The sequence below is a fragment of the Platalea leucorodia genome (genome assembly GCF_965183815.1).
Source record: "Platalea leucorodia genome assembly, chromosome: 10".
In the NCBI taxonomy this organism is placed as follows: Eukaryota; Metazoa; Chordata; class Aves; order Pelecaniformes; family Threskiornithidae; genus Platalea; species Platalea leucorodia.
This window is the reverse complement of record NC_138832.1, coordinates 17,692,191-17,764,036: the sequence shown is the minus strand read 5'-3', so window position 1 is coordinate 17,764,036 and position 71,846 is coordinate 17,692,191. Positions and strand designations below refer to the sequence as shown.

The window sequence follows — 71,846 nt, the reverse complement described above, 5'->3', positions numbered from 1 at the left end:
GATGGTAGAGTTTCCTAGGTGTAACCTTGCAACATTTTAGTTGCAGAAATGCAACAAATGCAATGCATGGATTCTCATCTTGGCTTGAGTTTAGCTGAAATCTGCTTCGAACGCCCCCAGCTGATGGCAAAGGGTGCTTTTGCTGCCTGCCTTTGGTCTGCTTTAGTTGGGTGGTCAGATCCAAAGCAGCACAGACAAGATGGGGGTGACTGAGTAAAAAGAAGAAAGCAGCAGCACGTGGAAGGAATGTCACTTTTTTTCCAAAATCATCTAGGTGTCTAGTTAGATTAGATACACTGCCAGGTGCAAGCCAAATTTGTGTCTGTTCCACAAATGGTTCCTTTTATCTTTGTTTTTTTTGGTTTTATTAAACAGTTGGAGACGGTTCACTCGTGCTTGGTTTGACACCGAGTGAGACTGCTAAGCAGTGATCCAGTGGAATCCAGTTTTCCTCACGTTGAGGAAGCGCTCCATTAATTGCCCAGCCCGATGCCTTTCCAGCTGTTGTAGTTATGCAGCATCCTCAATGGGAAAATCTTTCAGACCCTCAAAGTCATCCCACAGCCTGAGACGTTCTGCAGGTTTTGTCTGCTAGGGTGCCTTGCACGTGCCCCAAATCCTCTAGGCAGTGTGCTGAATGCAGAGGTCTCAGGTCATCGAGCCTGACGTTTTCGCAAGCGGTGGTGTGTCAGGAGCTGGGGCGCAGAACTGCCCGCTCCACGCCGTGGGCTTGCCTCGCACAGTGGAATTCCTGCAGGTCCCCCAAGTCTGGGTCCGTAAGGGTCCACGGACCCCAAACCAGCGGGGAAGGCCGGGAAGCCTTGGGGATAGCACAGCCTTCCCACGCCGTGAAGGCAGAAGAGCGAGCCAAAGCCGCTGCAGTACCGACCCCCTCCATTTTATTTAACGCGGTTTCCCAGGGCGAGCGGCCCGGTCTGAGGGGCAGCGGCGGTGCCGGAGGAGCCAGCGGGCTGACCCGGCCTGGGGAGGGGAGGCGCGGCCGCCGCTCCCCGCCCCTTCGGGCCGCCTGTGCCGCTCCGCTCCCAGCAGGGACCGGCCCCCCCCCCCCGCCGCCGCTCGCTCGGGCCGTGGGAGGTGGGGCCTGCTGCCGGCTGCACGAGCCCCGGGGCCCGGCGGGCGCTGCCCGGGGCGCGCGCTGGGTGCCGCTGGGCGGTGGCGGCGGGCGGGGCGCGCGGCGGGGCCGCCCCGGGGCGGCGGGTGCGGAGCGGCGCGAGGCGCTCGGGCGGCGGCCGGTGAGTGGCGGCGGGGGACGGGGAGGGCAGGCGGTAACCGGGAGGGGGCACGGCCCCGGCCCCGCTGCCCCGGCCCCGGCCGGGCGAGGGCTCCCGCCCTCCCTGCCCCTCGGCAGCGGCGCAGCGCGGCCGTGCCGGTGAGAGCTCCTCGGGTCGGGCGCTGCAGAGGCGAAAGCCCCAGCGCTGGGCAGCGGCGGGGTAACGCCGCCGGGTGTTCGCGGCGTACGCGAGCGGCGTGGGCTTTCTGTGGTGCGCCCTTTGTTCACACGCGCGGTGCGCCCACGGCTGGCTCGCGTCCCCTTGCTCCTCCTGCGAGTGCAGGGTCTGTCGGGCTAAGCTGGCATCCCTGGCTGACAGACTTGCAGTCTTTCGGTGTCAGGTCTCTACATTTTATGCCCTAAAACAATTTTTTCAACCTATGTTAGTTAGCTGGAGTAGTCACGGTTATTAATACGGGCTGGACTTTATTTTGTCTCTCGCATCGTTAGTGGAATTGTTGGCTGTCTCCCAGATGCAAAGTCTTGACACTGGTGTAGGGGACTGGGAGAATCCACGTGATCTCAGAGCGAGCTTGCAGTGGTGATGCGAGAGAAGTAGTAGGGTCTTGTAAAGGGAGCAGATCGGATCCATAACCTGTAGTAGAATGAAAAGACACCCACTGTGTCATTTCTTTCATGATTATTTTGCTGATACGTTCCATAGTTTAAGAGCTTGATGTTACAACGAACTGTATACAGGAGTAAAGCCTTAATCACGTAACAACTTTGATGAATTTCCTGATAACTATCCTTGTGCAAGTAGGAGTGGCTCAGGTAAGGGCAAGTGCTTTCATCAAGGTAATAAGCTGCAGGCAGAGTATGAGCACAGGGTATCCAAGAACCCCAGCGAACCACCTCCAGTCTTTTCCGTAGTCTAGTCCAACTGCTTTCTTGGAAATGTCATTCGAAATGCCCTTTTCCCCTTCCAGCCATTGTGCCGTGTCCTTGCACCACATCCTACAGAGATCTCTCTGTGAGTGGGTTCCTCTGCCTAGACCCACACAGCCATCAGAGCTTGTCTGAGGCAGATTTGGATGGGGGTTTATTAATTTCAGACCTGGTGCAGCAGACTGGAGAACTGGAAACAGGTAGCCTAGTACACATATTCTGAACTGCTTGGGATTACGCTCACTGTAGATCTTTTACACTTTTTGTTGTCCTGCTGATATTTGGTGGAAACTGAAGGAGGTTACAGGTAACTTGAAGTATACTGTTAGGAACCTTTAAAACACAAAGGCAAGTTAAGTTTGGTGGCATTCTCTTTTATTAACAGCTTAATGAACATGAGTTTTCTATTTCTTTTTCTCTCACACAATATAATAAATGATAATTAGGACTCCAGTACCTTTGCAGATACATAATGAGAAATGCAAATATATATTTGTCTTGCTGTTATAAAATAAATACAATGAATAATTAATCCAGTGATTTCATGGGCATGGAATTGCATTTTGCACTGTTTGGTTAATTGGTTGTTTATAGTTTGGACTTCTAGCTATATAATGTACAGAGCAGTACATTGTTAGTGCTTCAGGCCAAATTCTGAAGAATTTTGCACCTGAAAAGTTACATTGACTTAGTGAAATTGCTGTGAAATCTGTTTCTAAAGAATGTCAGTAGATAACTTATCACAAGATCAACACAGTTACACTTCTCCCGACTGAGCTCCTTCATAATCATAAAAAAATGCAGCCCTGTTGCATAGGTGAGGTGTGAGGTTTGCAAGGATTCCAGAACTATCCAGCCCAACAGAGAATTTGAGTCCATATCTGCAAAATTCAAAGTTGGCTCGGTTCTTGCTCACCATAGTATAAGAAAGTGCAAAGCACTTCTTACCTTGGACTTTATGACTGACTCAAGTTTAGTATATATATAGATTTGTGCGATTATGTATGGATGTAAATGCTTTTTCTACTATGCAAAACCAAGTGACTTGGGTGTTACATGAACCAAAAGTAAACTCCTCTGGTTTTTTGGATCATTGTGAGTTGGAAGACTTTTCCACTTAAGCTGTTTGCTTGTGTTTCCATCAAAGATTTGATGGAAGTTTTCTGAAAATGAAATTCACAGATTCCTGTGACCACAAAGATGGAGATATGCCCAGTGCAGATTTGATGACTCAAAACTCTTTGTCCTTTGGAACCCACACCACAGGTTTTTGGCTGTATTCAGACATTTGGGAAGTAGATCCCCTTTTAGACTTCTTTTTAGTCTTCCCAGGAGCCAGTCAGTGCAGACTTAAAACCAGGAAAAGTTAAGTTTTACAACTTAAGAAGTTTTACTGGTATTGGCTTCTGTTTCAAAGTTAATATTTGTCTTCACTTGAAATGTGTCTTAATTTACCAGTCAGAGAATTTGCTGCAGACAAACGCACAGCTATGTTTTCTTTTACCAGAAGAAGATGTATGACAGTCAGAGAAGAAATGAGAAATTGTACTTGGTCCAAAGACCTGCTTAATACAGGCTCATTTATTTAGATTCTAAATACATTTATTTACAGTCCAATGGTTACTTAGAATATTTCACAAGAACGCACTAGCTGCAAGTGCAAATACTGGGATCATGCATAAGCATTAAGAGAAGGGCTAAGACGCGTTACTCAATTTTGAAGAGCTGTGAAAATGAGCACTCAGTGAACAATGCTTTGTGTATGTGGGAGAGGGTCTCATATGTTTAATACCAGCAAACACACCTTTAACTGTTACTGCTTAATCTCTGCTAAAATCCACTACAGCTTTGACCAGAATGCTTACTGGATCTGATACTGCTGAAGTGTGTTAGAGATTCATTCTTATTTATTTATATGAATGCTCTCTCTATAGAAATGAAAAGAAAGTACACATTGGTTTAGCAAACTGGGGAGTTGGTTTTATTTTATTTTTTGTTTCCTGAGGATTTTCAGTAATCCTTATGTTTCTGCTGTGGATGGCGTACGTGGTGTGGTTGGTCTCAATATCTTCAGTTACGTAACATAGAGATCAATCTGTGCGGTAAGTCAAACGGGACAAAGCAGCGTGACTGTGGTCCCTGTTGTACGTCCGACTGCAAGCCTAGGCTATGATAGGGAGAGCTGAACTCGGTGGAAAGACTGTCATTGATTTTAATGAGCTCTGGATATGGCCCAAGCTCAAGAATCGGTGGCTTGACTTTATTGGAATGCCACCAGCATCACATTGAATCATGCGTACACAGATACATATACATCCTCTTAAAGTTTAAAATAGCTTTCAAAAGCAATGCCAATGCCACAAGCATAGATGCCATTTGAATTTCTTCAGTTTCTTCTAAATGAATTCAAACACATTGCATGAGATTTTGTTACTTGACATTGGTTTTAGTGGAAATGCAGTCCTGTCCCCTCATCGTTACCTCAGATGAGTTTCTATGCCAATTCTTCTGTCTGTTTAAGGTCAATCTGTTGTGTAGTTTAAGTATAAAGCTAAATAGATTTCTCTCCATCTGGAGAGGTTTATCTCCGTATCTTTGGTTGACAGCCTATATGTGCAACGGAAGGAGTGCTACAGGTTAGAACTTGAAACCAGCTCTTTGGCGAGCAGCAGACACCGAGATTTGCAGCTGATGTTATTAACAAGGATTGGTTTAACTACTGTTCCTCCCTCACTCCTGCTGACGATTGCGGCTCCCCCCATAAATCTCATGAGATCTCATCAGGTCACAGCTCGCACAGCCAAGCGATCGTGCAAGACTCTGAACATTCTTCTGACCAACCAAAACCAGGCAAAACTGCCAAAATACACACTCAGCCACAAAGCCTGAAAGCAGGACCTTTAATGATTCAGAAACTGAAAATGAAGAGAGTACCAAATATTATTTCCGATATACCCTCTTGTTTAAGCCACCATATAGTTTTGCTGACTCAGGAATGCTGAATTTGGGGTGGCTGCACTACTCTAGGCTCTTAAAACTGTAGTTTTAGGAAGTAATGAGGATCTTGTTTCACAGCATCTTTTTAAATTGCTGCTTAAAAGCCTGTGGGGGAAAATGGAGGTTAGTTCACATACTTATTTTGCTTACAACTTTGACGCCCTCTCTAGAGCTACCCTCAGCAAAACGGTATGTTAAGGAGTTATACAGCCTCTCCTGCTTTCACTGCCATCCTTTGGCTTTCCATCTGCTGTTCCAGCCCTTTCTTCTTTCTGCTGAACATGCATTTCTTAAATTTAATTGATATTTACCAGTAAGAAGAGGCTGCCATCATTCATAGAAGTCTGTTTAATATTATCGCCATAATTTGCCAGAAAATGTTACAGCAGCTTGCAGTCAAGTGTGTCCTTTCCTTTCTCCCAGTTTACAAGACCATTTGTGTTTTCCACTAGGTTAAGTGGGAAGGATACCTGCCAACACATAAGGGGTTAATGCTGCTGTAATTTGGCTGGTTCTTTGCCAGCCTTTGCTCTTTGGAGTGCCAAGACTTTTTTTTTTTCCTTCCCTTTTTTTTCCTTTTTTTTTTTTTTAAGATGCTTAGCTTAGGAGAGTTGGAGCTGCAGCCCTTACCATGCGATCTGGGGACATTTGTCTCACCCTGGATCATGGTATCTGGCAAACCAGCATCTTTTCCCAGGCCTGTTGCTAACTTGCTGCATGTGACTGCAGCCAGATAACAGGGGTCTAAGCCTCTTCCTTACAATGTCAGGATAAATTCTATCCCTATGGTTCAAGAAACTACTCATATATTCCTAAACACTGGTAATGACAGGAGGGGCAAGGTTTAGAGAAGATGCATTCTCTCATTCTATTTTCTTTCGAAGCAGCGTCAGGATTTCTGAGTTCCCCTGAATTTACCCTCTGTTTTTGTATATCATATATTTAATTATCTTAGTAGGAGGAAGTGAAAGGGCGAGGGAAAGAAAGCAGAGGAGATAGGCTGTGTGGTTTACTTGACATTTGAGAAATGGTCCAAGAGTTTCTCTATAAATTTAAACTATAGACCCGTAGTATAATTACCCAGGAACATGCTAAAAGTGGGGAGTCTGTATGAACAGTGCTTGCTTGATTTTGTTGCTTTTTCAATCTATATGTTATATTTGAGTCTGCCAGCAAATGATTTAACACCTCATAGGGAGCTTGTGGATTTATATAATTGACTCTTCAAATCTTATTTTAAAAAAAGGGAGACGTGAACACAATGTTACAGAGAATGGGGCATAGAAAACCTCCTGTGCATTAGGAGAGTAAACGCAGCTGGAGATGCCATTTCAGAATTGCCTTGTGTACAATACTAATGGAAGTTCTTTCCAGAATCCTTCATTCTTTCTTTGCAGATATATTAAGACAGACCTTATTTACAGATGCATAAAGCTTTAAATTTTTAAAGATTTTGGTCTTTTGAAAGAGACGTAGCATGCAGCTATTCCACATCAGAGTAAATTTCAAAACCACAATGCAATGTGTTTGTGTGCTCTTAAGAGTTCAAGAGCAATACAGTGAGCAGAAGAACATTAGACTGTTTATACACCTGTTGTTAACTACCAGCAAGTACTTCTTTAAGCATTTATTTTTTTAATGCTTATTTTCTTTTTTTTGGATCTATCTTTCATACATTATCTCTTTGTTGCTACTGTGCTGACTGAAGAGTGGATTTAATGAGAGTTAAACTCCTAAAGCTGTGAGTTCCGCAATAATTAAAAATGATCTCTTACTATACGAGAAAATACATTAAAATGTTAAGGTTCTTACAATAAATCAGCTTAAAGCAAGAAATCTGAGTCAAGGAAAGACTATCATTTATCTCAGAAGTTCTTGCTTTAGTTGATTTGTCAAGTTTCTAGGCCATGCAAAAGGTTTTATACTATCTTTTTAATGTGAAGCAGTATAAAATCATGTTAAATAGAGGATAGAGGAAAAAAAGGAGCAAACCAGCCATTATTATTGTGATGAGTCTGAAGAAACTATATTACAAACAATACCATCACAACTGTTGTTGATTGGATTAGAGGAAAAAAAGGAATACAAACAATTTACATGCTCTGATTCTGGTGGTCACATTTCTTCTGCTCTACTGGCCCTCAAACTATGGCCATTGCCGCTGCTTTTCATTCTGCAGTTACAAGAGGGATAAAAACAGTCATAGGGTGTGACTTAGATTTTATTCTACTATGCGTTACACAACATCAGCACAATCATGTGCCCTCGTTCCTCCATAGGAAAAATATTTCAGATTTTGAACAGCTTTTCATGTTGGTGGAAGGGGTGTTACATTTGTAGTGTGTATGGGACTCTGCAGAGAGCACGTATTTGCTGTTTTTGTAACTGATTTTGATCAAAATAAAAACTTGATCATATCATCACTAATACCATTTTTACTGATCACCAGTGGCTATCCTGCAGCGTTCAATGGCATTTCCTTTGGATGCTTTTTACTAACATCCCATTATACTTAGCAATTACATATGAATTCATGGTGAGAAAATGTGCACAATATAGGAAAAAAATTCAGAAGTCTTATTAGCATTTAGTGTTTGTACTTGGTTACAGTTGCCTTTGTGAAATATTAAATCTCATTCACAGTGAGAAAATACTACAATATAGGTATTGTGTAATCAAGAAAGCGGTGCAAATCCACCTTGTAACTCAGCTCATCAACCTTTAGTTGCTTTTAAATACTATCTAGTCTTAAACACATTACGTATAAATAGTCCTCAGTAGATGGAGGGCTTGCTTAGTATTTTCATGACCTCTCTGAGTGCAGAACAAGCATAGCTAATCTTTAGACTTCACACTAGCTTATCTCTGGGCAATATACAGAGTCCCTTGAGGACTCAATTATTACCATGCCAGACAGTATCAGCTATATTAGCCTTTATGTTATATCCAAAGGAGCTGTTTCATGAGAGGGTCTGAGTTTGTGTTCTTGCGTAGGTGCTGATAAAACCTGTAGAAGGGGTAGGTGACACGGCACATGGTGACAACTGCTCCTCTTCCTGTTCGGACCTGCAGTGTCGGCTGGTATTTCACTGTATGGAAACTACCTAGATGGAAGGAACCACTTAGTAGCAAGGATTCAACACCTGAAGCCAATACCAGTGGATCTCATGTTCCATTTAAAGGCTAGCAACAGGGGCAGGAGCGGTGAGGCTGTGTGTGGCATTTATCGTAGGAAAGCTGTGGGTATTCCCTAATCCCCATGGTAAAGCAGAAAGATACTGAAGCAATGGACTTAAGTTTGCCATGACTCTTAACTGTAGCTTTTTCAGATATTGCTGATCCTGGGATAATAGATAGACCCATCAGCTCAGTGCGTTACTCACATGTATGCTCAGCTCTGTGGTTGCACTGTTTGAAATGGGAAAGACCAAGCAGAGATCCAGTTTAACCATGTGATTATGTGACTTAGTGACACAGAACTGTAGTTTATTCAACAATTTTAGGTAAAATTCTTCTGCAGTTAGCTTATTTCCTGCCTCTGGATATTTATTAGATATTTTCCCTTCCCATTATGATGGGAACGGCTCCAGTGCATTTAAGAGACAATTAGGAACACACTGGGATATTTTAAGATTCCCAGAACTTGAATCTGAGTAATGCGCTGGGCTGTTGTGTAAGGACTCTGCTGTGCTATGGGTCTGTTCTGGTGAAATTGGCTCAGTATGAGGTATTTTTTATTATGTGATGATTTTAAAAGTCTGGACAGGCTGGGCCAAATCATGTAGTGCAGTCATTGATTTCTAATTTAACTCAGCATTTTGATGCCAGCGATCCTGTAAGAGTTCCCACGGCTGAAGGCTGGCTAGTGAACTTAAAGTTATCTTGGATATTTATAGGGTGCCTATTCTTGCAGGGTCTTTCTGGTTGTCCTTATTGAGCGAGGGAGGATGGGGAAAGACTCTCAAACACAGTTCCAGGCACCAGGAACTTTGGGTTCAGTTGCCGTTTATGGTTTTTGGACTAGGCACTGAATTACTCTGTCTCAGGTCTCCCAGCTGTATTTGCAGTATGGAGTAATATTATATTTTGTGCAGAGGCACACAGGTCTGGTGCTTGTGATTAATCTTGCAGATGTCAAGTGGTAGGAGTAGATGTATTATTACTCAGTGCTTCCTACTTTGCAGTTTGTGGAATGAACCAGGTACTGTATTTGTGCCTTTATACAGAGGAAAGCTAACGAAGAAAGCGAGATGTTACCATTGCCTACTAATTTGAGTTAAATGTCAAGAGTATGCAGTTTTGACTTTTATTTTTCTGTTCATTTCCCCTTGGAGCAATAAAGCCTGCAGGCAGGACATTCTGGGACCTCACTGCCCTTCTCTGAAGGTTAATGGTCACTTTATCTTTAGCCTTGTGTTTGCAGGCACTGGAGTCAGACAGCCTTTTCCCCAGAACTGCACTTCTGTGATTTCCTGTATTATTACTTCAGCCGACAGCCAGTGAGATGCTATCGGAGATGACCTTCACTTTTGAATTTTTATTTCAGTTGCAGTTGAAATTCAGGATGTTGATGGGTTTAGGAATATTATTCCAGATGTGCGAGTCCCTGGTTCTCCTCTTGCTTATACCTGTACAAACAAATCAGGAGTAATTCTGTTGAAGACGTGGGCCTACATTAGTGCAAAACTAATATACATGGGAAGTCATTAAACATGATTGCTATTCACAGCACAAGCATTAGTGGCAATGTCAATCTGATCTGTCTCCAAGGGAGCTTGGCGAGAGTGTTGCAAGGACATTGACTGGATCTATCCCTAGAGGGGAATTTGGGAAGAATGGCGTGTAGAAATCTCAATTCATTATTCACATCGTCTCAGGATATTTGTTTAGACTCAGTAACTGTTACCTCTGATGTTTGACATCTAGACTAGGCACTGGTCCATGTGCCTGTAGCTACATACTGTGGTCTCACATTTCTTTCCAGATGGTCTTGTGTATTGGTGCCTGCCTGGACACTGAGAAGGAAAAGTTGTGTTGTTGGAACTTAATTTTTTTTAACATGGTATTTTCTTAAGTCAGAATGTGTAGAAATAGAGCTCTTCTGTTCAGCTTCTGCACTACCCCTCCTTAGACAAAAGAACCACAGTTTCCCAGTGTATAAAATATTGACCGTGCTAGTATTTTCACAGGAAATACCAAGCTCTTCCACTGTGTCAAAAATAATCTGCTTTTCATTCAGACTCATTAAAATCTTAGATTTTAGATTTATGATCTTGGATGAAAAAAGCAGATATGTGAGAGGCAGCTCATCCTGGCTATATTGTCTATATATACAGGGATGCTGTTACTTTCTCTATAAATAAATGACATTTATATGCAAATCAATCCTTGTAGATTTGTAAAATGTCGAACAAACAATTCTATCTCTTTATCTGTATTTTTTGTTTGGCAATTGATATTTTCTGACACTGAAGTCTGAGGCTACATCTGTGATCCGGTTGCAAATCTAGGGGAAATTACCTTTTGAATGGCACATGGCCTGACCTTCATCTCCAGATAATCCAGGAAGAGTTCACGTTTGACTGTGGGGACACAAAGGACAGATTTAGCATACCAGTATCTTTTTGGCCGAAAAATTCTGGAATTCGGTAATGCACTTTATACCCCATACCGAAGTTTATCTTCACTCCTTCCTCAGAGGTGAAGACAGTGTGTTTGTGGTAAACTGCAAGAAACAATTCAGACTCAGAATTACCAAACACTGGAATCAAAGAGATTATATGTATTGCTGCTTTCTTTGAAATATTCTTTTTGTTGAAGGAGCTTGCAGGAAGTCCTCTAACAGGGAATAACAACAACAAAAATCTCCCAAATCCCACACATTGTACACAAAGTGTAAAAATAGACTTAATTAGAGCAACATACAGTAATTAGACTCCAGAGCAAGTATCATGGCAAATTCTTCAGGCTTATATGCATGAATAAAAAGCTGATACGGTGCATAGTTAGAGGGCCCTGACTACACACTCTACTTTCAGTTTCAGAGATAGGCTTTCACCCTCATTTTCCTCCTAATATTAATCACAGATGGATGTATAAACTCTGCAAGGCAGAAATCCTCTTATCTCCACTTCTTTGTTTTCTGCAGAGTACTGTGTTTGATTCCAACCCTGTTTGTTTAAAGCTCTGATACTGCAGCTTTTAGCAGTGATGCACGTTTAGTTGTTTCTTTAGTATTGAAGGGTTTTCACTGAGAATTTCCAAGCCAGGCCCATTTGCCAGCTTGGGAATCTCACTTGTAAGAAAGCTGAATCCATTTCTGCTTCAGGAAAGCGTTTCCTGAGAGACACATTTATGTTAGCGCACAGGTAAACAATCCACATGCCAAATGCAGAGAGAATTGTGGTATGGGAAGTCTGACTTGCAATGTTATGGTTAGATTTCTGTGCAGGGTTTATTTCTGGTTCTGATGGAAGGAGTGCTTTACACGCAATTCAGCTGGAACAGCACATGTTTGTAAATACATGGGCAAGATCAAGCGCAGCATAAAATCTAGTCTGAAAGTTCTCAATTAACCTAGGCTTCATTGCTCAATGGTAAAGACACGAGAACTGGAAGCTGGACTTGGATTCTGCTGGATTTGCCCCAAATACCTCTATTTGATGTCCAGACATTGACAGGGTTACTTTTTCAAAGTTAAACAAATGAATGGAAAATGTCGGTTGTTTGAGGGTATGCAGCCCTGCCCTGAAAGGGGGGGAGGGTCTGTGCAGCTGCATCGCTTCAGCTGCGTTACGGGATGCAGGAGGGCACGTGGTGCTCAGGCCGACAGTAACTGGGAAAGGTGGAGAGAGGCAAAATAACTGAAAAGTGCAAAATGTTGCTAGGTACAAATGCAACACGCGTGTAAGAAATACACAGAATCTTCATTATATAAAATCCAAGTGCCTATAGATCAGTATATGACAGCTCACCCCATCGCAATGGTGATAGGGGGAGCTGCAAACCTCCTTCAGTGAATTCTCACCCGATAGGTGCTGTGTTTTTTGCAACAGCAAAACTTACCAGAGGAACGCAGTCAAAATGTGGCTTTGTTACAGTGACTAGGAGAGAGAGAAGTAGACTGGATTTTGGTAGAGGCTAAAGGCTAAAAATGAGAGACCAAAGCCTGCCTTGTCAACAAGAAGTCACTTCAGAGACACAAAAAGATACAGGAAATCTGAAATGCTACGGTCTATCAGTTTGCTGTAGGATTTCTACTCCTACCCCTACATTTGTTCAGTGAAAAATTCACATGAAACTTTTGTCCCTTTCTGGAAATAAATAAAATAAATATAAAATCAAACATCCATGTTTAAACACAGTTTATGAATCATGGGATTTCCTAACTGTCTGACATCTGGTCCATCCCTGCTGCTTTGCACTGTGTATGTGTCCTGATTGCAGGCAAGCCAGCTTTGAATGGACGTTTTGCGAAGTGTGAATTGTTCACGGTGGACACGGTTAGCCCTTAGAGATCTAGTTGCAAGAGGCTGCAAGAAAAGCAGTAGATCTGTCGGACAAGAAATGTATTTTGAATTGCCGGTTGTGTGTGTAGCTCCTAACACCTCTGCTGCATGTACCCTGTGTACATGTATATGTGTGGGAAGTGACTGTGGAAACGTGCCAGTGTTTTTTAGCTCACATTGAGTTTCTCCCATTGGATTACTGGTTGCTGTTGGTTACTTACGCTGAAGAGGCCTTTTTTGTAGTGACACAGGTGAAAGTGCCTGTGAAACAAGTAACTCGCTGATTTTAGGAGCTGTATTTTGGAGCAAGCATTTCTCAATGATTGGGTTGCTTGGCTGTGCTCAGACTTGCCTTCCTCATTCCCTTTGGAGAAATTAAGAAACTTCTTGGGAAGTTTACCAGGCGCCAGGAGCTCTACTGCTACCTCTTCGTTGCTGCCGGTACCAGTGCAGGAGGGCAGCTTGCCACCTGGACTGCTTGTCCTGCCTGCAGACTCAGAAGATGAAGCGAGGCGGACTTGGATGTGCAGTGATCACAGGGGGGTGGTGCAATGTTGGGCTGTTGAGGGAAAGCAGTGACAGTGAGCTTGAAGAAGTCAATGGGGAAGGCCATAATTTTCAAATGAAAGTGGGCCCAGACTTCAATCAAGCCAAGCCACAAGCTTTAGAGGAAATCCAGATCTGATTCAACTTCCAGGTGTTCAAACTTGCTGTCTTCCCTGTCTTTAGAGAACCATCTTTACTTTGCCAAAGTCTGTATTCTGTGGTTATTTGGTGTTCATCTACTTTCCAAGCTGAAAACAGCTTTAATTAATCAACTGGCAGTAGAGCAGCCCATGCGCTTTAGCGCTTGACAAGCGAAGAGCTAATGTCAGTGCAGCAACTGGCTGCCAGACCTGGGGTACAGTACATAACTGCTTACTTGCCCTGATTTACCTGCGGACATAGAGCCATGATGTTTATCAGCATCTAAGATTTCAGATCTGTACCCGAAAACCTCAGTGCCATTGGATCACTGTAGCCATTTGGAGCTGTGCTAGTGATAAAGAGGCAGAGCAGTGAAAAATAAATAGAATCATAGAATCACAGAATCGTTTAGGTTGGAAAAGACCTTTAAGATCATCAAGTCCAACCATTAACCTAGCACTGCCAAGTCCACCACTAAACCATGTCCCTAAGCACCACATCTTTTAAATATCTTTTATATATCTCTTTTATATATATTTTAAATATCTCCAGGGATGGGGACACAACCACTTCCCAGGGCAGCCTGTTTCAATGCTTGACAACCCTTTCAGTGAAGAATTTTTTCCTAATATCCCATCTAAACCTCCCGTGGCACAACTTGAGGCCGTTTCCTCTTGTCCTGTCAGTTACTGGGAGGAGACCGACCCCCACCTTGTTACAACCTCCTTTCAGGTAGTTGTAGAGAGTGATAAGGTCTCCCTTCAGCCTCCTTTTCTCCAGACTAAACAACCCCAGCTCCCTCAGCCGCTCCTCGTAAGACTTTTGCCCCAAACCCTTCACCAGCTTCGTTGCCCTTCTCTGGCCACGCTCCAGCACCTCAATGTCCTTCTTGTAGTGAGGGGCCCAACACTGAACACAGGATTCGAGGTGCGGCCTCACCAGTGCCAAGTACAGGGGGACGATCACTGCCCTGGTCCTGCTGGCCACGCTATTTCTGATACAAGCCAGGATGCCATTGGCCTTCTTGGCCACCTGAGCACACTGCTGGCTCACATTCAGCCAGCTGTTGACCAGCACCCCCAGGTCCTTTTCCACCAGGCAGCTCTCCAGCCACTCCTCCCCAAGCCTGTAGCGTTGCATGGGGTTGTTGTGACCCAAGTGCAGGACCCGGCACTGAGCCTTGTTGAACCCCATACAGTTGGCCTCGGCCCATCGATCCAGCCTGTCCAGGTCCCTCTGCAGGGCCTTCCTACCCTCCAGCAGATCAACACTCCCACCCAACTTGGTGTTGTCTGCAAATTCACTGAGGGTGCACTCGATCCCCTCGTCCAGATCCTTGATAAAGATATTGAACAGAACTGGCCCCAGTACTGAGCCCTGGGGAACACCACTTGTGACCGGCCACCAACTGGATTTAACTCCATTCACCACCACTCTTTGGGCCCTGCCATCCAGCCAGTTTTTTTACCCAGCTTCAATGCTACCATGAAGTGGCTTGGAGACTGATATGAAGATAGAGAATCAAAAGGGATTAAATCCTGAGGTGGGGTAATTATTTTTAATGACTGTTTACTAGTCTGTGCTTCTTGGAAAGTAAGGGGGGTTCTAGATGGTGCAATGTGTGTTGCTAAACTCTCAGTTCCTGGGAACAGGACTATGCCTGACCTGTATGGAACCCAGCAGATGAAGATTTGCATGTTCACATAAGTAACTTCAAGACAAAAATACATGAAAGAAAAAAGAATAATGAAAGGAAACATATTCTGAAGGCAAGCCATCTGAGGAGGTTAGGAGACAGGGAATCTGCTTCATGTTAGCAAGAAATCTGTTCTTTTGAAGTTTGTGGGCCATATTCTACACCAGTTGAAGTGATGAAATTCTTCCAAAGCCGTCAGGATTACACCCTTTCATTGGCTTTGGGGATTGGACCTTCCTGCTGGAAGGCCATTTGATCTTTCTTGCTTTTAAATACAAATGCGAATTTCTCATGAGGTCTCCTTCATTTCTTTCTATAAATGTTTCCGTTGGCAGCATTTTCTGAACTAAATGCCAGGCAGATTTCAGACGCAATCCTACGTCCAAGGTTTTGTACATTAATTGAGTCAGAAGGTTTCTCCAGTAATCTCCAGGAATTCCTTCTTGGTGGTTGTTACCCAATAACTGGAGCCTTGATTTTGACTTTTTTTTTTTCTGTGGGCTTTCTCCGATGGGTGGAGACTAATGCTCTCTAGCTAGCCTTTTTCTGTTAGGATTGAGAGTTCAGCATGAAGTCATCATGACAAATGCAGTAATTCAGGACAACGAAACTCATTTGGGTAAAACTTCAACTAGTGTTACTGTATTTCTGCTGCTTTGTCTTTTCCCAAGAGAGAGAAAGTTTATCTGCCTGAGGTCAGGTTTGATTTGCAGTTCTTCTATGGATGGCATTGAAGTTGGCTGCTTGTAGAGGCTTTCTCTTTCCTGCTAAGTGCGAAACTAGGCTAAAATATGATTTGATTCCTGTTTGTGAAGACCCTTGCACTTGCTGTCATTTATTACGTGTGTCATGGCTTTCCTTTGTGTAGGGGGCTTTATAGAAAATAGAGAAATGGAGTTGTCCGTTCATAGATTTCAAAGTTCTGCACCGTTAGGAAACTGCTGTAACTGAGTCAGTTATGGGACTCCTCGCCAGAGGTGCATTTCTCAAACTTCATGTCTCTCTTATGGGAAAGGTGTTAAAATAAAATATTTTTTCCTAGTATTCCAGAAGAACTTCTCCACCTTAGATCTGGTCTTGCTACTCAATGCCTTTAAGAGGAACTCATACAGGAATACTCATATAATACTCCCTCTTACTGGCTTGCCCGACCCAAATATTCAAACGTTATGTACTAGCTGAGAAATACAAGTAAATGTGGTTTTCTTCTGATCTTTTAGGAATGAGTGTAAATATTTCCTTTGCAATTATGAGAGTTATGAACTTACTACATTTAAATATGCATGCATTTTTTTTAATCAAAAGCTGAGATTCTTACCAAGACATGCGACTCCAGGAACAGGCTAACACTGTTACGGGCTGCTGATATTCCCTAGTTGTGTGCGGGCAGCAGAAGCAATGTCTTGCCTCGCTTCTCTGCTTTTACCTCAACAGAGGTCATTAACAGCCATGATGCGGATTCATTTCCATATGAATTTAATGCAATGTAATGTCAGAAACGTGTGCAGCTATGTTGTCCCCAGGGCTTGGGTCACCCCTATGAATGAAGCTGCTTGAGATTTATGTTTCCCAGCATTATACCATAGCCATTTTCCTCCTTCCACGCCCAGCGAGGGCCTCCTTAGTTGTGGTAGAGTAACAACTCTAAGTGTACTGTCAGAGGGCATCACCAGGCAGTATTTTTCTCATACGAGTGTGCTGGCTACTTTAAATTCCAGAGCTTTTTGCCTGACCTTGCAATATTGCAGGGATGTATTTTTCTTCTGTTAATGTGCAGAATAGCTTGTTGGAATAGATTGTGATTTACAGTGAGAAGGGATAATGCCTGTTCTGGAAGGTCCCATGCACCCCTTATGTGCTGGAGAATGACTACAGTTTTTAGTGGTTATTTCAAAGATGTTTCAAGTATTTTCTGTAGCCTTTCTCTGTCTAAAAACTAACAATAACAATTAATCTCCTCAGGGCTTCTTCACATCCTAATTACAACCAAGCCTCTCATGAGTCCCACAGGGAGACAGAATCAAATGCCATATGGTATTTTACACTTAGGATGCTGTGCTTACCAAGAGCTGGAAGGAGGCAGGAAAAGGGGGAGTTAACAATTCATAACCATTTATGGAACAGGCACAGCCCTCCTTGGACCCAGTTCAGCAGAGTCTGAGGGCCTCAGATCAGGAACTTTATCTGGCTAGTAATTGCATCGGCATGCTGGCTTCCTTGCGTGCGTGTGTGGGCATTTGGTGAGTAGGATACGAGGCTGCAGAATCTTTGTGCTGGCATCCACACATGAGGATGAATTAAATGCACACACGCCTCCCAGGAAGGACCATGGCTGGATTCTACGGTTGCCTGAAAAGTAAAAAGTAAGTGCCATGCTGAGCCCTCCCCTCCACCTTTCCAAAGTGAGCTGAGTCTAGTGAGTACTTTGAAATTCTGTCTTTGTTGTATTTCAGCAGCAGCACTGAACAAAATGCTCATGCCTTGAGACTGAAGTACCATTCTGAGTACAAAAATGCAAAAAATCAATCCTGGCTGAAATACTAAATTGGTGAAAATTGGTCATGTTTTTTTCCTTCAGAGGTATAAACATGAAATATTGAAAAAGGAATTAAGAACCTTTTCCTGTCTTAATTATAGCAAGAGGAAAAATAATGTCTTCCTTGCTGATTAGCTATATTATTTATATATTAACACATAAAAATGAGAAATACAGACATGCACACTGGCTTTTAAAAAATGTTCAGCTAGAAATCTGGCAGTAAATGCTCTTTGAGAACTTGATGTGCTCAGGTTTTGTATAAGCAACCTGAGGTTTGTTTCTGTAATCACTCTCTGTTGAGAAATTTGGTTGTATTTAAAATAAATATTTTTTATTGCTTCACTGACATATTCTGTTGGAGCAGACTGTAAAGGGAGAAGAGAATGGGACAATGCAGGTTAATATTTGTGCTTTAAACCACCATGAAGATACATTCTGTTTTTCCTTTGACATTCTCCCTGCTAAGGAATGGAACAAAATTTTCTGCTGCAAAAACTGAGTGGTTTTCGATGATAATGTTTTGCATCAGCAGACTGTAGAGGGCTCTATTCTTGCATACAGTATGGGATTCCAGAAAGTGAAAACGCACAGTGAAAGGCAAGCAAAGTTGTATCTTGAAGGCTTAAGATGTGAATGCTGATAATTAAATGTGTGGGTAAGTCCTGGTTAGCAGAGGGGAAAAAAATAATTCAAAAGCGAAGCTGGCAATTCACTCTTTCTCCTTCTCCCTCTCCTAAAGGTTGTATCCCTCATCCCAACAGTTTGTCTCACATTACTCTGGTGGAAATGTGCATTTTCAAAGGCACACAATTCCTATTGGATTTCAGTTAGCATTTCCATCCCATGTTGACTCTTTTCCTTCTTTGAAATTTTTAACAGTGTCTATGAGAGAGAATTAGTATTTGGCAAGTAAGTCTGCCTTGGACAAAGGGGGAGGATGCGATCAGAACTAGCAAAAGGGCTAAGAGTGAGTCCTGATGAAGATAGGAGGATTGGCCCTTGAATTGACAAAAAAAATCCGTTTACATTGTTTGATTTATGCTAAGTTGGTTTTCCCCCAAATCCTCCAGCATCTAATGTGGTTAAAACAAACTTGGAAGTCTGAGAGAGGCTATAAAGGCTGGGCAGATGAAGCTTCTTTCATGTGGCATACAACCTCTTCTTTCCTGGTGGATCTCCACCTGATTTATGAGGAACAGAGTTTGTTTTTTTTTTTTCAACAAAGTCTTCTTTCTTGCTACTCTTCAGTTAGGTCTCTACACTTGACATATGTACAGATTATGTTCCTCAACCTGTTATTTCAGCCCTGTGATGTGGTCCCAAGTGGATTAGTGCAACTACTAATACTTTGCAGTCTTTACAAATTTTATATGATGCTTTGGCTGTGATTATTGGCAGTTAAAATGAGTCTAAGACACCAATTGCAGTAACAGTGACGTTTTTAGCCCGAGATTAATTTTGGATTAAATTTGTTTGGAGTTTGACATGAAGCGTTTTGTCTTTCTGGACAAACGGGTTATTGGAACAGCTTCCCCAAATCCCCATGTGGTCATTTGACCTGAAGGAGTTAGCTTGCTTTCTGAATGAAAGCTATTTTGGAATGAAATTACTTTTGTGTTTTAAACAGTTGGCTTGGGTGCCAGTAGGGATTTAGCCAAAGCAGCAGAAAACCTGCCACTGACACCGGGAGAGGGGTCCAGCCCGGGCTCTGAGCTGCTGGGTCCAGCTAAAGCAGCTGAGTTGTTTCAAAAGCTGCTTTGGGTAGCGCTCTCCTGTGCTGCTGTCACGTTTACTCCCCCACATTTTGCAAGGGGAAGCAAAGGCTCTTGGTACACTGCGATAATGTATGGCCGAATCTGATCTTTCTGCATAGAGTCCTGTCCCTGTGCTTTGTTTTGTTCTTTTATGAGATGTCACATTAAAAAAAAAAAAGCCCAAAGCCTAATGCAAGTAATTCATCGTCACAGCCCCAATCTTGGCTGCTATTCCACTGAAATAAAAGTTGCAAATCGCTTTCATATTTCTCTTTAACCAGCATCTGCAACCTGAATAATCTTAAATTGTTCTTCCAATAAGTTTGTAGCTCATCATCCTTGTTGCAAAGTTTCATTGTGCTTGGTCCTATTATGGTGTCAAAAAAAAATATTAGATCTAGACAGATATGATGAAGTTTCTAAAGCCTGTGTACAAATCTTTTCATATGTGTCTCAGGTTTTGGTACTAGCCAAATACATAGTTATGAGCTGAAAATGTGGTTGCTTGAATAGTAAGGTTCACTGATGGTCAACGCAAACTGCCAATTTCCAAAGACAAATATAGTGTGTTAGAAGCTATATAAAATATTTGGCTGAAGGCTTTGCATGCCAGCTCAGAACTGGTTTCTATAACAGACTATAAGGAAATGTATTTAACTGGTCTGTACTTAATGTGGTCACTCAGGATTTCATGGTGCCTCTCACAAGCAATCCCAGAATTACGGACATGTTTCAATTTGAATGTCTTCTGCTATGCCAAGCTCTGCACTTCCAATGGGATATTGTATTCTTTTCTTTCAGTCTAAAATTGTCAAAAAATGCTGATATGCACTCTTATTCTGCAAACAAGTTCAGCATTTGGATAAAGCAAGTTGATCAAAGAATGCATCAGTATAATTTTCAGTATATTTTTAGATTGTTTGAGATGAAAATTATTGCAAATATAAAATGATGTTATGGCCATGAAGTTGAATAACGAGTTTTCTGGATTAGGTGCTGTTGCTGTGGTGCCGTAGCTTGCGTTGTTGCCTGTTCAGATGGATGTCAGGAAGAGATTTTGGTGTTTACTGGGGTTATTGCATGATGGTACACTGCTGTCCACCTGATAGATAACCAACTAAGCTGAGATGTCTGTTCACTGCCTCCCACACCCTCGCCCCAAGCCCTCTTGTTGGAGAGGCTTATAGGGCACAGTGGAAGGAGTGCCAGAAGTCCCTTTGTCCTTGGTGCGTAATATGCTTTTTACAGCTTTTATATCCATGTGGGGTCCTTAGAGCCTTTGGTTCCCCATCCACAGCAAGCAGCTGCTGTTTTAGCTTGGACACTAGCAAGTGAATTGGAAGTGGTTTAAAGCTCCACCAACTGCTACTGAAGTAGCAACTTGGCACTGTGGGGAATGGGGCAGTTTAAAACTGTTGGCTTTTCTCTGTCAGCAGCTCATTCGCCTCCTGTGGCCTCTCTCACTTTTTGGAGGCACATAATTGCCGTGGGGTCTAAGTAGCTGTGTTTACTGACTGTCCACAGTACACAACGCTTTGCTCTTTGGCACAATTTTAGACATGGAGCATCTCTCCAGGACTCACAGGCTGTTTAAAGTGAGACGCTGAGTTCCCTGGCTATCCCTGCCCATGGCATCCCTCAGCATACCTGGGCTGGGCTCAGCTCAGCAGCGGTCCGTAGGCTCAGTGGGGCTGGCAGGAGGCTGCGCAGCTTTGGAGTCGGTGCGTGCTGCCTGAGAGCTGTGGCAGAGCTAGTGCCACGGTCCCGTGGTGGTCTGGGGGGTCTGTCTGTGGGGCCGATGAATTCTGGTGAGGTGAAATGCTTCCCTTGAACACTTTGATATCCTGAAATATGTTTGTTTACCTGTCTTTATTGTATACCACTTTAACACAGTATTTCCCAACAACAGCACTTTTTCAGTGTTTTTTTTGACATGAAAACATCTGAGGATGAAAGGTGGTTCCTGCCCAGCAAAGCAAGTTCACCAGTGCAGAGGCAATCCCTGGATCCGCACAGGGGTGACAATACAGGGTTTCAAGAAACGGCTTACGGAGGATGCAAGAGGCAAAGCATTGAAGAGGAGAAGGGATGTGCTTTTGTGGCAAGTGGAGAGCTCTCCCAGCTGGGGCCAAGTCGGAGAGGGTGAGCTGGGGTGAAAGGACTCACTGGGCATCGCGAGTCTCTCAGAGGAATCTTTCAATACACAACCTATGAGCATGTTCTTGTACATGGCAATTATACAGAGTATTTGGACATTTGTGAGCATTTTGCCTTCAGCCCACAGGGATCGTTCAATGCTAGGCCTGGTATTAAATGTGTGTGGGCTTAAGTCCTGTTTTCTCACTCTGTAATGGTAGAGAGGGTGAACAAAAGCAGTCAGGAGGTGGCAGAGCCATGGCACTGCAGGCAGTTGAGCGCAGTTAGTACAATGATGCTGTATTACTAACAAAAAAATCAACTATTTCTCTTTGTTGATTTATTCCATTTGACTCATCTCTGTGCAAGAAGTTCAGTTCTGGCTTAATACACCAGTGAGTCACTCCACATCTCCCAGTCCTCCTCGTTCTGTTCGTGCTTCTCTCTGGATGGTGTTTGTTTTAGCAGCCACAGTGATGCAGTGCGTTTGCTGGCTGTAGGCAGAGGAATCCCAAGCAGGCATGCCCATTTGTTTGGTTTCAGTAGAACAGCCCTTCCCCTATCATCAAGGTGCTGAGTATTTGACAGATGTGCACCTTTGACACTGCCTGTCCTACTTCTCTTGCACTGGAGCAGAAGCTTCTTGGTTTGGGACAATCTGCTGAATGGGGTTCTCACTCTTCTGCACCATTTGGCTGTCAGTTTTTTTCTCTACATTATTTTGCCAGACTGAGCCATGAAAACATCTTGTCATAATTTTGCCTTGTGTTCTCTTCTTACACAGAAACTTCTGCTGCTCGAAGTGTCTAGCTTTGTACCCTTACCGGCAACTGGAGAGATTAATTTGTCATTTCCTCCTTGTACAGAGGTCTAGAAAGTTTAATAGCTGTGATGTGAAAGCCTAGAATTGGCTTTACAAGCTGAAATCTGGCTATAGATATGTGTGACAAAAATGTAGTAGTTCCAAGCTGTACTTCCAGTAGATAACCTGCCTGAGCTGGGGCAGGGCAGCTAGAGCTGATTACCAGCCAAACTTGGGAAAATCTGAGATAAGTCTGTCTGTGGGGAAACAGGAAAAAAACCCCAAGGTAATTCCAAGGTTGATTTCCCTGCCCCCAGATGTCTCCTAAGGGTTGCTGCTGTAAGACAACAGTTGAGCACAAGGTGTTCTACTCTAACATGATCCAAGCTTATAGTCCTGCATTAAATCTGTTGGGTGTTTCAAGGCTGGTAAAACTATTATGGATCAAGGACTTTTAAGCAGTATTTTGAATACAGCAAATACTAACTGCAGGTTTTTAAAATTTTTTTTCATCTTGTTGTTATATTATTAATAATTATTTGTATCAAGATAGCAGTGGCCCTCCAAGGCTCTGTTGTGCGAGTCACTGTTAAAACAACCAAAAAAGTCAGTTAATATCCTGTCTGATTTTGCTTGCAGATGCTGAGCTGTCACTGTTCATCACTGCATTAACAGTCAGGGTTGTGCTAACAGCTCAACATTTCCAACATGATGTACATGAAAAAGCTGAGACCTGGGCCACGCGCATCGTTATTCATTTTTTTAACTGTATCGTTATACCGGTGTGTGCTGCTGCATTCATATAGGTGTACAGGCACCAAGGTATGCTGTGGTCTGTTGTATCCTGTCACCATGCTGTAGCACGTTGGTGTCTTTGTGACTGTTGGAGGGGATTGTAGCACTCTCAGTCAGAGCAGGGTAACTTGGCTGTGCAGACAAAGCTGCCTGATTTTGCTTTTTAACCAGCCAGCCAGAGCTAAGGCGGCATTCCAGCTTCAGATTTTTGTGGTGGTTGTTTCTTTTGGCCTCCGAGTTTCAAGGATCTGGTGCTAATTAGTGAACTAAATGTTTGACTTTTATTCATGATGAATTCATTTATGCTTATTCATTCTCAGAAATATGTAACTGTGTGCTTTTGCCAGGGCTTGTAAGTATCACTCATCTAACAGCGCAGTTCTGATCCACACAGTAGTTCGGATGCAAATGGGATGTATTTGAATCCTCTAGCTCAGAATTACGATGCAGGCATCATGTTAATCATCAAGCTGTCTGTGTACAAGGGAAAATACAGATCTGACAGAGGTGCAGAGGAATTGTTTGCTGGTTCACTCGAGCAGTCAAACTGCTTTCCATCATCTCAGTTTAGTGAAAAGAATGTTCCAGAAGCTGAAATTTCATTGTTTTCCTTCAAAAAATGCAAGTCGTCTTATTGCTTCCTTTCTTGCAGCCTTGGCCTGTGAAGACCTTACAGAATGTCTGTCCCCATCTGATTCCCTCCCCTTGCCTACTTGTCAGTACCCAGTCTTGCAGTCTTTGTTGTCCTTGGTGTCACCCTCCTGGGTTTTTCTACTGTCATGTACCCTCTCTGCTCCCTGATGCTACCGTACCACCTTCTTCAAAACACAGTTGAATACAGCTTGATATTCCATTGGTGCAAAACAGCATTAGCTCAGGTAATCTTATTTTAGATGACCCTGTTTAAGAGAGGTATTTGTGTCTGGAATCCTGGAGAAGTAGGATCCTTTTTTAGTGGTTGCTCATGCTAAAGAGAAAAGTCAGGAGATGCCCTTGGGACAGAAATGGCTCACAGACTGCTTTAAGCACATGCGTGATCTCCCTTGGCTCTAACAGTTCTCCATGTGCTTTGAGACCAAGTGTACTGCAGAAGCTGCCTAACTTGGGGCTTCAGAGAGAGCAGCCAAGACAGAAGAGCAGGGACAGCAGGAGGTTTCCCTTAGAGCAAAAGAAAGGAGGCCCTCAAACTCCCCACACAGCTCCAGAAGAGCTCCTTCTGCAAGCGCCCCAGGCCCTCCTTGGTCAGCAGCCAAAACGGGGTCTGGATTCCAGAAATACCCACGGGCAGTGGGAACTCAGGGGGTTTAGCCAGCCAGACACAGTATGTTTCAACATAGGAGGGAGCCGGCCTTGTTTTTATTTTTGTGTGTGTACAGGCAGTAGATGTTGCCCTATCTAGGTTTTGGGACTTCGCATGAAGAGAGATTTCCTGAGCTTCCTGCCAAAGGCAGCCTCTGAGACCACAAAGCCTGCATTTTATTTGCTCGCTTATAGCCAAAAGATGGCAGACTGTTTTTATGACAGTTTGATCTTCAGAGTGAAAATTTGTAATCCAGTTCACCCTGGAAATTTCTGTTAGCCTCTCGGTTTTTTTTGGTGCACTTTGAATTCTTGGGCATTAAATATGTACATTATCTCCTCTTGGAAGAAATGTGTCCTGGGAAGTTTGATCTGTCTGAAGATTATTTTTATTTTTTCCCATGCTTAAGCTGTTCTTTAACCCACAAATTGAGGGATAAGTGACTGTTTTGGAAAAACCTTAAAAAAGGAAAGCTTTAGACATAGCCTAAAGTCCCATGTTTCAGTTCTGGCGTTCAGTTTGCTATTGTTTCAGCCTCATTTCCCCTGCAATATTAGACAGCTTAATTTGGTAAAAATGTCTCCAGACTCTTTCTTTCAGGCCCAGGATGTAATGGTTCTTCACATGTTGTGAGAATAAGATCTTGCAAATCAGTGTGAGAGTCAAATACAAGGGCATGGCAGATATGCGGGCTACTCTTGCGAAATTGCATGGGTTTTGTTATTTATCTTTTGTGTAGTGGTAGCACTTGATAGCAGTGTCAAATGGTCTGATTCCAGCATGCTGGTCTCCCATAGTGGAGGCAGTGCTTAGCTCCTCCACAGGGCTCGTTAAGCTTTCTAGGCGTTCAGTGTGACCAGCTCCATTCCACAGGTAAACAAACTCAAGGCTGAGTGATAAATAACTCGGCTACTGTCAGCAATCCAGTAATTTGCCCTGTTATCCAGTGACAGAGCCAGGAAAATCAGGCAATTCTCCCAAGTCCCAGCCCAGTAGTCTCCGTCTGCTAGGATATGTTTAAAAGATGAGCTCCGTCTCAAAGATTTTACTGTCTAAGCTAATAATTGTCACCTTTGCAGTTTGCAGATATTGGCAATTTCCATGGAGTTTTCTCAGACACACAGTTTTTCAAGCCCCTGTAGAGCTTGTTGAAGCCAGCTGACGGTAAACTCCTTTCCTTAGCTACCTTTTGCTGATGCCCCTGAAGCAGCCTGTGGGCTCCCAGGGCTCTGCACACCACAAGTCAGATATCAGCCATCTAACTTTATGCTGGGAGGCCACAGGTGGAACAAGATTAATTAGGAGTTTGGAGAGGGGGTAAAAAGCATGCACACAAGCTAGAAAACAGTGGCCAAATATGCCTACCAGCCAGGTCTGAGATGGAAGATTACGCATATTTGTTGAATTTGCCACATGAAGAGGCAGAGACATTAAGCTTTACTTTTATTCCCCTACTTGACTCTCTGACATCGTGGCTCTGCTAGCATGGGGCATGTCTGCTATTTAGTGATAGTGGCTTGACATTTCCTGTTGCTTTGCTCTTGAAAGTGTTTCCAAAGGCAGTAATGCTTACTGGGTGTAGCTCCCTAACCGGCAAAGGCAGCCTTTGGTTACATCCTTGTTGATTTTTGTGCCTCACAACAGGCACGCTCCCCCTCCTTCCCAACTACTCCAAATGTATCCATGTCAAGTAGATCTGAGAGTGTCTCCTGCTGCTGGCAATGTACTAGCTCCTTAGCACGGTTGCTGGATGACTCTGCTGCTTCTTTTACTTCTTTTTAGGAAGAGTGGAAGAAGATCCTCATTCCAGCTGTTTCCTGAAATTTCCCCAGTGTGGTCGTGTAAAGAAAAAGAATTACTACATGGGAAAAGCACTGACTTATTCCTATGCTAATGCCAAATGGTGCAATTCAACCGGGTCATTTAATATACATTCCTTTAAAATGGAGGCAGTCTGGGCCCAAAATACTGGCTGAGCTCTTGCGTGTGCTTAGATCATGACTATGTTAGTGCCAGTCTTGACTGGAGCAAAGTTCTGTCACATTTCTCCTGATTGCTGCAGACCAGAAAATGCACTGGAAAAACTATGTGATAAATTATTATCAGGGATGGGCTATTCAGAAACATTTTACTTGGCTTTTGGCAAACAGGTAGATATTTGCTCTATTGTCTGAACAGACACAAACTTGCAGTGGAGATCCTCACACTGACAGCAACTATACGAGGTCATGCTAATAAGCATTGCAGGGTAATTAGGTGTATGAGGGCAGCCTGAAGTGGCATGTCCAAAACAGGTTAATCTATCTGGCGTGGGTGCCAAGTGCTGCAAAGCTATGGTAGCTTGGACCTCAGTTTGGCCTCCAGAGTGGAGTACAAACTAACAGCTGCTCTGCTATTGGTACCTGCCTCAGGTTTAAGGTAACACAGGTCTGTGTAGGTATGCTGCGGCCGTGTCCCCATGTGCAGGGAGACCGTTCTGCAGTGATTTAGCAAATGGCGTGACTGCTGAGAGGGTGTGAGTCTGCGGAGATGGGGCAGGACGCAGGGGACAGAGGCACGTACTCTCTCAGTTCCTGGACTGGTAACAGAGTGCATTTCCACTGTTTTCTGTAGTAGCTTATGAATGTTTTTGTCTCATTTGCCCTTCCCCCTTCTTATCCTTCTGGCTTCTCACACAATTACAGACTGAGCCTGTGTGACTGTATGAAAGGCATTTCCTCCTGTTACTTTTTTTTTAAGTCGGCTTCAGCCCACCAGCTGCTTTCCATTAGTGTTACACATACACTCACTAGGAGGGCAGCACATAATGCCTCAGGCACTGCTGAATAGCAGAAATCCTTCAGAATCACTGTCAGACAGAGGCTTCTCAGAGCAGACTGTAGGTAAAAAGAGTTCAGCACATTGGGACCTGTCTTCTGGCAAGCCTTCGTGGAGAAGCCAAGGTGTGGGGACAGAGGGTGGTGAGGGGGTGTTGTCTGAATGTAAAATGTGAAAGCTGTGACTAGATCTCTACGTGAATGGTTGTTTGCTCTGGATATCTTGTCAAGGGTAGGAACTGAATGCTGTCTGTTGCTATGGGGAATTCTGACCCCCTACTTGATCCTGGGGGAGAGTATTTTATTGATATTAAATATTATCTAGTTGCTTATCCAGACTTCCTGTTGGCTACTATTGCTGTATTATTTGTGATCCTTGGAAAAGGACCTTACACTTTCTTGAACTCTCCCTCCTTCCATGAAAATTACAAGAGCAATATTCATTAACTTTGTAAACTCCTCCCCTTGCTGTTATCAGTGGAGGCAGTCGCAAGGGCGCTAATGTAAACTGCTGTTTGTGCTATCCTCTTATGCCTACCTGAAACAGTCATGATCTGGCAAGGGACGTACCAGCTAGGGGCTGGCAAATAAACCTGGGAATTTCATCCTAGAAACACTACTAGAAGAGTACAATGGGATCATCCGTGCAAGGTCAGATCCCCGTTCCTGCCGTCATTTTGGGTTGTACCCTGTTTCAGCAAAGTTGTTTGTGGGATCCCACACTATTCAGCACGTTCCCTGAATATAGACCTTGAAGTGCAGTTTGCTCGGCTCATTGCATGGAGAGCAAAGGGAGCTTTGTCTGTTGAGTTTCTGATATGCTCAAGGGATGTGAAAATTGAATAGAAATGTTGCTGGCTCTGCTGTTGCTTTATGATTGACTCTGAAAATCCTGTTCTGTGGAATTGCAGAGGGTAAACTTTACTTCATTTACTGTCATTGGATTAACTAGTTCATTGATAGCTAGCTTGTAGGGCTCCCAGAGAGGAAAGCAATCAGCCACATTTTGTCAGAACAAAGTCCTCTAATATGCTTTAATAAGACAGAGTAAAAATTTAACCTGTCAGTCACCTTTTGCTGCAGAATGTAATCTGAATACTAAAGCATCCTGCTTTCTGTGGTTTTTTGAAACTTGGTGCTCAGGAGAAATAGAGGGGCTTTCTCTGAGGTCCTGCAGTAGCTTGAAGTGTGTGCTGGGGGGAGGCTGGCTGCAGGGTGGTGGCCTAGAGGACCAGATGAGGGGCATGCGTTTCCCTGTGCTGATCCATCTTGCTGTGCAAAGCGTGTGTCCTGAAATCTGCAGCACAAGCTCAATTTCAAATAATTTTTGTAGCCTGAAGGAAATTGGTCTTTAAAAGCTCCAGGCAAAAATTTCACCTCTTTCTCTTGGCTGCTTGCCATTGTCTGTCTTCTATAGGCTATGAATATGCTAACTGAATGCAGTGCCTCGTATTCTTGAGTCTTTATTTCCTCGAGCATTTATTTGTTAGGAAAGAGGCTGTTCGGGGTTCAGCATCTCCTTTGATCTCTGTCATAAGGCCTTCTGGAATGCTTGTACAGAAACATGGGGCTGAAGCTGAAGAAACACTAAAGGTGGGGTAGGAGCTTGCTTGCTGTGCAGTGTCCACGTCTTTTGCTCTGCTGGAGAGGCAGCAAGGAGGCTGTGTCCCTTTTCTGAGGCTGAGCAGAAAGCATTTCTGTTTGTCTTGGGCCTTTGTTAACTGCAGAAAACTTGAGTCCTGTACAATGTTAACTTCCCAGGAGTCCTTAAATACACAAACCAAGCAGTGAAAGGGAATTGTCTTTTCTTCTTGTAGCATTCCACCCCCCCACACCCCATGATGTACATATTCAGTAATGTACTTAGCTGGGAAAAGGGAATGGTCAGAACACAGCCCTGGGACTTCTTTTGCCCTATCACTGCCCTCCCATAGAGCACTCCAAATATCTGTCCAGTTTCCCCAGTTTGTAAAAGGGAGATGAGGATTTTTTTCCTGTTCCTGGAGATTTCTTTTTTCTCTTAAGACTCATTAGTTCCTTTAATGAGTTGAAATGCTCCAAATGAATGCAGCACAGTAAGGTTATTAATGGAAGTTTTGTATGGGGTAGCAGGGACCCTAGATCTCAATCATCAACCCAGGTAAGGGTAGTGATGATTGCTAACTAGGTCCCATTGCTTGCTTTGAAAGTAAAGCAAGCCCTGCAACTTTGTAGGAGTTTTATTGCTTTAAAATACACCCTGGCAATGCAAATAGGGTCTAGTAATGTCAGGTTTATTGCTGTGATTGCATCTGTATAGGAAGCCACTTCACTGTTTGCAAGTAATTCATTAATTCATAGGTGTAATAATCCAGCCCGTCGCCCTGTGCAAGGAGAGGTGAACACCATGTAGTAATCCTTGCTGCTCCCAGTAAGTTTTCAGTCTTTTCCATGGCCTTACACAAGAATTGCTGCAGCGGGCTCACAGGGCAGGGCCAGGCCTGGCTTTTAAGGTGTCTAGCAGAGACTCAGCATCTTGTTTGTGCCGTACCTCTGCAGCAGGAGGCCTGTGCGTATGCAGGGATTGCAAATGCTGTTTGAGAGAGGATTAAGAACATGATTAGAAAGTTGTAGTCTGGGGAAATGTGCCCACTCTTCCACTTCTAGTGGGAAGCAAACAGTAGCTGGGACTTGACAACTCTACTGCCTTGGCCACCATAGCTATCAATCTGCTGCTGCTCTGCCTTGACTGCTCCCCCACTGAGGAGACAGTCTCCATCCCTCTGTGAGCTCCTTCTCCCAGCTATCCTCTAGCATCTCCTAGCCTAAAGAGTATCAGAAATACTGCTCCAGAAGGCCATTTATTTATCCTGATATTTTTATCACTAAAAATCGATACACATACAGTATTTGTTTAAAACTTTGTCTCTAATGGCGTAATGCTCTGGGAAAGCTCACAGGGTGCACATGGTTAGTACAGCTGATTGAACTGAACGTACACAGTATTGATACATCCTGGCACTGTGTCTGTCAGCTGTCATTAAGGCCTGGAAGTGGTGAATGTCTGAAGGTTCGACCAGTTAATGCCTGTGCACTCACATGTATTTGTATTGATGGGGTTTTGTCCTCATTTTTTCCATTACATTGATCTCCAGGCTAGGGTTTGTTGCTCAAAACATTTGCTAGCTGTTCTCTGTAAAGTAGAACTCACTGCCACCAGAATTTGAAGTCTAAGTGTCGTCTGATTGCTGACTTTCCTTCGAGTATGTCACCAAGCTTTGATGATGGAACTTACACGTTGCTGTAAATATATTTTTTTTTCCTTGTAATTTAAATACTTGCTAACTTAAAGCTTGGAAAAATCTGTGATGGTTTCCCTCACCTCAAGTCACTGTTCAGTGAACTGGAAAAAGATGATACTGTGATGATGTACATAAAGGCACCAAACCATTAGGTCCTAAATGGGGCACATTTGCAAACAACTGATGCGCCCTTGCAATTGACACTTGGCCTCCATATGCCCCAGAGAACTCAGCTATACAATTGAATTAATGCAGGGGCTGATTAGACTGTGAAGAGACTGCCTCGGAGCTGAACTGCTTTGCAATTATAGTTCTACTTGTATAAAAGATACACCAATTGGAAATAAATGCTTGCAGTTGTAATAAACACAGCAATCAAAATATCTCCAAAGGCTGGAAGGATTCTGAGTGAGTAGCTGAGATGACTGAGTAATTTAAATAAATGTAGAGCTGGTGAAAACAAAGCTGGATCTGAAAGCAGCATTTTCTCTTGCTTTGATTTTATTGAGGTGGGCAAAGCAGAAGTTAGAGGTCTAAATGAGCCAAATGTCAGGCCCATTCACAGTCTGTGAAAATAAGCTCAAGCCTGGGGACTTGCCAGTTTGTCCTTGTAAATTTGTTGAGTGCTTTCTTGATGTTTTATTTCAAATGCATTTCCCTTTCCCTCAAGAAAAATCTAACATAATCAACATGCATGGTGTATAAAGTTGAGGGGGAAAAATGGAACAGAATTTCTTTTTAATACAGAGAAAGAGTCTATGAGAAAGTCTGCTGATGACAACTTTAATCAAAATATGCAGGAAATGCAGACGTTTTCATGGATAATTGATGAGACATGGGGAAAAAAGGGTTGAATGGTTATGATCATCCAAAAGGGAAAATTTTAGAAGTCTTATTTGTTGTTGCTTCTCAATATTGTCTAACAATTGTTCCAAAAACATCCTCAGTGCATCTTATTTAGAAAAGGTATAATCAGTCCTGGTCGCTGCAATAACTTTTTCATTGGTTTTTAGCAAGTTGAGATGAGATTGTTTGCAACTACAGCATGTTAATGTGCTCCTGTGTTCACTGCTCACAGATGATCTGTTATAAAACAGAAGAAAACTGCAGTCTGTCTCCTCCATTTCTGCCTACAGTTCAGCAGTGTGGCACTTTGCATATCTGTGTGGCCAGTACAGGGAAAGCTTGTGCCGTGGTCTGTTTTTTCACAGGAGCCCTGCCTATTTCACCTCTGTGGTCTTCTCCTTTTTTTTTTTTTTTTTTTTTTTGACAGTCCCATTGCCTCATTTTGTGCACTTTATCTTTTAAGGTTATTTGAGGATGTGGGCTCATAGGAGAGTCCCAGTGCTTTTGGGCATGACAGATTACAGAATGTGTCAGTGATACAGAAGAAATAGAATAGCTAACTGATTGGCGAAATTAGTACAGAATCATAATCTTGCTTGCTGTTGAGATACTTCACTTGGCAGTATTGTTAAACCACTTTGAGGTGGAAAATTGTTAGATGAGGTCTATGCAGAAAAGGGAGCAGGATTTACTTCTGGGTATTTTCATTTGTTTGTAAAGATTTCTTACTCTTCAAGTCCTGACACAGCATATTGGAACTGCTAACTATGTAAATGTATCACCTAGATGTCTTCCATAACAAAGGACAGTATTTATGAGCTGCCCTGCTAAACTGTCACATTTCCATTGTTGCTTGACATTTGTACTGTAACTCCTGTGGTCTGCTGCTTAATTCCTTTGTCTCTGACAGACACCCATTTAGGAGTCTTGGAAAATACAAAGTGGAGCCAGTTAACATTGAATGATCTTAAAACTAGGCGGAACTTTTGTTTTCATCAGGGAGGAAGATGATGCCATCAGCTAATTTGGTTGATCAATAGCCCTGCTTGCGATAAGGTTTCAAAGCTTGTGGCTAAAAGCTGATTGCACTGGATCCAAAATAAATTTGATCTATCGGTTTCCACAAATGTAGCATAGCCTAGGATGATGCTTCAGTGCTGATGCTTAACTAATTTTAATAACGCTGACAGATTAGCCTGGTGCCTGCTGTGAGGACACTGTAATACGTGAACCCTCAGCAGCAGAGCACTTACTTAAGGTGTTTTTTACAGTAGTATGGAGCTGTTGCTCTCTAGCAAAGAGCAATCATAAAGGTTCATTATTCTGAGACTGGGAAGCATTACAATCTTTGCTGAGCAAGTTTAATGACATCTTTCATTAATGCAAACTTTGATCCTGGTTTCCTAAGAAGAGAGAGGTACTGGCAAGAAATTAGATGATTGGTTTGTTAGTTTTCGCTGGAGAAATAAGTGTTACGGAAAAACAAGGAAAAGTTCCGTGGTCGAAGTGCAAAAAAGTGTGCAAGCCATGTTTGTAATAAGCATTTGGGTTACGCAGTTTCAGAAAGGATCCAGCCATGTTCTTTCTTCATGCTGGGTGGCACCATATTCTGCTGGGAAGGTGGACTAAAATTAACTGATGCTTTCATCTCTATTTCAGTGACTATATCATGGCTACGGGGCCAACAGAGGTCACACAGTCACCTGAAACAGGAGAGACAGTTGAAGAGTGCACAGGTAAGCAGTTGTTTGCTGAATGTATAGCTGATTTGGAAGTCAAGATTTATTTTCTTCAAGTCGGGGTGTCTGTAGTGACTTGTTTTGCAGTGTTATTTTGTTTTTTGTAGCGTAAAAAAAATACTGTGTGGTTTTGTCAGCTGGCCGTATTATGGGAAGGATCCTTTAATGTGCAGTACTGGAGGATCGTAACCTAATGGAGGATATTCTTTTCCAGTTCTGGCTTGGATTTTCAAAAACGGGTCATTAGAGCTTGAGGGGCTGATTGCTGTGCCTGCTTTAATGGATCCTACAGAGCTGGGAGCTGAGCCTGTTAGCCAGCCTCTGTCTGTGGGAGCTGTATCAGTACCCCCATTGCAGCCTCATTCTCTGCTTCTGGCCACAGACAACCATTTGTTGGTTTTTCTTTAATCTAGTGGCATGGGCTGATGCAAACAGCCATGAGGGAATGGAATAATAGGCAAGAAAGGAAAGTACCTTACTTATGCCAAAGAGTTGTCTTAATTAAAGGAAATCGCCTTTGCCAGCGTTCAGGCTATTCTTGAGGAGATAGGTGAATATGCAGAATAGCATCATGGCTGAGGCATTTCAGGAGAAGTGGCTGTCATATCACTTGATTTTTTTTCTTTTCTTTGGCTAATGTCTCGCAATCGTCTTAAATGTTTGTGTTTCAAAGGTCATCTTGCTTTATCCTTTAGAAATACATTTGCCACCATCAAAATATTGATAGAATTCTGAGAGAAGCAAATGGCAAAGTGACTGTTAGTTGAACTCTACATGGCAGATAGATAGGGGTGAAGAAAGTGTAATGATGGATGCTCAGCAGTGGCTGGTTTCTTAAATTTATAATCTAGTTAATCACATAGTCCAGTGCTATCCATGGCACACTGGTGAACTTGTGTGAAATCCATGCATGCAAATTTTGTGCTCGGGTTCACCAGAATATTCAGAAAATGGATCAAAATCTGACCCGGGTGACAGGGAAGACAGGAGATGGCTTGCTGTCTTAAGTGTTAGCTCTAAACCCACCAGGAATATTTTTGTCTCTAACTGAACCAAAATTTAAAAAAGTGAAAGGCTGCTGAGCTATTGCTGAAGTATTCAAGAGGCACTTAACTGGACCTGGGTAAAGCCATTTTAGGATATTTCGTGTACTTCCCATGTATTGTAGGATTGCCTCACCTCTTCCTCTTCGTAGCTTTAATAGGCTTGTGATGTAAAGGCTCCAGGAGGCTAAAATTCCCAGCCTAAACAGTCTAGTCAAGTAGATTAATTTATTGAGGTTTACCTTATTGTCTGACTACTAGTAGAGGGCTTCCAGTGCATGCTGCTCATTCTTGATGGCAGTAACCAGGTCACTGTCCAAAAACTGTCAGCACCCAATGTTAGCCTTACTGAATTCCATGATTTAATTGCCTTTCTCGCAATATCAGGTATTTTTTATGAAGCCAGAATCATGGTATTTTCTGAGAATCTTGTCTGTGGGGTTTTTTTATCATGTGTTTTTATTGGTGAAAGTATCCAGTCCTTGGATTTGAGGAAAAAATGGAAAATGTGTCCCGAATGCACCTTCGGAAGTCAGAGAGCATAGAAGATCCCAAAATTAACTGTTTAATTTAAATATGATAATTGAGCTCCCAAATCAGATGTTCCCTATGCTTTTTACAGTCTCAATTTGGCACTGGAAAAAGCATCTTTTTCTCTTCTATCTTGTTACAGGGAAGAACCATGCAAAGAGCAGAAAGACATGCATTAATTCTCTCTGTGCACAGGAGAAACAATGAAACAGGCAGTACACAAACAGTAAAAAATAGAGAATAAACAAACTTTACAGAGAAAGCAAAATGCTTACTCCTGCTCCTTTTCTGTTATAGTGGGCTAAATCATAGTTAGTATAAGCAACTAATTTTTGGGAAGGCTTTTGCTTTTTAGGGCAGTAGCCTTTAAATTTAATCTTTTATTTTTAATGCCATAAAATTGAAGATTGTTAACTGTAGGAATTAAAACATCATGAGTCATTATTCATCAGTGGGTGAAGGGGAAATAGACATAGTTGTCTGAGCTTGGATTTTCTCTTCTTGCTTTGACTGGACTTTTGTTACGCAATGAATTTTTTCCATTTTAAGTAATAAGATCCTCTTGTATATTATTAGTTCAAGTATCATAGAGCACTCTACCAATTTAGTGATGTGTTGGGGGCTGCTTCACAGTGCACTGAAATGTAGGCACCTTTAAATTAAACGTGGCATCCTTTTAACGGTGTGCGAAACCAGCGCACAGCTGTTCGCAGCAGGAAACGAATATGAACACAGCCTTTCTGAACCGCGTCTTTATTGCCAAACGCTCTCACATAGAGCAGTCCCACAGTTTTCATCTGCATGCAGCACTAAGTGTCTAGTAGTGATTTTATCTTATTTTGCGTAATAATATGGCAAGTGCCCATCTTCTGGAACTGCAGGGAAACTTACTGTTTGCTCATTCATCTGAAACAGCTGAAGGCATGCAGCTGTGCAGAGTGCGGCTGAAGAGGAATTATTGCTGGAGGGGTGTGCCCTGCACATCAGTGATAAATTAGAGGCTAGAGAAGGCACCGAAGTAACTGATGTGCCTGCATCAGAGGACTCTCTGTTGCACAATGATACCCAAGCGTTGTCCCGTGCCAGCTGAGGTTTACTCATTGGCAGCGTTTGCAAATCCTTTCCATGGGCTCCATTCTAAAGTTAACACCGCTTCTGATCTAGACAAGTATTTGGAGTAGTACCTTGGCAATGTTATCCTTTGTGGTAGGACTTATGTCTGTTTCTTTTAAGTGTCCTTAGGAGCACTTCTTTTTTTGTTGTAATTGTGTTGTGGGTTTTTTTGTTTGTTTGTTTATTTTAAACATTCCCCTGGTTCTCTGGAAATACCAGCATCTACTTAAGCTAATCAGTAATACTTGCACTAGAATCAAACTTGCTTTCTGTCCATACCACTGTCTGCTGACCAGTGTACATGACAGTGTCCTTGTTTTTCATTTAAACTGCCTTTAAGTTTCAGAGCTCTCTGCATGTAGCAAAGTCTGCCATTTTGTTCTTTGAGTCATTGGACTGTGTTAGCAGACATTGCTGAATTGGTAATTTTGGGGCACTGCTTTCATGAAACTTTTTAATCTTTTGTTTTGCTCATCTAAAAGAAACCAACTCAGCTTTGACAAGTTTCGTGGGGGAATGCCATATATGTTGTCTAGTTGCTGATATGAATGGCAGTAGTGGTAGGGAGGCCTTTCTAAAGACTCTCTAAAGGACACCCAACACGCTTATTTTATTTGGGAGGCACTACAGTCTTCTGGTTGCTGTGTGACCTGTCTTCTCTTACCAGTTCTTGCTATGGGTGCAGCATGAAACTCATTGAGCCCCGTGAGAGTCTTAACAAATCGAAAACCTTTCCGGTCAGCTCTGTAGTCTGGGGCGGGCAATATAACTTGTATGTTTTCTGTGACTGTCTCATTCACTTACTGCCTGATAAACAGCAGTGGAAGGTAGAAAGGTCTTCCGCTGATAAATCCTCCATAGGAGCGCCACATCCCATTATTATTCAGATGAGTGGGATTCCGTATATAGTTTTGCTCTACATGGTTTGAACGATAATTTGGTCTCAGTGACAGCCCAAGTCACTTGAAAAGCAATGTGCAGGTCTTCCCTGGCTGCTACTGCTCTGCAGAGAGGTAGCCGTTCCATCCGTCCGTGCCAGACAGTGTAGCAGCATCCTTGTATGTCCTGATGCATGGTGCTGGCACTGGTCTTGAGAGCAGGGAGGAGACAGGGTGAGTAGATCTCAGTATCATTGTTTATTTCTCAAAGTGGTTACTGTCTGATGCAGCTGTGCGGTGGCACAGTTTCAGCCCAGATAAGGCCCATTGGCAGAGATCCCTACACGTACAGGGCACACGTTGAGACAGAGCATTGCCGACTAAATCATTGCTGGGAGAAGACAATAGCTGTGTTGAAATAATGCCTTGCTTATGAAGGAATCCTCCAGCTGTGGGCATTTATTATGCCAACTGCTGTAAAGTATTAATTGAACAATGAATTTGGCTCAGATATGCAGTGATGTTATTGCTCTGCATATGTATTTAAGTCAATCACAGAGGTCTTAGTACAATAGTTTGGTCCAAACCTCTCCAAACTGCTCCCTCAGTGTAAGGGTGAGTGACAAAATGCAGCACTTGTGTGCTGAAAGAAAATATAAAGAAGAATGTTAAAGTATCTTAACTTACTAAAAATGAGAGAAGTCAGTGATGTTTTGTATGGTTTACTGTGTTCTTTTTGTATTTCTTTTCATTTGGACAATGGAAAATCTGAAATCAGATTAACAGTTTTCTAATTGTGTTCTTAGGCCTGCTATGTTTGGGGGTTTCATGTCCTGCAGGGCAGTGTCTTAATTTAAGTTTTCTCCATTGTCCTTGGAGGAGTTGTTGATTTTATTTTGGGGCAGTGGTTTAATGTGGAAACTGATATTTTGGTTTTAGAGTTTATAAATTCTTTTGCCAGTTTCAGTCTTTTTGCCAAATGTTGAATATCCTTCAGGTGTTGTCTCCTTACAGCACTGAGTAAAGAGAAAGCAGAACTAAACTGAGCTAAGTAAAGAGCAATAAGAGTTAGACATTAACATCAATGTTTTTATTGAAAATATATAAAGTACGATTGGCATGACGACTGTTCAGTTGTAGGTAGATACATTCTCTATATAAGGTGTATTTTTCATAAACTGGAACCAAAGTAGGCACCACTATTGTCAGCTTAATGCCAGTGCTGCTTTATAGGCAGCAAATGTAAGAACTGCAGCTTCACCTTTCACTGGAGTCCAGCACTGAATTATTTACAAAGGAGCTGACTAAAACTGAATGGGCTGCTCTAGCTTTGAGGCTTCTTCCAGAATTTAAGAGATAACATTCTCCAAGCTAAGCAACACCTCCAACTTCCATAAATTTTCATTTTTCTCATGTTGCAGGAAAGAAAAAATCCAAATTTCAGACTTTCAAGAACTTCTTTGCCAAGAAGAAAAGGAAAGAGCCTCCACCTCCCAGGGGGGAGAGTAATTTAAAACCTAGCCAGTCCAGCAGCGATGTCAGCATCTCTGTGCTCGACACTACTGCACTTCATTCACCGAAGGAGGCTGGGTAAGCTGGTGGGGAAGGAAAATAAATAAATAAAAGCGGACCTCTCGCAGCAGGAGGATGAAAGCATGAGTTGGCCCCTTAGGAGCAACCTCTGTCCAAGTTTGTGCAAAACAAGCCCTAATGCTGATGAAGGAATTACAGGAATTTCCTCTTTCTTTGCTAGTCTTCAAAAGCCAGCCTGGAGAGGAGGGGGAGGGCAGCCAGGGGCAGGGGTGATCCAGCCTCTTACTCTAAAACTGCAGATAGCCCGGATTGTTTTGATTGGTTTTAGTGTTTGAAATCTGTCCTGGAAGGTCTGATCAGCAGCAACTTTACAAGAGGATGATGACTGAGTAGTGCTAGTAGGGAGAATACATGTGAGGTTGAGTTGCTGGTTTTTAGCATAAATGGTGCCCTCCATCATGCCTGGGGTAAAGGGAAAGAAGTATTTTCGGTGTATTATCACTATGAGATTGCTGCTTAACTTTCTTACGTAGCCATTTAGGTATAGATAACAACTGGAGACCTCTAGTTTTGTGTCAGCTACCCTTGAAGGCTGTGCATGTGAGTGTGGTTTGCGAGTCCTTAAGGTGTGTCCGGAGCAATTCTCAGATCCCTGAATGATGTTAGTTCAAAAACTTGTCCTTTTTTCAGTTAGTGTAATACAAGCTATTAGCTTGCATTGCTAGCACTGCTTCACTGATAACCTTAGACCATCAAGCTACACAACACTTCCATTGCTCGTCTCTGACTGAATCTCGGGTGTGACAACCCTCTGAATGCGGCTATGTCTCTCACAATCTGGCAACCTATAATTTGGCTCTTTTCCAACTCCCCACCATCCTTGTACTCCCCTGTTAGCTACTCAGCCAGGCCTCTCTTTGGATTACCCTAGGCCTCGGGTTGTGGAGCTGCAGATTGACAAAGTGTGACAAAACACCGGCCCCATCCTATGGTTTGCAGTGTTTTGTTGGAGGGGACGTTGGAGGGGTGTGACACCGTCAGAAGGTGTGAATAGGTGACTGGAGTGGGACATGCTGAAATCGGCATTGCTGCCAAGTGCTTTGTATCATCAAATAAGGCATTTGGTGGAGCTGGACACTACGTTTCTCCTGGTGGAACAGCTTATAGATGTTACTTTCTCATGGGTGCTTGTTCCTTCTTGCCCCACCTTTCCCCGCTCTCTCTGTTGTGTTTATGCAACTGCATCATGGAAATGATCCGGGAATGAAACAACAATCTCTTTATTTTGTTTGTTAGCGTAGCAGCAACAGAGTAAGTGACCACACAACCAGTCCCCCTGGGGTAAGGGGAATTAGAGTGACTCAGCTTACCCCATCAGCACATAGGAGGGATCTGTCTTAAAATCCGCTGTCTGCTCCAGAGGCAGTATGGGTGCGAACTCGTTTCTTTTGCCCATAGCCAAGTACTTCAAGTCCAATTGCTGTTTACCTCAGCGCTATCCTCCAGTGATCATGAACTGTTTTGCAAGATCAGAGATCAGGAAGTGAGTAAAATCCTTCTGTTTTTTCCTTCAGAGATAGGATTAGATGGACTATCCAAAAAAATTAGAGGATATGTTTGTGCTACCTGAAAACCCTATCATGTCCAGACGGTGCATGGCATAAGCACACTTTGTAAGTACCTAGAGAGACTGAACAACATAATCCTTTGGAAAACCTGATCCTGAAAGCCAGTGGAAATACAGCTTGTGAAGGGTTTATAGCAGGGCCCTGAGCTTTGCAATTTCTGGCATGCAGAGTATCAAAACCAATCCTAGAACAATGCTGCTGTTTGTTTGTTCTTGAGGCAGAAGCACTGGTTTTCTTTTTTTTCCTTCTTTTTTTTTTAACCATATAATCTTTTTAAAATTTAACTTTTCTGAATACTAACCAGAGACCAAACCCCCCGATGTGCCAGATGCTTCTTGTAACAGCCAAGGGGATGTGCCCAGATGTCAAGGGGCTGTCGGGAAGCAATGGGATTGGGCATCTGTGAAGGGGAGGGGAGCATTATGTGCCACTGCCTCTTTACCTTCCGAGAGACATGAGTTTTGAATGGAAATGGAAAAATCTTGACGGCAAAGTTAAAGCATGTGCCATGGACGACTTCCTGTCTGTATCATCAAAACGATAAAAGACCTTACATAGAGGAAAATCGGGTCCCAAATAGTCTTACTCCAGTTAAAAAGCTTTGAGTAGGAAAAACTGCTGGGACAATATGTAAAATTGTCCTGGTCTTTGTAATGAACACTCACTCCTTTGGCAGGCTGCAGTTGCTTTTGAGAGAGTGGCTGCCTGAAGGAATTGTGTCACCTTTCTTCCCTCTACCTCAAACACTAATAAAAGGAGCGGGGTTGCAGCAATAAGAAGTGGAAGATAGCACAGGCCATGATGAGTTTAGGAGCAGCTTCATTGCTGGCTGTAGAGTCCCATCATTTCCTCAGTCATGGCAGCTCAAGCATTGCTACACATGAATGAATTGAGCATTTGTATAGGGAGATCACTGTGGAGATACAGTGGCTAAAACATCTGGGGGTTTAGCTAACAGTGCATCTTTAGCTTCAGCGCAAATATAAATACACTGCCGGGAATTACACATGAATGTATATTTGCACATAAGAGACTCATCTGTACTAAAGCTGCAGTTAATTCTATATTTAATCCAATGCTCTTTTTGTGACTGCCAGAAGAAAATACTGTAATTCTCTTGGAAACACATATGATACATATGCAGAGAGAGAAAGAAAGAAACATCTTGTACTGGCAGTCTCAAGAACAAGAAAACCTCAGCTCTTATTGCTAAAGAATTCCAAGTAACGGAAGTGAGGAGATCCCCCATTAAAAAGGTTAATGCATCCTAATGCACGTGCATTCTTTGCAGTAAATAAAATATGCCAACTAATAATGAATATACATTACAGTAAATAAAAGTTGCATGACACTGTTGTTTCGAATGCAGTAAAATTATGTCTTGCCCATATAGAGTGTCTTTCATGCTGAAAAGCACTCTAAAATCAAACACACAAAAAGATGGAATGGCTTCATTCACTCTAATGATGAAATAAGGCAAGTGCTTTACTTGTGTGTAGAACTGCTATCCTATAAACTAACACAGACATTATCTATTACATATAATGGGAGGAAGCATGAACTCTGACCTGTGCTGTGAGAGAAAGAGCTCAGATTGTCTTCGACACAACATAAACATAGAGGAAAATTATTTTGCCCTACTGTGAGACTCGCCGTAACTGTATACTGATTGACTACACCTTTGGGGCAACAGGAGGGTTAGTCAAGCAGACAAAGGAGATGCTGTCTCCAGAGATGTAAAGAAAGGAGAGGCAGGAGGAGAGTCACTTGTTTGAGGTTTTTTGTGTGGTGTATTTACTTTATGAAAGTTCACAGTCTTTCAGGGCTTTCTTCTAAATAAACAGGGAATCTGGGGTTAGGCAGATAGCAGAGACGTCTTCTATTTTATTTTCTTGCAGAAGAGTGTTAGACTTACTGGATTTTTCTTGTCAGGGTTCTGTTCCTAATCTTCCCCTGTTACCCAGAATCAAACTTTCAGAGGCAATGAGCATTGCCTACATGGCAGCTGAGCCAAGGAATCCTTGTAACTTGTGGGTAACAAGACTGGCAGCTAACAGCACGAGAGTATTCTCTGTTGTCTTCCAGTTAAGTGCTACAATGAAATCCTGGTAGAGGCCATCCCTGTGGGCTTTTGGACAAAGTAATGTACAGACAGTGGCTGCCTATGCTGGTGGAACTTGGTGAATAAAAGATTTGGAGCCTTCCTTGTGCCACCCAAGTGCAAAATTCGCCCTGCACAACCTAATAGCCCAACCCCAATCAATCTCAGTCGATTACAACTCAGTTAACAGCTGAACACCCAGTGAGCACAGAAGCAGAGCAGGGATATCTTACCTGGGTACTTTAACTTGGCTGTGGTATGTAACTGTGGCCATGGACACTTGTCCCATCTACAGTTTTTAATATGCTTGGGATCTAGCAATGTTCATGATACAGGTGAACAGAACTGTTTTTATTGCTGGACCTGACAGGATTTGAATCAAGTTTGCTATGTAGTGGAATTACATTTTCTGCCAGCATTTGCAAGAAGGGGAAAAATAATCCACAATCTTTGGCAGGTATGACACACACCAGGCTGCAAAGGTTGTAGCCTGAATGTCTCATGCTAGGCACATTCCCACCAAAGGAGGGCAGGGGACTCCTGTCGCCCCTCTCTGCGCTGTAGACATCTGTCAGGGTGGCATGCATCCAACTGAATCTCAGCATCTGACCTAATCACCCTGGACTCCCTCTCTAGTCCAGAGACTGGCCTATGTGTTCAATGCAGATGCTGAGTACATCTAAAAAGGGACACCTGCATTCGATCAGCATCCTAAAAAGTGTTTCTCCCTCCCTTCTGAGTATAAAAGGAGCTAGCAGTGACTACCTTAGACAGCTAACATGCAGAAATCTGAAGTTAAGTGAGATGCATCCCACCCTGGCCTCTTTATGATCCCTCTGCCCTGGTGTAGTAGTGCAGGGAAGTGTCGGAGGGCTGTACCCAGTGCATTGACCACTCTTCCTTCCTTCCTAGGCCCAAAGGAAGCATGGGAAGCAAAGCCTTGTCCCATGACAGTGTCTTCATTTTTGAGTCTGCACCAGGAAATGTGGCAGGTGACATATTGTCCCAGGAAAACATACCTGGAAGAGTGAAAACTTTGCAGGTGAGAACATCTTCCCCTCATTCATGGTGCTGCTTTGTATTAGCTGTCTCCTAGGAAACTCTGTTGCTTGATTCCTCTGCTGTGTGCCTTAAGACTTTGTTGACTAAAGTGTCCAAAGCCAGATTTACTACTTCTGGATCTGTTCTGCCTCTTGGAAGCTGCATCTTTCATCAGTCCCGGTACTTTCAGCCTTGCCCAGGTCTCATAGTGTGCGACTGACATGAATCCAGTTCATGGACTCTTGGAAACTTTCCTTAATGAGCATGTCCTCTTCCAATGGGATTTCCGTTCTTTACTTCATAGCTACTGCTTTTGGGTTAAGGCCATTTATTTTTACTGTAGTGTGTCCCTTACACTGTTATTCTTTATATATTATTTATATGTTATTCTTTTTGGCAATTCTGACTGTGATGTTTTCACTGTACATGCTAGCACCACCAGCTGTGTAAGTGTGTGGGATGATGGATATGTCAGGGCACTCTTAGTGACAGCTTTATTTATGTCATTATTTTTCCCATCTCTGCCAGCAAAGGATACTGTATTCTGCTAGGTCATTTCCTTCTTCCAAGGCACATACTGAACCCTCCTTGACAGCTCCCTTATCAACTCTTGGTTATATTAATTGCATTTAAATAACTGCCCAGCTCAGAGCACCGAGATAAACGTTTAAGATTTTTCCAGAGACTGAAAACAAACTGTTGATAAGGCAGCCAAAGGCTATTGAAATTCTTCCTTTGCTCACTGTGAGCTTCATGTTGCAAAACACAATTGCATCACATCTTAAGTAATAAAAGATGCACAAAGGGACTTGTTCCTCCAAAAGACTGCAAAATAGACTAAGCTTCAATTCAGGGTATCTTTTGTATAACAATAGGAGTAGCAGGAGAAATCATGTTTACATATGACAGAACTTTGTTGGGGAAAAAAAGCTCTTTTCGTGCTATCTCCAGTCCACTGTGCCCTCTCTTCATCCATCCATCATCCTGCATGGTAATGTAATATTGCCAGCACCATTTTTATAGCCATAAAAGACGGCCTTTTTCTGTGAGCTTGACTCTTAGCAGAATAAAAGCCAAGCACTAATAAAAGCTGTTATTTTCTTAGCAATGTAAATTAACTTCTACGAGTAGAAGACAGACTGTAAATTCAGAGTTTCCACCACAACACTTTGCTGTCTGCATGTAATAAATTTAATAAATCAAAGATGGGAAGTTGTGGAAAGAGGCAAAAGCAAAATTGACTTTCTGTGTTTTCCTTCCCATGAAGTGCACAGGTGTGTTGTATGTCTTGTTTTGCCCGTGTATTGCAATCGTCGTGCGGTTTGTCATCAGTCCTGCTTTTGCAAATCGTATTGACAATACTTCTTTGATTGTTGTGGGTAAGAGGGCAAGAAAGCTGTTTGAACTGGGGGACTGGTGAATTCAAGGGTGACATTGCGCTGCCCTGTGTGGCTGTTAGATCTATAGGAATTACATTCCAAGCGAATCTTGCTGAATAAGAATGGCAGCTATTTGGATCTATTTTACAGAGATATAAATGAATGCATAGCTTGCAGAAGAGCACAGAATTAGGCCTAGAATTTCCCAATCTGGTTTAATAAGCAAAGAAACAGAAAAAACAGGTCTGCATATTTATCTTGGGAATAGTCAGTTGAGACGTTTTTAGTTGAAGGACAAAGTTTCTGTTCAGACCTTGCTTCTATTCCAGCTTTGACATAGCCGACAGACTTAAGCCAAGAATTTTAGTAATGGTGTTTCCTGAGATCTGAACTTCTTTAGTTTGAGGGAACATCTGGCTGCTTGTGAGGTTGCAGACTTTGTTTTATTTTTCTAGGGTCAGGGCCTACCAGAGCATTCTTTTGTGCAAACTTGGAAAAGAATCCCCATACTCCTTTACAAACAAAGTTGTTCCTGGCTGCTGTTATCATTCTTGCTGTAGACAGGACCAGGATGTGATGCTGGGGAAAATTAACAAGCAATTCATTAGGGTGGACCGGAAATTGAATTAAATTGTCTTTGTATAAAAAGTGGGACTCAGTTACTTGTGCGGGAGAGGGTGGTAACAAACTCTCAATATTTGGAAGGGCTTTATGAAGGAAGGCTGACCACATAAACCTGGGGTTGGGAATTGCTGACTGACTGATATTTTGTGTGACTATTTGGGACATCTGGATACATGTAATTATTTAAAGATTACTTAAATCTAGAATTTTTAAAGTTTTAAATTTCAAGTGAGTTAAACTGCTGTAAATTTTCTGGAATGGTGAAATTTCTGTCTTTGGTAACTTACTGAATAAAATTGATTTTAATTTTGTACCGAAGCCAGTTCTAACAATGGGTCCTTGATGAATGTGACTAAATAAAATTTTATTAATGGCCATTTTCTGTAAATGGTCTGTTTCTTCGAGTATTTCTGTTAACTAAGAGATTCTGCCTGCCTAATGGGAGTAACTGGGGTAAAAGTGTCCAAAATGCCATTTTTATGGCATATATATATAAATAATGCCATTGGAAGTCTGTATTCTAAATTTCTTTTCAACTGCAGCTTCAGTTGCAGCAGAACATCAGACTTGGATCGCCTCCTCTTGTTATAACTGGAAAGAAACTGGAAGATGCAGGTGCTGTTTCTGAAGATGACGGTTTACCTAGAAGCCCTCCTGAAATTTCAACCCTTCATGAAGTTCTGACAGATTCACCAAGCAAGGTAAAATCGTTATGTCACTTTAGTGACCACCTGTACAGAAAAGATAAAATCTGCTTGGAGAAGGGGAAGACCTTTTTGCTTGCTTGTGGTAAAATCTGATGGTACAGATCAATCAGAACTACAACAAATTACCTAGGTGGATTGTGGACTTGTCACTGTGAGGGATACCTAGGACGTGGCCTTACAGATACCCCTTTTGAGTACAATTTTCTATGCTTTTATGTAGACCAGTGCTGGGGCAGTTGTGACCTGTATCATTAGGGAAAGAGGAGAGAAATTCAGTTGATATGACAGCTCTCCGTGCTTTTGGGCAAGGCAGTCTCTCCTGGCAGGTCTGTATGGCAGAGAGCATGAAAAGTGAATTATTCACGGGCGAGTGTTGTGTTACTGGGACTGTTCCACTTCCAGTCCGAGAACAAGCGGAGGTGCTCATACTGCACAAACAAACTTCCTATGTCTTCCAGCTTCAAAGAGCTGGAGAGATTGGCAGTTTCCTGCACCTGTGAAAGGGGAAGAGTTTTGGGGTGTTTCAAAGCTAGTGAGGAAAACAAAAATAATGAGGACTGCAAGAGATTCTTAAATAATTACTGGTTTTGGAATGAAATAGTTCAAAACCAGGGCAATATTAGTTGAATTGACGGGAAAGTGACAATCCTGAGTCTGAGAACGGGTCCTGATGGGACTCAGAGGGGGTTTGGGTTATCTTCTTTCTTAGGCATTGCCTTCTCAGAGCAGATGCATGATTTTGGACTTGAGTGAGCATGTGAGCATTTGTAAATTTGAAGATCTTAAAACAATAAGCCAGAATAACTTTATAAAATGTATTGCCTCATGTGGTCAACCTTCATGGCATTTCTCATAGCCGGATAAAGCTCCCCTACCTTACGTTTGATCCCCAATGAACAAATGAAACCTACTCCATGAGGCAGGGACTCAGTGACCCTTCTTTTATCTTTCCTCTTGTGTTTTCTCATAATTAGCACTGGATGTCCAGTCCCAGATAATTCAATGTGATACTTCCCTTGACTTACCCTTTTCCTTATTTTATCCCACAGTCCTCCAACCCTGTCCAGCGTCATAGCTCTTTGAGTTTAGGTGGGACAGACAGTGAAGATGAACAGGTAAATAGCTACTTTTCCTGCTAATAAACTTTCCTGAGACAGCATGTGTGGTGCCTGGATGGAGCCAGTACAATAATCTATTTTTTTTAATCTTTTTTTTTAATCTATTCTGGGTACAATGTATCGTAGCAAACAATTTGTGAACAGTCCAGAGTGATGCAAATGATACTGAAAATGTACCTCTTAGAGATTTTTGAATAAGAACCAAATAGAGAGAGGCAGAAATCTACTGCTGAGTGGTTTGTGTGAACAGCATAGTGAGCTCTGTGACACAGTATGAATCTGTAAAGTTACACGACAGAAAATTGGACAAGGCAAAGCACTTCAATTCCACTTCCATATCCCAGGGTCCCAACACACAACAGCAGTAATAGCTGAATAACACCTGCCCATCAGCAGTGGCTTGTGAGCAGTGCCCTGCATCTCTGTTACCACAGGAAATAATAGCAGGATCAGCCCTTTCTGATGCCAGGTATTCCACAGGAAAAGCTCTGTGTTCATTTGCAGTTTTCTTTGGATCGCAAGTGACCATCAGCAACAGCAGGTTCTGCTGTCAGACCAACACAGTCTGTTCCTTGACCAGCTCGGAACAATTTACAGAGGTCATATTTTTGGAGAGGAGCCTAGGGGACCTTCACCTTGACTGTCCCTGCTGCTTGAAGCTGAGTTGAGTTCCTGCCCATCTCATGCTTTCAAGGCAGACCTGCAAGGTTTGCTTATATTGCCTTTCTGCAGCATTAATACAACGTCTGAAAGACCAGTCAGACCACAGTGATGCCAATGGGGTCTTCAAATGCCAGTGACAAAGGCAGCCACCACTCCCACAGGGCTGATTCGATTCGTGGGATAGCCCTTGCAATTGTATAAGCAACGTAATCATATAATCATAGAATCATTAAGGTTGGAAAAGACCCTTAAGATCATCGAGTCCAACCGTTAACCCAGCACTGCCAAGTCCACCACTAAACCATGTTCCTAAGCACCACATCTACCCGTCTTTTAAATACCTCCAGGGATGGGGACTCAACCACTTCCCTGGGCAGCCTGTGCCAGTGCCTGACTGCCCTTTCGGTAAAGAAGTTTTTCCTAATATCCAGCGTAAACCTGCCCTGGCGCAGCTTGAGGCCGTTTCCTCTCATCCTATCGCTTGTTACTTGGAAGAAGAGATCAACCCCCACTTCGCTACAACCTCCTTTCAGGTAGCTGTAGAGAGCGATAAGGTCTCCCCTCAGCCTCCTCTTCTCCAGGCTAAACAACCCCAGCTCCCTCAGCCGCTCCTCACCAGACTTGTGCTCTAGACCCTTCACCAGCTTCGTTGCCCTTCTTTGGACACGCTCCAGCACCTCCATGTCCTTCTTGGAGTCAGGGGTAATCTGCCATTTAGCTGAGAAGGGGAATACTTATGGGTCCAAAACAGGTACAGGCCATTTTGGCCCAAGCTTTGCAGTCCTCCCTGCAGAATCCCTGTTTGAGAAGCTCACCAGAGAGAACACAATCTAACTCTTTGTGAAACTGAGAATAGCCCACAAGTAAAGGGGAGGTAACAGGGTACCTAGAAGATTTGTTCCTGATGAAGAGGGCCTTAAGCAGCCAGGGCAACATCTCGAGGGTCAAACAGTTATTGCCAGCCCCGCTGCTAAGGAAGCTTTGCCTTTCACTCTCTCTTTGGCCAGCCTTCTCAAAGGGAGAGAGCAACCTTTGGGCAAGATCAGCTCAACTTTCCTGTCCGTGGTTGAGATCAGACACTCTCCTGCTCAGTCATTCCTAGATCTTTTGCTTTAGGGATAGAAAGATAAAGCAATGTCTCCCCCTCGTAGTAGATGACTAGTCACACAACTCAAGAGACCCAAGTGATCTTGGTTACTTGGATTATCACTGTGTTTAATAACTTCTTGTATATATTTTATCATTACTTCAATGTACATTTTATTAACTTATCTCCTGTTTTCTATTTTGACTAAAATGCTCCATTTTGTAAGCCTGCATACTGTTTTTTCCTTACAATGCAAAAAGCCCTTTTCTATCCAGTTCTGAAGTCTTTGAGCTCTTTCAGTCTTACAGCCTCATATACTGTGAGAAAGAAAGACAGAGACAGGAGAAATTTTTTTCTCTCATCTATATTGCACAGAATTCCCCGCTTAAAGGCTCTTCCTTTTTCTTCTCAACTCACTAGGAATCTGGCTAGATTTTCTACAGTACCGTGTATGTTCCTTTACCCAAATATTTTTCTTAGTCAGCAGTTTGCCTTAGCAGAAATCTTGCCAATATGATTACCTAAAATAAAAAAACATTTCCTAAATAATCATAATTTTTTTCAGTAGCTTTTGAAACTATTTATGTAATGCCAGGATTTGAGCTAGCAGAACACAAGTTGTTAAACTGAATAACCTTATCCGAAAGATGAGGAAAATTGTGAAAAGTACCAAGAAATCTACACCAGTTATACCATTTAACAATTGTATATTTAGTAAGGAAGAAGAGGATTTGATCCTAAGCAGTCTGAAGTTACACACAGCATAGTGGTTTACATTTTACTATTGTATTGATCTTGCTGCAGATGATAGTTACTTCATTTCTTTGCCCTGTGCTGCTTCACTGGATTTTCGAAGAGCTTCATGCTGCTGTCACCTCTGTGTGAAACCCTCATGTGTCACCCGTGTAACTTCTCAGCGCCTTCCACATCTATAAATGCCCACTTTCTGACTAAAGCTAAATGTGAGGCTGTCGCTCAAAGTGAGCAGCAAGTGACTTCACAGAGACATTAACCAGCGTTACCCTGCCTTTGCCAGATAGCCTTTACGGAAACCTAGCTTCCTTGTTGGCATCTTCACCCCGGACTGATTAAAAGCAAAACAGGGTCTCAGCTTGTGGGGCTGAGGACAGTGCTTTGGCACAAACACTCTGTAGGAAATTGGCCTTCTAGCTGCAGCATTCTCCTTGTGCAGGCCCCTGTAACTGTGCAATAACCAACAAACACCAAATTTATCTTACACTTAAACACTGGTGTGGAAATCCTGTGTCTGCTCCATGGTCTTTGAGAGAAGATACCAACTGTCAGTCAGTGCTCAGAGAAAAACATATCCTGAATCCTCAGTAGAGTAGGGAATTTGCCATTTATATACAGCAGTAGCTCAGATACTAGCTTCAGGTGTTTTTATATTAAATAAGCACAACTGTAATTTTATAATTGAAAGGCAATTGAACTTGTATGTAGAAATGAGTAACAATGGTACTATTTTTGTAAGTTCTAGTGATCCTTACAGGTTTATCATTACTCTTGTAGACTTATAACAACAGTTCGCTTATTTACTAGCTGTGTTCTTCTTCCTCTCTTTCACAATGTGTAAATTTTTCATGAGAAGAGTCTGTATCTGTCATAATACATTCTGTTGTAGTTTATTTCAGATCTAGGAACTAAAAAAAATTTAATGGAGAATAAGGAAATTAATTTTAGCTACCTTAAACACAAAGCAATGTACCTAGACAATTTTTGTAGGATCAGATGGGAAGATGCTTTCATTACCTTTAAAACTTCATCAGCATATATGTTTTAAATGCTGTGTTATATCCTAAGCTTAAACAAAACTAAAATCTGAATGCCAAACACAGTTAAATGGCTGTGTTTCACCTAGCTTTATGGCCAAAGCCAAAATAGCAGGTACGTTATACTGAATGAAGTTTGTTTGGCATGTCTATGAAATTTTGCAAAAGTTCCAGAAAGTGTGGTCTACATTTCAAAACGGTAACAAAACCAGTCAAACTGCATGTTTGGGGGTTTCTCTACAAACACGTCTGTAAACCCTTTTTTTTTTTGATAGCATAATCTAAGGTTACTGCTGTTTAGTTCCCCAGAGCAGCATTGCTGTGAGGGTGAGATCCACATCACTGTCTGGAAGATGGTTCTGGGATACTTGTTGGAGAGAAGCATTTGGTTATTCTGGGAGAGTGGATATTAAAAGAGCAAAGTGGCTATGGTAACTTTCTTAGAAATAGAGATAACAAGGAGCAAGTATCCGTGCTACTTTCATGGCTTTTTAATAATGTATTCCTGCAATGTGTCACATTCTTGGGATGAAAAGGCAGCTATAAAAACTGCACCAGTGTCTCCTGCTGGTGCATACGTATATTGCAAACGGTTTTTCAAATAAGAACTGGGAAGGGGACAGCAGAGGCTCTTACTGTTGGAGAGGGAGAGACGGGTATTTCTCACTTTTGTGTAACATGCAGCTGAACACACAGAATTGAGTAATCTCTATGCAGAGATGACATTAGGCACACATTCTAAAGTCAGGATTTATGTGCAAAAATACAGCCATTTCAGGCTTCTGAAATGGAATGAGCTAGCAAAGGAATTGTTTCAGAGATGTGGGGAAGCCAAGCAAGATGTACACTGACGTGTTTGTGTTTTACAGATACCTTCTGGAGCTTCCTCCAGGCCCACCAGTCCTTCATCCTCTGCTGCTCTGGGGGCCCCTGGCTCACGAGGCAGCAGCTTCCTTCCCGTTGACTTCACCATCCCTGCCAGTCCCCTCGGCTGCCTGGACACCTCAGCAGCCAGGCACAGGATTGCCATAAACCCCCGGAAACAGAAAGGCTTTACCAACAAGAATCAGCAAACCCCTCAGGTAAGTGTTTTCCGGAAAGGAATCACTGCGCAGAAGGAAATGGATATGAATTTTTAATTATTATTTTAAATATTTTTTTCCATTTTTTTCTTTCCTATCCACATTCCTTTACTTTTTCTGTTCTTCCATTGGAAGAGGGGAAACCACCTATTTTCCACCAACCAACCCAACAAAAAATACTCAGAAAACGTCAATATCATGGGAGCTAAAGAAAAGCGCAACTTTAGTTTTTCACTATTTAGCCAAAAAAGTTGCAGGTTACACTTCATTTGTAAAAACATTCCTTTTGTTTGAAAATCTAGTTTTCAGTTTTAAAGAAGCCTAAGTCTATTTCTACAATTTCACATTAACTTAATTCTTTGTATGTCAAAGGAAAGACTGAAGGACTTTGGGAAGGAACATGGCTCTGCATGTGGATGAGATGCTTCTCATCCTGGCTTCTAGGAAACACATTGTGAAGATGAAGTTCACCAGATAGAAAAGGCTGTTGAGCCAGAGTGCGGCAGAAATAAGGAATAATGCTTCTGTACTGCGTGTTCCCCTCTCCATCAGAGAATCATGCATGAAAATCTGTCCTGGAGTTAGAAATGCCCTGCCCTGAGAAAGGGGAGAGGGAGAAATTCAGGATGAGTGCAATACAGAATGAGGTTTTCTTGGAAACTTGGGCCCTAGAGCATCTTTGTTGGATATTCTTTGTGCCACAGCTGGTACAACGACAGTGCTGAAGGAGAAAAGCTAATTGTGGAGTGTCAGTCAGAGATACCAGAAGTGATGACAATCTGTCCAGCTTGGTCTGTTCTATGCCACCAAGTAGCTTTGGTGATGTCTTAAAAACATGCGTTCACTCAGAATATGTCAATCCCAGAATATGTAAGGTTCAAGAGGGATGAATAGGCTGCCTTTGGCATTCTAAACATGAATGATTTGTAGGTTCTTAATTGGAATAGTACATTACCCACAGTGTTGGTAAATTACAGGATGGGGGTTTTGTGTCTATGTTTTGAGTATTCATAAACATGCATGTGTATAAAATACAGGTTTTGTGCATTATTCTTTAATTAAAAGATCTTACTGCACCTCATTAGGTGGAGCAGCTGGAAAATGAAGCATGTCTTCCTGCAACTCCAGAAAAGAAGGGAAATTCAACAGAATTACTTGAGAGTCACCAGCATAAAAGTAATTGTGAAGGTAATGCAGACTTACATATTGCTACTTTGGGTGCTTCAACTCTTCTGCATAAGGCTGACAGGACCTATTTGAATTGTAAGTCCTTTCAAACTAGGCATTTTTTGGTTTTATATCATAAAACCAATCCTGGCTGCTAAAGTGTTATGATGGAAAACGTCATGTACTCCGCTCAACACAGTGGTGCTGAAATGGTGAACTTTGAGGGCAGCATTAAAAAAATACATGAGGTGAAAGTACCATGTTCAGAAATACCTGTGCTACACAGTTGGCTAGATCTCATTCACTGGGGATCCGAGTTCCTTGAAACTCAGAAAAACCTTAACCTCAGCATTATATCTGTTAGGTGTGTAAGGTGACTTTAATTGGCTTGTGTTTACTAGATCTTCTTTTGCCACCTCCTCCCTTATAATTTCAATAATAGCTAATTGCCAGTGGTAATACAATTGTAATTGTAAATTGTAAAAACAAATTAAATTTCTCCAAAATGGCACCAAAGACTTTTCTCTTTAGCACTGCATTACAAATGCACTGGCTGATGGTAATGCTACAGTGTTGGCACTTTGTTGTCAGGGCAGACTCGGGACCTGATGCTGTCACACATCAGAGTTACTGTGTGTGCAGACACATCTAAGCTATCCAGATGTTCAGCAGCCCTGCCGGAGCTGCAGGAGGCAGAGCTACCTGATGCTGAGATGTTCTGCTTAAATACAGAAAATCCACCAGATCATTCTAGACAGCCTTTCTAGGGATACACATGAAGAAATGTCTAGGGAAATCTGGCTAGTAGTCTTACAGCTAGGGGTATGCACAGAAAAGAAACAGCAACTGATTTGGTACACCTTAAGCAGACAACAACAACTTTCAGTCATTCCCAGGATTAGGTATGTTCAAACTAAAAACTTTATTAGTCTCCTCACTTGGACAGCCTATTTCGAAGTGTGCTTTTAACAGCCTTATTTATCAGACAATGGTGGCCAGGCATGGGGAGCTCATGCTAAATGACTGCACTATCTGGAATGAATGACTGATACAGATGGTGCTTGAATTGTAACCTTTAAGTGCACACTCTTCTTCTATGTTTAACGTAGGATTATCAGCCCAGGTGGGACATTGTGCAAAGGGAAGCGATTCTAAGGAGATGCCAGGTGTAAAAAGTCCCACTGATGCTGCCCATGACTCTCCTGATTCCACACTTGTGGCAGAAGACTCTTGTGCTTTGCTGCAAGAGGATGCATGCCTTCCAGACATGGACCATCACTATAAAGCAGCTGCACCCCTTCTGAGACCTGAGCCTTCTCCAGTGAACCTGGAGGAACACCACAGTGCAAAAGTGCCGTACTGCTCAGATGAGTCTGTTGATGAATTGAAATTACATCAGCAAAATACCAATACTGAAGTATCTGCACTTCCAAAATTGCAGCAAATTGAAGGAGAAGCTGTTCTGTTTCCAGACATACTAGCAGCTGATTTATTTAGCAGTGGTGTGGAAACAGAGGGCACAGATATATTGGCAGATGTTGCACAAAGGTCCTCAGTAAATTCTGTGGACCCAAACATCAAAGACCAGGAAAAGGGGGATCCACTGTTTATTGGCAAAGTAGAAGCCTGCTTGGGTACTATTGAGAATCATTCCAACCATGCTGTCTCTCATACTGCACCAAGCACTTCACAGGTTGCGGTAGCCGATTCAGAGTCTTCTTCTGACATCAAGAGAGTGGCTGTTTTGAAGCCTGAAAACAGTTCAGTAACAAGAAATGACAAAGAAACTTGTGAAATAATGGAATTTCAGTCATCCAAAGGCAATGCAGAAAAAACCCCAGACACTGCTGCATCTGTCTCGGAAGGAGGTTGCATGCTAACTCCCAGTAAATTGGAAGTATGTTTTAAAGCAGAAACTGTTTCTGTTTCAAAGGGTATCCAAGGCAGTCAACAGGCCAACACATCACACATTTCTGAAAAACCTTCCATTGGATGTCTTGCCTCTTCAAGTTTGGCTGGCTTGAAGAGTAATATCTCGTCCGATGATGACAGTAAGGAGTACCAGATAAGCAGTACAGCTTCTCACAGAAAAACAGTAGAAGACAGTCGATCTTCAGAGGAAAATGTGAAAAGTCCACTGAAGACTGCTTCTGCTAAACCAGTCAGATTTACCATTGCACCAGCATGGCAAAGATCTCTCTCAGGGGGTTCAAATTCAAAGGAAGATTCCTATACCAGAAGTTCCCCAACGTCCCCTATAAGACCAGAGTTATTTGAAGGAATGACAAAAGAACACACACGTTTTGATGCAGTCATCCAGGAATCAGCAAAAACCAACTCAGATAGATTTGATGGAGATTGTAAGGACAGTAATTTGCATTTGTATTCTTCTATGGAGTGGGCTGACCATGAAGCACAAAATGTTGAAAACCCGTTTGGGATCAGACTAAGGAGAACATCTTCTTTACTGAAATACCAGAATGAAAGCCATGCTGAGTCTCCAAAGCTGATCCCCTCAGCTGTTCCCACTGCTTCTTCTGCTTCAGTCAAGGAGGATCAGAAATCGGTGGGCACCGGAAAGCCACCTCCAGGCCTTCCTGTCAGCACAAAATCGTTTGTTAAAAAAACAGATCTCCTAGAAGACAAAAATCCTCCCAAGACAAGATCAGAAGAAGTGGCAAAGAAGCAAAATGGTCACAAACTTTCAGGTATTTATGCTGTATTTTTATCCAAACATTGCAGAAAACAGTGGTCGTATAAGAACCTTGGAAGAGTGGCAAACAAAAGATAAAAATCCTCTTGATGAGGACCAAATTCAGCCTTGAGTTCAGCACTGTAATTTAATGGGCTTGATGATTTGGCCAGTCAAGAGAATTCTTGGCTTATCTTAATGAAGGGTGTGTTCCAGCAGGAATAACAACAGAGTAATAGCTTAAGGGCCTCTGAAACATTTCTGGTACGACCTATGTGTGCGTATAGTTGGGAGTTTTAATATGGCTTTTTAAAACTTGCTGCTGCTTTGTAGCTAATTTTCCAGACTGCAGCAGCTCAAACGTTAACTAGGAGTTGCATTAGGTGTGATTATTTTTTCTATTATTTTCTACAATCACTTCATTTAAAGTATTTTAAAAAGTGAAAAGGCAGTCTGTGTTTTACTGCCTACATGAAAAAATAATGGTTATCATACTCATTTAATCTGCAATGTAAGGATGTTGTTTCAAAGGCAAAATCCGGTTCACAATGATCTCAGTGGGAGTTCTGCCATTGACTTAAACGGAAGCAGAGTCAGGTCAAAAACTCCAGAATAAACAGAAAAAGAGTTATTGCCAAGGACAAAATAATCACGGAAGGTAATTTTATCTCCGCAGTGTTCAAAGGGTATTACAGATGCTGAAGGATTTAAAACACAAAACACTAGCTTTAGACTGACTTGACCTAAATCCCTTCTTTACTTCAAAAATGCTTCTTTCATAGAAAAAGTCTCCTCTCGACATTTGGAAACTGCTTCCTCTGAACCAGCTTGGGTCTCCATGGCAAAACTAAAACAAAAGGGTTTCCAGGACCACCCTCTTGCCAAAGAACATAAAGCTGAAGACAAAGCTTTGACCAAAGTGAATCAAGAGGAGGTAGAGTACCAAGTAATGTTGCATGGGTGTGAATCCTTCACCAGATTGCCTGAGTACTTTTGCAAACTGTTCAATATCCTCTTCATGGGAGGCATGTTGTGAGCACTACTCAAAGAGAGATTTTCAGGACTGGCCTCTAAAATGTATTGAGACAGACAACTGATGCAAGTGAGCAAACACGTGTGACTATACTGTCACAGTGATTAGTTTCAGAGCTGGATCCTCCTATATGTTCTTTGCACTATTCAAACCTGAACGTTTTCACAGCTTGCCTGTTGCCCAGAATGTATTTATGTAGCCCAAGAGCTGCTTGAGTTGCACTGGCTTCCTCACTGTTAGTGACCTACATACCTCATTCACCGCTCTGCTCTGGAGACTGTGTACTGAAAGTCTGCCTTTTCCACTGACTCTTGCAGAAGTTTCTTGTGCAGGCTGGGCAAGTTCTTCAATTCCCCATCCGTAAGAGAGAAAGGATAACTTTCCTGCATGTGAAGTAACCCTGTATTTGTAGCAGCTTCCTACTTGCCTTCTCCCTCCCTCCCACAGGATATCCCCAACCGTCCTTGTCTGGCTTTTGTTGCATTTCCACAGTCAGATTTAGAGGTGTTGCCAGGGCAAGCTTTATGAGTGCCAGTGGCTAGCGGGTTTCTTAGTTGCATTCTTTTCTTCTCTCCTCCTTTTGTAGCAAGGGATCCGTGCTAGTGAGAACATACTGAAGAATAATATGCCTTCCAGCTTGAGCTCTCAGGACAAGAAAACGCAAATGAAGACCAATGTGTCTGCTGCAGCAGGTATTGTTTTTCTTTACATCTTTACGTAGTGGCTGCAGTTTACACCAGTAAGTGGTGTGGGTGGCAGGTAATGGGGGAGATAGATAGCTACCTTTTTGATAATCAGCCCACTTTATATAAGGCCTGTTCAGATTGTAGTTTGCGTATAAGTCAACATATTGGCTTGCTCACTCAGCAGAGAAAGCAAGCGAGGAACTTTTATCTTCACTGCCAGTTCATGGAATGGCATATAAACAATACGGTGATTTATTACTGGCGAAGGTCAGTACTGAAGAACAGTAGTTGAAATTGGAGAGTGTCCAGAAGAGAGCAGCAAAAAAGGTCAGGTCTTCTAGACCTCCAGTGAGCCAGGAAATACTGATGGGAGTGGAGTTGTTTAGTCTAGAGAAGACAACTTAATTTGCTGCAGAGGACAAGACTAGTCTTTATGCCCCATATGAGCTTAAAATGCACCAGGGGAGGTTTAGCTTAGACATTAGGAAATACTTTCTAACAGTAAGAGTGGTGAAGTGCGGAATAACATAGGTTGCTTACAGTGTGTGCAGTTTCCATTGCTGGATGTGTTTAACAGATAAACATGTATCAAGAATAACTTAGGTAGAGTCAGTTCCACCCTCAGGTGAACACAGAGGCTCGATGGCCCCTCTCCTGCCCTGTTAGCTGTGATTCTCTATAAGAAAGACGCAGGGGAAGAGCGTGACTCAGACATCGTGACTCACCTACCTCTTCCAAGGCTACTGCTGGGCTGCAGCTTATCCCTCCCTGTTTAGTCAGCGTGGTGCCAAACCTCAGAGACATGCTCCAGCTAGATATAGATAAGCCACTTCTTCAGCTGTAAAAGCATCTTGTGCTAGCTGAAAGCTATTGATTTCAGATACTGCCTAAAAAGATAAGAAATGCCCCACTGTGTCAGAGCAGTGGCTTTTCTGTTCCAGGTTCCTGTTGCTGACGCTGTCAATAAGAGATACTGTATAGAGAGAGCACATGCCCCTGTCCACTTTCCCCTTATAATCCACCAGCATCCAGAATTGTTTTATTAGAGGTATTAGGGGGTACCTCTGTGCACGCTCCCTGTAGTAGTTGTTTATAGAGCTGTTACTTGTTTTTGAATCTACAGGTCCTACAAAATAGGCTTTCTCCCTTACTACAGGTAGCTAACCAGCTGAGGATGTGCAGCAACACAGAGGCTCTGACGTCAGTTGCCAGCCTCTGTGTGTGTGATTAAAATCCAATAGTTTTTAAAAAGGATTCTGTTACAGGCCAGCTTCATCTTATGGTTTTAGGTGCAAAGTGAGAGATGAAATGTAAACAGGCCAAGATTTTTGCTCAGATGAGAAGGTCTTCCTTTGAAAGGCTGGCACAGACTGGATTTCTGTGTGTTGAATCATCTAAACCTTGGAAGCCCAGCAGGCTTCAGTCGAAATTCAGAACTCCACAAAGTACTCTGCTACTCGTTTACTAGAATTTACACCACTTGTGGTCCTTGCAGCAGAATTACAAGTTTTTCCACATCACCTCTTCCTAAGGATTGGCCTAGTTTCCTGACACCCAATGACTGTTTCCTTCTCCCCAGGGACAGCATTTATAGGCATATTCTAGACTTCCACTCCTTGAATATCACAAAAAGCTCTGACCAGTGTTGATGTTTAAGTCAAACACTACTCCTCTACTGCTCAGAAAACCATGCTCTATTGTTCGGAAATGTTCAGCACTGTCAGCACATGAGTAGGAAATTGGGAATACCAAATGTAAACTCTCCTCTCTTCTGATTTGGTTCCCATTAGCACAGCCAGCAATTTGTCTAGTTGAAGTTGCTGGTGGTAGAAAGGATGTAGGTTTAATATCCAGAGGAGTTATTAATTTGGATCATGCTTTTTGGCTTATGTTAACTGCTAGCAGTTTTCTTGATGGATGGTTGAGGTTTTCTGTGCAATGCATACATCCTGCGCACAGCAGCAAGAGCCAGGACAGCTCAAGGTCAGCTAAGTTGGAAGAGAATTCCAAGAAATCAGATCCTTGCTTTACTGAGTATGACTGTTTTGTTACTGCTGCGTAGCAGCCCACGTCATAACCAAGGGAAGATTACTTAGAATCATAGAATCTTAGAATTGTTTAGGTTGGAAAAGACCTTTAAGATCATGGAGTCCAACTGTTAACCTAGCACTGCCAAGTCCAGCACTAAACCATGTCCCTAAGCACCACATCTACCCGTCTTTTAAATACCTCCAGGGATGGGGACTCAACCACTTCCCTGGGCAGCCTGTGCCAGTGCCTGACTAACCTTTCGGTGAAGGAGTTTTTTCTAATATCCATTCTAAACCTCCCCTGGTGCAACTTGAGGCCGTTTCCTCTCATCCTGTCACTTGTTACTGGGGAGAAGAGACCGACCACCACCTCACTACAGCCTCCTTTCAAGTAGTTGTAGAGAGCAGTAAGGTCTCCCCTCAGCCTCTCCTTCTCCAGACTAAACAACCCCAGCTCCCTCAGCCGCTCCTCACCAGCCTTGTGCTCCAGACCCTTCCCCAGCTTCGTTGCCCTTCTCTGGCCACGCTCCAGCACCTCCATGTCCTTCTTGTAGTGAGGGGTCCAAAACTGAACACAGGATTAAAGGTGCAGCCTCACCAGTGCCGAGTACAGGGGGACGATCACTTCCCTGGTCCTGCTGGCCACACTGTTCCTGATACAGGCCCGGATGCCATTGGCCCTCTTGGCCACCTGAGCACACTGCTGGCTCATGTTCAGCTGGCTGTTGACCAACAGTTAGCTTGCCTCTTCTCTCTCCCACTTCACCCTAAGCATGGTGAGGTTTGTCCCTCAAATAGGCATGAGCCACTGTTTTGGGGTTTTGTTTTACCTTGTGCTGTTGAGAGCATGCAAAGGGCTTTAGACTCGCTTTTGCTTATTACAAAGGAAGAAGTCTCCCAAAATGTGAAAATTCATTTCCAAAATCAAAATGTCACTAACACTTAAATTCCTACATCACCTTAGATAGATACTTCTGAAAAATTTGCAGTGTATGTAGAGCTACAGCCTATTTTTAATAGATAGTATGCTTCCTCCAGTATTCCTAAGCATAGCTTGCCTCCTGCAAGAACGACCAATGAGCCAGGATTTTTAAAAGACCAGATGCCTCCTGAGTGGAGATAGGGAACTTGTTTGGCTTTGCTCAGGAGCGTGACTGATGGAGCTGATGGATATTTTCCTTTGATTTCAGTGCAAGCAAGATCAAGCTTCTTGTACTTAACATTGCTTAAGTCCCCGTGTGGCCTCTGCCCTTGTGCTGGAGCCTGCCACATGCCACGCACAGACCAATCAAGTATAAGAAAAAGTTTCACTTTTCTCAGTTTGACTTACACACAGAAATGAAGTACTGCCTGGGTTGAAATGGATGGAGGGAGCACAATGTTGAAAGACTTGTGAACCATGTCTTGAGAAATGCAAGCTGCATCTGTTCAGAGCTGCATTCTGTGAAACCCCATTCCAGGCTGTCAGTCTGAAGACATTAATGTTGAAAATTTTCAAACAAGATGGATGGAGGAGGCCTTTTCTAAATAGTAACTTAAAGCCATACAAGGAGTGTTATCTGTATTCTTCCATCCTTTGTGAGGATGACAGGCTTGTGTTAGGCTGCATGAAGCGGAACAGCTAGCCCCACCAGAATCCCACCTTCTTGGCTTACAGGTCTGAGAACATAAAGCACTGGTTTGATCCCTACCTAGTATTTAATAATATTGCTGGAGCAATATTTGTGCTGGCAGTGAAGACTGAAAAAAATCTTTTAAGACTTCTCAGTGTTGAAAAACATACACCAGTTACTTTTAACCCCACAGCAAGCCTGGGGTGATCCTTGCCCTGCAGATATTTTGTTTCCATTTTCCTGCATACTCAGGAGTCTTTTCCTAGATTTTCTTGTGCTCACAGAGCAGAATAAGCCTGTGGAACTCCTTGCTGTGCACTGTCATGGAAATAAAGAGTTTGAAAAGATTAAGAAATGAGTTAGCCAAGAATATGAATTATAAAAATACCTGAGGCTATAGTCTCCACATGCTTGAAGAATTTTGAAGAACTTCTTCATTGATCAGGGCTTAGACACGCGCTGTTGGGACTGAGGAGAAGATTCTTTTATGGTCAGATTATTCACTGCAGCCTAGTATCAATTTTTCCATTGCAATATCTAGTCCTCGCCATTGGTGTAGCTGGACCAGATAGCGCTAGCAATACCCAGTTTAACAATTCTTCTGACTTATTTTTGAGTCACAAACATCCTGGGCTGTAAAACAATTGCTTTAGAGAGAAGGAAATATTATTGGCAGAAACTGAGTTTTTAACTCTCTAGCCTTCTGATAAGTGATGGATATCTTGTTGTTGGCAGGTAAAGTTGGACCTATTGCTCAGGAAGCATCTGTGATTCCTGCTGTTGAAAAGGAAGCAAGACACTCCTCTAACCTGCCAATGACACCATGCAGCCCTGCTGAACCACCGTGGCTATCCCTGGCCAAGAAGAAAGCCAAAGCATGGAGTGAAATGCCCCAGATTGTACAATAGCAAATGACATGCACATCCTTCTTTGTATTGCCAATAGCTGCGTTAACTCCATTTAATCACTTCTTTACTGTGACCGTTTTTTTGAGAAATAAGAGCCTTAAACTTTTGATCAGACTGTTGTATGTAAATACATAATGAAGAAACGCCATCGCAGGCTTAATTTGAAGTATTAGGAAGCTGAGCATTTCCTACTACCAAATACTAGGAAAACTTGATCAATTTGTTATATCCTTACACACTTGACAGTGATGTTCTAAGAAGACATGCTTCAGGCTTTTGAAACATTTTCCTTGCAAAATATGTTTTTAAAGTTTCTGCAGACCATACAGTATTTTGTGCAATGTGGCTTTGGCTAAGAAACTAATGTATGCTATAAAATAGATATAATGCTGGGCACTGACACATCATGACTCATGGGCATTGATGTCATCACGCTTCTTTCTCTAATGCTCTGGGATGAGCAGTCTGACTTTGCTTCCGATTGTTAATGGATTTGGTTTGTGATAGCTATAGGATCTAAACAGCACTGTGAGTTGGAGTAATTCTGGCTTTTGGGTGGTTTGAAGTCACAATGCTGTGGGTCTTGTGCTTTGCTCATTGATGCCTGCTGGAACGGCCCAGAGCCACACACCTTCTGTTCTCTCCCATGCACTAGAAAACCACCACACTCTAGCATATAGTCTGCTTTTGGTTACATCTTTGGAAATCTGGGATAATTTGAACATTCTAAAAAAAAAAAAAAAGGTCCTAAAAAAGGTCCTTTCTTTAATTATGCAAATAGTGATTTATTTTTTGTGAGATTCCTCAGCCAGTGGTCTCTCTTAAACAGTGTGTTGGGAATAGGAACTATTTGCTACCTAGAAAGCGGCATCGTGTTTTCAACAAATGCCCCTCTACTTTCCATGTTCATGTGGATGTGTATTTAGTCAGGTGTATTTAATATCAGTGATAAAAGGGGCATCTCCTTTTCTCCTTGCCTCATCAGTCTTTAACCAGTAACTCAACATCAGTCTAAGAATGTGCAGCTGGGAAAGGATTATTCTCTCAGGGCCTGGCCTTGTAGTCACTTAAGTTGACAGAAGTTTTGCTATTGTCTTTGAATGAAGCAGACATTTGAAAGAGAAGCTTTGTAAAATAATATTAGTGGCTTAAGTGGCACATACCGGTCCTTTTAAGTTTTTGCAGCATTGCAGATTTATGTAGTTTTTGTTTACAGTCAGTGCAAAATTTGAAGGCTGACTTGGCGGATGGACAGTTTTTAGCTGGAAAGTTGGTAGGTATTTTTAAGGAAAATATTATCTACTGATAGGATTAACTGCAAAACAAAAAATTTGGTTTCAGATCAGCTCAAGCAAGACTTTAATCTTCCAGTCTTGGCCTGAATTTAATATGTAGCTCTTGCAATTTGAAAACAGTATTTAATTAGGGGCTAGACTGTGATTTTTTTTTTATATAGGTGAAAACTTACTCACCCAAGTAGGCTCACTGAAGCTATAGATACTGTTTATTTTGTACTAACATGAGAAAGAGTAAGAGTTTCACATTGGCTTGGTAATCTATGCCTATTTTACTACTTGTTTTTCTCTATTTTAGGAAGCATATCTTCTTTTACAAGAACTGAAATGTTTGTATTTCTCTGAAACTTTTGAGTGTAATGTAAATGAACATACCCAGCTTTGATTCCCGAAGTTTTGTACAGCTGCCATCCCATCACAAGCTTACTGAGCCTGTGTAAAATAAGTGCATTTCTGTATACAGCAAACTTTCTTCTCTTTTTATTAGTGTGGATTATGATCTTTCACCCAAAGTACTGCAAATGATACTATAATCTCTCTCTCCCTGTGTTTGCTTTTGATCTTAATATTGTTTCTGTCTTTTATGTTTGGTATGTATATATGTTTTTGTAATCCTTGTCTTGAAGGAAAGCCTTTTGTATTCCATTCCTGTATTTGGTTTATGATTAAATGCTGTTGCCAGTGATGATGATATAGTTCCTGGGAAAAGAAGAATGATAGATGGCCCTCATTCATTAAGGAAAAAATAAAAAGAGGTCTTTGGTCAATATAGACTTTATATATTGATACACTGCATAGATCTTGTTTTGAGATGATTTTGTGTGGCCTAGGACTGATCAACACAGCTGATCAGGCTAATGAACTTTTCTAAATCTAGCTATTTAAAAGTGTAAAACATCACCAGAGACTTGATGGCTCTCCTTTTGTTCTGGAGTTATTGTTCCTTCAGTACAGGGTTGGCTTGAAGGCTAGCACTTGTGGTCGCAGGAAGCCTTGTTTGAGTGTGTTTTGGTATTGCTAGCCAGCTGCTGTAAGACACTGTGGGGTCGCTTTCAAAAAGAAGAAAACCACATGAGAATCACATGATGTTACATTTGAAATTTCCTTGCCTTCTGGATTTCTGAAATTAATGTTTTCAAGTTTCTCTCTGCAACCAAGAGAACAAAAACCATGTAGAGAAGAAATCAAAACTGAGTCTCATGTAATCACAAGGGTTTAGAAGGTGGGGTTTTAAGACAAACATTGAAAAATCAGTGATTTACTGATGCATTTATAGAAGTTGATAGCTCTGTTAGCATGGCTTTGACTTCCTGTCATCCTAGTGTAGTTTTTAGGTGTTCGATCAGTGCAAGTAACTAATATAATAAGCTAATTTTGGGTGGTTATTTCTAGACACGTCACTGTCTTTGAAAATAAGCTGTCTTGAAGTGCAGCGTTCATTGCAGAATGTCATTGTGAGGGTTTACGGCTCAGGATCTTTAGTGGAGGGTCTAGAAAGCTGTCCCTGACATTCCCTGCCCACAGTACAGCGATGGGGGTTTCAGCTGACTTTGGTGCTGCTGTGTGACAGCAGAGGGTGCTAGTGCCATCCCCGAGGAGCGCAGGAGGGTTCTCGGTGTTGCAGAAAGCTGATTTCAGTACGCATTTATATGTGCGCTATGACAGCAAGGAGAGTGGAGGCTTTTATTAATGCAGAGAATTATGCGTTATTCCATTAACACAGAGAGGTCTGAAAGAGAGGTGTATTTCTGTTTGTGATTTGATGGAGTGTTTGGAGCTATAAAGTATGGAAAAAATACTTTACCTTGTTACAAGAAGCCCCTGAGAACTGGTGACGACGATGGGGAAAGGTAGGTTACATGGTGAATTCAGTCCTGCAGTGGGGCCATGCGGAAAGATAGGTGAACATGTACAAAAAGAGCATTGCAGTTTGGCATTTTAACTCTGCTGCTTAGAACAACTGCTGCCTGGCTAGAGGTTGATCTTCATCCCAGCCAGATGTAGAATCTGATGATTTTACAAAAGAGATTAGAAAGACGAACAGCAACTTGGTGTGCACCTAGCTGTAGATTACAGAGGTTCCTTTTGCTGTAACAGTGAGCTCTAAAGACTTGGGCTAAAAGAGAATCTGTTACGTTATCATCCAGCTGGGAATCTACTTGTAATTAAGTGGGTTTGTGGACAGGAGGGAATGAGTCAGTTTAAATGAGGGAAAAAGACTCCAAAATTTCCAAAGCTACGCACTTCTACTCTAGCACAACTCTAACAACACTTTTATTACGAGAATCTTGTACACACATCTCCTTAAATAGACCCAAAGAATAAATTCTAAAATTCAGATATAACTGAGGAGCCAATACTCATTTCAACTACCATACTTAGAAGGAAAGTCTTAGAATAGTGAGGACAGATTAACCCTACTGAAAACACTAAACACTAGCCCTTTTCATGTTAGAAAGTTTGGGTAGGGAGGGCCCCCCTAGGTAGTATTACATTATGTCTTTTTAAGTGCTGTAGTCTAAAATATTAAATGCAATTTGTTTTGAAGTATTACAGTAGAAGTTGTCAGCTTAGAAAAGCTGTAATTCCCGAGTTTGTGCCACCTGCTCTGTTAAGTGCTTTTGAGATCAATACAGGAAAGATATTAGCCTGTGAAGATACTTTGTCCTTTTAGAACTGCTACTGGAAGGTGATACATCTGAAGGATAATGGTAATGAGAGATGTGATTAGCAGCCTACTAAATAAGGCAAACATCTCTCTGTCTTTTCCTTTAGTGCGTGTTAGCCTACCTATGTTTTTGTTAGAGATTTATCCTGGTTATAAGATTTGACAAACTTGTCTCATCCGCCATCGCCAAAATGTTAGTAATGATGATGTGGAACCTCTCATACTGGGGAAATCTGAACATCTGTTTAGGATTCTGACCTTCATTTCTTACTTGCTGTAGTTGTTGCATTCTGTCTCTTCTATGTTGTCAGGAAGTATTGCACCCAAATCATCAATATTTGTTACAGGCTATTGTTGTTACAGTCTGGGTTAGTTCTTGGTGCAGAGGTTGACTGAAACCTCTGTTTTTCATTGAAAATGTTTTTTAGTGTCTTTTATGGAAGTAGGCAGGTGAAATAAACTGTAATTTCTGAACTTGCAACAGAAAACCATGCATCTGCCCAGAACAAAAAGGTTGCTCAGGTATTTCCAGCCGGATGGATGAAGGGGCATGGCTGGATGAAGGTGAATGACTAGGGAAGAATAACAGTTCAAGTTGAGAAACAAAAGGCTTAGAGTGGGAAGCTACAATTCAAATTACTCTTCCGTAGTGGGATGTGTCTAAGCCCAAGGAGAGGTATTGAAAGGGGCCTTTAATTAGCGAAGCTCTTCATGCATCTCTCCTCTCTGCATGTGAGGAAGCAGAACTTCATGGGTTCTTGTAAATGAATGGAAATACATCAGAGATGCCCACTGCCATCCACAGCTTGTTTTTTTTTTCTTTCATTTGATGCAGTCCATGTCGTTCGACTTTATTTGGTCCAGGAGAGGTAATGCTTTGTTACCAGACCTCATTCCTTATTCTGAACCACATTAAGCAGGTGAGCACCTTGCCTGCACTGCAAATCAAAGCATGTTGTGACCTGCTGGTCAAGTCCACAGCAGTGCAGCACTTTAAATGGAAGTGCTGTATGATCTGTGTGTTAAAATGCAGCTTCTCAGAAGTGAGCTAAGCCAGTTTAGCAGCTTCCCCTGATTTGAGGGGCAGATTATTGACTGTGGAAAATGTGAGATGCTATTATTATTCTTATTATGCTAGGAGAGATTTAAAAATAAGCTATTTTAATAGCTGTTTAATTTGTAGAGGCAGTTAAAAGAAGAAAAATCTAGAGGCAGATTATCTAAACAGGATTATTAAGTGTCAATTCTTAGACTGATCTATAAACCAAGCAAGTCACTAAACAAGAAACACGTACGAAAATGGCTGAGGTGTGGAGTATTTCACTGACATAATTTTGTATGATGTAGAAATGAAAAGGCAGCAAGAAGGGATTGATTGACATAAATAACCTAAATGGAAAAGGTTGTTTGGTACCTGAAAGTCTCGTTCCAGCCTTTCTTCTATCTGCCTCAGAATAGTTGTTAAAAAAAACCCATAGCTTCTCTCTCTAAGCATTCTTACTTTTCATTTGTGGGATCAAAACCACTTTTTACTTAAACTGTTTTGTAATCAGCCATATTTTACAGAAATCTAATGAAAAGCTGACAAGTCCAAGATCACATACGTATCAATACTGGCAACGCTGCCGTGTTCAAAGTTCACCCTAACCTACTTTGTTAAGCTAATACCATTCTGGCTCCAAATTAGTTTTGATTTACAGGTATTTTTCCAACACAGAAGGGTGAGGTTGACTGCTTTAATATTAGAAGCTTTCCCCATTGCTCAGGGATACGTTTCTGTGGCATTGAGGTAACTTTTTCCAAATTACACAATAAGTTCATTGTAGGAACTGCAGCAATGTATGGGAAAGGGTCGAAGTCCTGGGTCTGTGTTGTGTTTCCATAGAGTTTAAATTACATGCAGCAGCCTTCCCTAATGATGTCATTGGCACCGTTGAGAGCTAACAAAGCAGGAGACGTTGCTGGCTGGCTCCTAGCAAGTGCGTCGTTCCTGCTGTACTAAATACCTACGTCACTGGTGATGTGGGCAAATGGAATCAAGTGGCAGGCACTGAGAAGCGATGGAGGGGTGATGTGCCCCCGCAAAGGCGCAGCATTTTACCACTTGTGCATGTGGGATGAAATAACTTCACTGGACTTTGTGAGCTGTGGACGTGTGTTTTATTCATACAGGAGTAAATAAAGTGACTTTTCTGTCACAGCTAGATGTAGAAAGTAGATCTATCGACATTAAACTACAGCTGTGTTTTAAACACGAGGCATTTACTCAGTTTGGATCCTGAATCATACATATTTCAAAGAGGAGGAATATATATCTGTTTTAGTAGAGCATTTCATGGGTAAAGGGGCTTCTACCCAAAGATGAGTGATCTGATCTGTACTTGCATGAAAAGAAATCAGAACAGACCCTCATTTTATGTTTGTTTTTTTCCATTTTGATGGGACAATTTATTACATAAGCATTCTTAGTGTTATGATCCCTTATAAAAGTAACCGTCTCCTTACTTTACATTGTTTATAAAATAAGAGCTTTGGCTGTGAGAAGTGCTACATGTTGTGGTAGAATAATAACTGGGAATACGTACATTGCATGTAAAATGAGAGAAGAATCAACATCACTTTTTACTTGCTATTTATTTAATAGTTTCAGAGCATGACTTGCCACTAAAGCCCAAATTCTGCAAAGTACTCCAGCATGGATCAGTGTGGGCCGGGGCTTGGACTGACCATGTGTGGCCTGTTGAAAGGTAGACTACAGGGCCCATTCTTGACTGGCCACCGTAGAAGTTGGATTTGGCTCCTTTTAAGAGATGTTTAAGCAAAATGGAAAAAAATCTTTCTGGAAAGTGCTTTTTTTTTTTTTTTTTGGTAGTCAATCACGTCATGCAAATTCAAGCAATAGAACTTGGGGGTTAAATGGCATGGGCTGTTGTGACAAAGCGTGATGTTGCAATCTCAAGTCCAACCACCCTTGGATGGGGGGAAAGTTGGACGTTACCACCCGCTCCTGGGAATCCAGGTCTGGTAACCAGGTCGGTGTGGCTCTGGGGCTGTGATCAGGCTAACACCTCTCGGAGACGTGTTTGGCTTAGACTTGCTGGGTGTGAAGGGCTTCACTTATTCCTAGGTAATGCACCCCCAAGTGGTGCTATCTGAAGGATCTGATGGCGTCAGTCAGAAGTTCCAAGCAAATGCATCTTCCCTAAAACCAAGTTTGATAAGTCACTTCTGAGAGTCCTTTAAATCCAAACGAAGCCTAGCTGCTCCATGCAGCGTGCCAAGAGGCACCCTGCTCTACGAAACATTGTGCTTTACTTTCAGACAGAAGCTCCCCACTGCAATAGAGCAAGACAAATGTTTGTGCGGTTTCAGTGTAGGGGCTCTCATGAGTGAGCTGCTGCCAGTCATGGTCCAGACATGATCGCTGGTGTCTTTCATAGTATGTTGAATTAATTTAGTTCAGTGGGTTTCCTGCAGCACAGGTGGCCTTATGACTGCGTGCCACTGATTTGGCCCAATATGTTCAGTTCACATGTAGCAACAGTCTCATTTGCAGCTTCACCAAAGTCACTGGAATTGACTGGAATTGGGTGGGAATGTAATTTGTTAATGCTGGTTTATATCTTATTCCATCCTTTTTCTTATGGATTTCTCCTTTTGAAGGCAGTGGCTCAAAAGTGAGATGATACAGATGTACTGCCGTGACTAATTCATTTTTAGAGCATACCACTCCTTTAGAAAGACAGTTTGTATCCCTGGAAAGCTAATGGCATAGCAGAGGCAGCTGGGATGGAGCAGCGAGATGCCTGGACCCCTCTGTGGAGACTTAAGGCGTGCCAGAGCCTGTTCCCCTCCCTGCTTCACCTTCTCTGCCCTGCCCAGCAGTGCTGAAACCTGGCTTGGGAGCAATGGGATGAACCAGGGGGTTGGCACGTCCAGCCCCAGCCCTGCGGTCTGAGCCAGCCTTGAGCTCCGCTGCTGCGGGAGGGTGGCAGCGCCGGTGCTGACCGGCTGCCGCTCGTCTCTCCCTGGCTGAGATCAGTGGCTCGCCTTCCTGCAGGCACTCTGCAGGCGGCTGCCGTCTCGTAGGCACAGAGCCTTGACATTTATTTACTCTCCTGTAGTGTTTCCCTTGCTGTGCTGACGTAACCAAGACCATTGCATATACCATTGCAATAGCCTGGTCTTCAAAATAAATTTCTCATAGCTTTTACTGTGTGAAAGAAGTTGAGCCAGTAGCGCTGGCAGCATCCAGAGCCAGAGCTGCTGGAACATCTGATTTCTTTACCTTGGACAGGCAGCTTGTCAGCCTTCTCCCTCTGTTTAATAATGGGAATTTTAGAAGCGCATGCACACACTTTTGTATTGACTGACCAGATAAACCCAACAGTTTTCCAGACAGAACTGATAACTTTGCTAGGCTTTTGCATTTGTTTTTATTAACAGTATGGGTCTGTAACCACGGTACTGCAGCAAAGATTTTTTTCTTTCAGGGAGTGACTTAAACAACAACAGACTTTATGCAACTTTCCAAAGAAATTTAAAATAACAAGAAGGATTTCAGTGCTAAGTGGCGCTTTGGGCTGTCTTTCAGATCTCAGGAACAGCTCTGTCAGTCAGGAACAAATCTACTAAAGCCAACGGAATTAGTTTGGTCTAAATAAGATTATAATTGGGCCTTTTTGTTTCTGCATTGCTCAAAAACAAATCTCAGTAAATAACTTGGGCTCAAGTGTCTTCCTAGCTATGCCAGAACTATGTTGAAGTTGGGAGAAATTGCCCCAGATTCACACTGTCTGATTGCCTACAGTGAGAAAATGGTTGAATAAATATCTGTGTTTCCTAGGTAGCCCTTTCAGAATTGACTTGTAATTAATAGCTGTTTCTTACTAAAAATACTATTTTATTGGCTTGTTTGAGTTCCTCGATGTCACTGCAGACATTTCTTCCACTGAATTTTCACAAGGTGGGCGATCTCGCAGGCCGACCACAGCTAACGTGGCTCACGTTCCAAGCTGCGGGGATGTGAGTTGGCACCGGACTGGGTGCACCACTGATGTAACACGGTGCCTGTGGCGTAATGGCTTTTAAGTTGGAACTGACTGACGTCCACCTGGCTCAGAGAAAGCAGAGCAAGCTCACATCTCCCTGCAAAACACAGCGTAGGCATTTCCACACTCATTCACAGCATGTTCTTCATTTATGTTTACATTGATGGTGGACCCAAGACAGAAAGCTACATTTTGAGCTAGATATAAAGTTCTCCAGAGTTCAGCCAGTATGTGAATTAGGGGTTTGGTTCTCTGTGTTGTGGAACTGTAATTCAGATGCACTGCTCTGGTCCAGATCTGGATCTGAACTCCCACAAAGCTTGGGGATATTTGGAGGATTGTTTTTGTTTTTAAACCCATGCAATTTTCTTAAAAACTGTGTTCATTTTGGACTCAGTCTGTTAATATACAGCCTAATAGCAGAATAGCTGCTACTATCAACACGTAATCATAAACATTTCTACTAATAGCCCAAGCCTGACATTCTGACTTTAATTAATCTGATTATGTTTAATAATAAATTGTAGTAAGGCTTTGGACATATTTTTTAACTGGTGAAGCTGCTAATCCGTTTGCAAAACTGGCATTCAGTGGGCTAGGGATTTACCTTGCTTGAAGGCAATATTAATCCCTGGCTAAAAAGATGACTATCTTTGCATTTCTGGGATCATCAAACTAATCTTTTTTCCTTTTTTTTTTTTTTTTTAGTGCAGTGAAGTATACCATTATTGGTTTGGAAGAAATTGATTTATGGAAAATGGTTCATCTACCACATGAAAAATAGTTTTGAGGTAGGTCTTAATTTATTTTGGCTTTCTGAAGTCTTTGAATTGATCAGTTAACAGCTGTATGCTTAAACCGCAGAAATGATAGCTAAACTGATGAACCTGTGACCATTTATCATAGCAGAAGTAGCGAAGCGCCTGTGTGTCTAAAGCTGGCAGGCCAATTTTGTCTAGCTGAAAATAGGAAGCTGGTTTCCATTCTGGTTTCCCTGACGAGTGTGTGTGTTTTGGCTCCAAAGAAGGCAGGGAGTAGACATAGAGCTTCTGCCTTGTTTTTAGGAGACGTCCCACTTCTCTCTTACCTGATACCTTGTTAAACTTGCCCAAGGATGTTTCCTGGGACATAAAAGGGCTGCAAATTTGCCTCCTAGCGCTGGCTTTCTGTAGAAGCTTGTCCAGCATCTTTTCTGCTCTTGTGAGACAAGGCTTTGGGAGACAAGCAGGTCCCTGCAGGACTTGCAGATGTTTAACTTTGACCAATGTGAAATGATGGTTTCGCATTCAGCGCCTTTGCTGAACTATCAC

General features: G+C 42.4%; 1 protein-coding gene across 2 annotated transcripts; it reads left to right on the top strand.

Annotated features, from left to right (window-relative positions):
* The first annotated feature begins 17,283 nt into the window (after window positions 1-17,283).
* Window positions 17,284-63,277, top strand: KIAA1210. Of its 2 annotated transcripts, none has more exons than XM_082323421.1 (12): window positions 17,284-17,430; window positions 32,996-33,072; window positions 38,062-38,230; window positions 42,815-42,944; window positions 45,489-45,647; window positions 46,703-46,768; window positions 51,181-51,393; window positions 52,479-52,581; window positions 53,670-55,268; window positions 56,035-56,186; window positions 56,872-56,977; window positions 61,350-63,277. In XM_082323421.1, the coding sequence occupies exons 1-12, from the start codon at window positions 17,369-17,371 to the stop codon at window positions 61,520-61,522; spliced, it is 3,009 nt and encodes a 1,002-aa protein (XP_082179547.1). In that variant the 5' UTR covers window positions 17,284-17,368; the 3' UTR covers window positions 61,523-63,277. The 2 variants fall into 2 exon arrangements, with proteins under 2 accessions (XP_082179547.1, XP_082179548.1); XM_082323422.1 differs by lacking the exon at window positions 17,284-17,430 and adding an exon at window positions 27,219-27,335.
* The last annotated feature ends 8,569 nt before the right edge of the window (window positions 63,278-71,846 follow it).

Excerpts from the sequence above, each read along its gene's own strand:
- KIAA1210 (XM_082323421.1), top strand. The coding sequence starts at position 17,369 with ATGCACACACGCCTCCCAGGAAGGACCATGGCTGGATTCTACGGTTGC. Across the intron at positions 38,231-42,814 it reads CATTCACCGAAGGAGGCTGG|GCCCAAAGGAAGCATGGGAA; the intron begins GTAAGCTGGTGG and ends CTTCCTTCCTAG. Across the intron at positions 56,978-61,349 it reads CAATGTGTCTGCTGCAGCAG|GTAAAGTTGGACCTATTGCT; the intron begins GTATTGTTTTTC and ends TGTTGTTGGCAG.